Genomic DNA, 70,616 nt, shown 5'->3' with positions numbered 1-70,616 from the left:
AAAAAAACAAAACTTTGGGAATGTTAAAAGTATGACAAGTGTAACGGAAAGGAAGTTCAGCAGGTGACTGACAAGAGGTACATTTTTCTTGTCTTTGCTTCCAGTTACCAGCAATTACTTGTGGTAAACAGGAAGCAGCCACGTCTGGCACACAGGAAACAAGTATTTGCAAAGCAAGGGTTTGTTTTTTTTCCTCTGAGAATCATTTTAATCTAAATAACTACCTAGAAAATAATGTGTGTTGCTCTGAAAACTTTTCTGTACCCTCCAAGCTCCTTCCCCCACCCCAACATTGCTGAATAAATTTTGGACGAAATTTGATCAAATTTTCGGTGAGAGTTGATGCCTATTTCCCCATGATTTCAAATGAGAGTCATAATAAAGTGTCACAGTTTGAAACTCTGGTTAACTTCATGGGTTTTAGAAAGTGTTTAAGATTGTTATTAACAAATGAAAACAATTTTCCTATGATTATATCTGCTGTCTTATTTATACCAGTAAACATCATATTATGAAAGTTACACATGGAACAATATAGAGATGTGCTCTTCGGAGCTCAGGGGCCACGGGGATTAAAACTGAGGCCAAGTGGAGAGAACTCCAGGGTTCCCCATCCCTAGGTCATTCAGAGCAGCTCCGACTTACCAGTTTGCTATGTCACCTTTCATTTGTCTGAAAGATTTCGCTGCTTAAAAAAAAAAGAAAAAGAAAAAAGACCGCTGTTACAAAAGAAGTTTAGAGTTGGAAAAGATCTTTGAGATAACTTAGTCCAGTCCTCCCATTTTACAGATCAGGACATTGAGAGCCAAGGAGTTTATCTAGGTAACTTGCCCAAGGTCAGGCCCTCTGCTTGTGCCTATTGATGACCCTGTGACCACTTGCTGTTCCTGACCAGTCCTTTCAGAGCAGAGCTGGACCCATTGCCCTTCCCTGCCCACTACTTACCGAACCTTCTTGTTCCTATGGCCATGTTTTTTGTCTTTCCCTCTGATTTCACTCTGTCTTCTGAAGATTAAGTCAAAGCTGTCTTGTAGAGCTTTCCTGTTTTCTAGGCCTTCCCAAAGGCCTTTGATTCCACGCTTGATTTAAAATATCCACTCTATCCATTGACTGTAGCCGCTCTATTAATTCCCAGGGGCTGTGGACAGGCTGTTAGTTGCCTATCCACTATCCAGTCTCTTATCTTCCTTGTAAACAGAATCCCCTGTTGGGGATGAAGATCGTGTGCCCAGAAGAAAACATTCCCAGGACTAAGGGGCCGAGGGGAAAGATACGTTAGGAGTTCAGGATTAACAGATACTCACTTGTTGTTTAGACACTCAGTCATGTCCAACTCCTTGCGATCCCATGGACTGCAGCATGCCAGGCTTCCCTGTCTTTCACTGTCTTCCAGAGTTTGCTCAAATTCATGTCCATTGAATCAGTGCTACTATTTAACCATCTCAACCTCTGCTGCCTTCTCCTTTTGCCTTCAATCTTTCCCAGCATCAGCTCTTTTGCATCAGGTGACCAAAGTATTGGAGCTTCAGCAACAGTCCTTCCAGTGAATATTCAAGGTTGAGTTCCTTTAAGACTGACTGTTTGGATCTTCTTATAGAGCAAGGGACTCTCAAGAATCTTCCCCAGCACCACAATTCAAAAGCATCAGTTCTTCAACGCTCAGTCTTCTTTACGGCCCAACTTTCACATCTGTACATGACTACTGGAAAAACCATAGCTATCTGGATCCTTGTTGGCAAAGTGATGTCTCTGCTTTCCAAAACACTGTCGAGGTTTGTCATAGCTTACCTTGCAGGGAGCAAGTGTTTATCATTTCATAGCTGCAGTCACCGTCCACAGTGATTTTGGAGCCCAAGAAAATAAAATCTGTCACTGCTTCCACTTTTTCCCCTTCTATTTGCCATAAAGTGATGGGACTGGATGGCATGATCTTAGTTTTTTGAATGTTGATTTTTAAGCCAGGTTTTAAAGCTTTTTTAACCCAGATTCACACTGCTATATATTAAATAGGTAAAAAACAAGACCTACGATATAGCACAGGGAACTATATCCAATATCTTATAATAACCTATAATGAAAAAGAATCTGAAAAAGAATATATACATGTAAATATAATTGAATCATTTTATTCAGGAAACATTGTAAATCAACTGTACTTCACTTTTTAAAAATCACAAAAAACTAAAACACACACACAAACTAAAAAAAAAAAAACAAGCAAAACAGAGCACTCCCAGGACTCCCTTTTTTAAAAAAAATTTTTATTTGGCTGTACCAGGTCTTAGTTGCGGTGTGTGAGATCTAGTTCCCTGACCGGGGATTGAACCCTGCATTGAGAACACGGAGTCTTAGCCACTGGACCATCAGGGAAGTCCCTCCCAGGACTTCTTTTAGCTTAATTCTGAGCAGTAGCCCACATGTGGGACTTCAGGAAAAGCTCAGTAAAGGAAATTAACTCCAGTGGCTCATGTCCATTTGTTCTTTGTCTTTCCTTCTTTCTACCTGGAATATAGTTTGATGGCTGGAGCCACAGCAACAATGTTGTGAACATGAAGGTGAAAGGTCAGCCCTAGAAATACTAATAATGGAATGTGGCAAGCTAAGAGAAGCTTGAGTCCTTGATGTGGTGTTGCCAACCTAGCCCTTGATCTCGAACCTCTTGTCTTCCCATAATAAGAGAAAAATAAACCCCTATCTTGTTTAAGTTAGTATTATTTGAGTTTTCTGTTATATGAAGTTGAACATAATCTCACTGGCTCTCATTTGGAATGAGAACAAAGTAGAAATTCAGTTTTATTGAATGATCCTTTTTTGAAACACTTACTTTTTTAAAGTACTTACCTACACCATCACAGCATAATAATATTGATAATTCATTCACTTACTCATGTAATGAAACAATCTCTCCCCCCACCACACACACACACACACACACACACACACACACACTCTACCCACAGGTACTGTGTGTGCATGTCTTTTGAACAGATGTTACATCCATGTACTATAATACCTAAACTTTCAAGTGCTGCCTTGACATCTTGGAGCATCATCAGACACAAAGGCCTCGCCAGATATGCTGCCACCAGCAGGAGAGACTGGTCCATGAAGGCCACGTGCTCACGACTTATAACCTCCTGGAGGCCCCACAACCAAATGCCATTCCACCGGGCATTAGGGTTTTACACATGAGCTTTGAGGGGATGCAAATGTTTAGCCTGTAGCAAGGTGGTAAAGGCATTTGGATTGAAAGCTTCTGGGAGGCATTGAAGGGATCTGAGATGCAAGTAATTATTCACAGTTTGAAGATCTCACTTTTGCTTCTACATAAAAACATGGATTGAAGGGGTGAGTGTGGAACAGTCTGGAGGGGGTTTAGAGTCATTTGGTCCATGGTGGCCTGGACAAGGATGGAGAGAAAACAGATTCCTGATATACTTTAGAGACAGAATCTTTGTGGCTTGCTTCTGCATCCAATGAGGATGGAGGTAATGGAAGAATTCAGGGTAATTCGTGTATATTGGTTTGAGTAGTTGAATGGACAGTGATGTCATTTACTAAGATGATGAAAACAGGTGAAGTAGGACTGGAGGAAGGAACAGATTTGGGGGGGAAACCCGAGAGTTCCTTTTTGCCCTAGTAAGATGTCTGTGAGGCAGGCCCCTAAGTGGAGAAGTCGAGTGGGCAATGGGATGTGTGTGTCTGGAAGTCTGTCTGTACCTACAGTCAAGTGTACATCATTCAGGACTTCCCTGGTGGGCCAGTGGTTAAGAATCTACCTCCTAATGCAGGGGACATGGCTTTGATCCCTCACCTTGGAAGATTCTACATGCCGAGGGCCAACTAAGCCCATGAGCCACAACTACTGACCCCAAACCCTAGAACCCACGCTCTTCAACAGGAGAAGCCACCCCAATGAGATGCCCGTGTGTGTGCGTGCTGGGTCACTGAAGTTGTGTCAGACTCTTTGTGACCCTATGGACTGTAGCCCGCTGGGCTCCTCTGTCCTTGGGATTCTCCAGACAAGAATGCTGGTGTGAGTGCCCATGCACCACAACTACTGAGTAGCACCCCCCAACCCCCACCCCCCCACCCTGCTCACTGCAACTAGAGAAAGCCCATGTGCAGCAGCAAAGACCCAAGGCAGTCAAAAATTAAAAAGAAAAAAAATTTAAGACTACATCATTCAGGGACTTCCCTGGTGGGCCAGTGGTTGAGATTTTGTCTTCCAGCGCAGGGGGTGCAGGTTCAGCCTCTGGTCAGGAAGATAAGATTCCACGTGACACATGGCCAAAAAACCAAAACATAAAGCAGGAACAATATTGTAATAAATTTCAATAATGACTTAAAAAAATGGTTCACATCAGTAAAAGGGAAAAAAAATGTTAAAAAAAGAAGAGTGCATCATTCAAAGCAGACTTACACTTATGACATCATCTAGACCGAGGGTAGGCAGAGAGCGGAGGAAGGGCTCTAACAAGCCGTAGAATATCCAGGCCCCAGACATGTGAGTGTGGCCCCACGGTTGGGTGTTCCGCAGGTAGCTATGTAGGGAAGGCACTTTGGTGCCGTGATTCCTTGCCCCTGGGGAGGGGAATGAGTGGGCCTGCCTGGGGCTGCTGCGAGAGGGATGCTGCTTGCTGTCTTCTTGTCATGCAGGGTTTGGGTTTCAGGAACTGGAGAGGTTTTTGCTGGGGCTTCTGAATATGAGGAGTGACAGAGGACCTCTGCCGCCTGGAAGAGGTGCACATCTCGAGACACCCTGATGACATCACAAGATGTGAGGTGGCCTGTTACTCTCTCTGCTGTTGCTGCTAAGTCCCTTCAGTCGTGTCTGACTCTGTATAACTCCATAGACAGCAGCCCACCAGGCTCCCCCATCCCTGGGATTCTCCAGGCAAGAACACTGGAGTGGGTTGCCATTTCCTTCTCCAATACATGAAAGTGAAAAGTGAAAGTGAAGTCGCTCAGTCATGTCAGACTCTTCAAGACCCCACAGACTGCAGCCTACCAGGCTCCTCTGTCCATGAGATTTTCCAGGCAAGAGTACTAGAGTGGGTTGCCATTGCCTTCTTCGACTCTCTCTGCTCATTTCCCCTTATTCTTCCCAAGTCTTAATTTTTATTTAGCCACACCAGGTCTTAGTTGTAGCACTGGGATCTTTTTATTTTAGTTGCAGCACGTGAGATCCTCAGCTGTGGCATGCGAACTCTTAGTTGAAGCATGTGGGATCTAGTTCCCTGCCCAGGGATCAAACCTGGGCCCCCTGCACTGGGAGCACAGATTCTTAGCCACTGGACCACCAGGGAAGTCCCTATTATCCCCAAGTCTTTAGATGAGCTTTGTCTGTGTCCACCTGGTCTCAGCTCTGCTGTGGGAAATTAAACAAAAACTAGTGTGTCCACGCTGAAGATCTGGGGCCATGGAGCCTCCCAAGCATAGCGTGGTGGGGACAACAGCCAGCAGTGGGAGCTGCTTAAGGCAGAAATGGGTCTCTTGTTCCAGAGCAGGAGTGCCCAGCTCAAGCTCTCCTCTCCACAAGGATAGGCTCCTTCCACAGCCAGCCTTAAGGAAGCTGGTTTTGATTTTTTTTTTTTAAAGAGAGTGGTCTTTTCTTTGGAGTATTTGCCCACACTTGATTGTAAGTCCATGAAACCATGCTTTAATTGTCTTTGCACCCTTAGTGTCCAGGCGATAGTAGATCCTCCATAGCTTTTGGGTTCTTAGGTGAAGCATGTACATAAAGCATTGAGTTATATATCTTGCGGTTCTCAAAGAGTCTACAGTTCAGTGATGGGGAGCAGATTCATACCTGACGCACGGCTGAATGTCAAGAGCATCGTAGGTTACAGGATAGAGCTGTGAAACGCTATTTGATCACAGAGGCAGCACGTGTGGACGGGAGGAGGAAGAGATGGGCACCAGGGCACCAGGGCACAGACTTCTTTTTCTGTAAACAAGGCCTTTAAGATCTTAAAAATTAGGTAACTAGTCACTCCCAGAGACCCCTGACAGCTGGGACTGACTTTTTTAAACTTCACTTTATTTTTACTAAAAAATGTATTGGAGTATAATTGATATACAATGTTCTGTGCATTTCAGGTATACAACAAAGTGAATCCATTCTTTTTTCCAAAAAATTATTTATCTATTTGGCTGCATCAGGTCTTAGTTGCAGCATGCAGGCTTAGTTCCCCAACCAGGGATCAAACCCATGTCCTCTGCATTGCAAGGCAGACCTCTAACTGCTGGACCACCAGGGAAGTCCCTGAATCCATTCCTTTTCAGAGTCTTTTCCTCATATAGGTCATTACAGAGTGCTGAGTAGAGTTCCCTGTCATCTGGGCTTCCCTGATAGCTCAGTTGGTTCAGAACCCACCTGCAATGCAAGAGACCCTGGTTCGATTCCTGGGTCAGGAAGATCCCTTGGAGAAGGGAAAGGCTACCCACTCCAGTATTCTGGCCTGGAGACTTCCATGAACTGTATAATCCATAGGGTCGTGGAGTCGGACATGACTGAGTGACTTTCACTATCAGTTATCTATTTTATATACAGTAGCATGTGTATGTCAGGATGTGGTTCACAAGACGGCAGAGTGGTACTTGCCCTGACACTTGTCTCTTCCTCCTACCGTCCACTCATGCCAACACCAATATGCCAGCAAATTTGGAAAACTCATCAGTGGCCACAGGACTGGAAAAGGTCAGTTTTCATTCCAGTCCCAAAGAAAGGCAATGCCAAAGAATGTTCTAACTACCACCTGATTGCACTCATCTCACACACTAGCAAAATAATGCTCAAAATTATCCAAGCGAGGCTTCAACAGTATGTGAACCAAGAAATCCCAGATGTTCAAGCTGGATTTAGAAAAGGCAGAGGAACCAGAGTTCAAATTGGCAGCATCTGTTGGATCATTGAAAAAGCAAGAGAGTTCCAGAAAAACATCTATTTCTGCCTTATTGACTATGCCAAAGCCTTTGACTGTGTGGATCACAACAAACTGTGGAAAATCCTTAAAGAGGTAGGAACACCAGACCACCATACCTGCCTCCTGAGAAATCTGTATGAAGGTCAAGAAGCAACAGTTAGAACTGAACATGGAACAACGGACTGGTTCCAAATTGGGAAAGAACGTCAAGGCTGTATACTGTCACTCAGCTTATCTAACTTTTATGCAGAGTACATCATGAGAAATGCTGGGGTGGATGAAGCACAAGCTGGAATCAAGATTTTCAGAAGAAATATCAATTACCTCAGATAGGCAGATGACACTACCCTTATGGCAGAAAAGTGAAAGTCTCTCAATCGTGTCTGACTCTTTGCGACCCCATGGACTATAGAGTCCATGGAATTCTCTAGGCCAGAATACTGGAGTGGGTAGTCTTTCCCTGCTCCAGGGGGTCTTCCCAACCCAGGGATCAGACCCTGGTCTCCTGCACTGCAGGTGGATTCTTTACCAGCTGACCCACAAGGGAAGTCCAGGAATACTGGAGTGGAATCTCCCTGACCCAGGAATTGAACTGGGGTCTCCTGCATTGCAGGCGGATTCTTTACCAACGGAGCTATCAGGGAAACCCTTATGGCATAAACCAAAGAGGAAGAGCCCGTTGATGCAAGTCAAAGGGGAGAGTGAAAAAGCTGGCCTAAAATTCAACATTCAAAAAACTAAGATCATGGCATCCAGTCCCATCACTTCATGGCAAATAGATGGGAAAACAATGGAAACAGTGACAGACTTTATTTTCTTGGGCTCCAAAATCACTGCAGATGGTGACTTCAGCCATGAAATTCAAAGACTCTTGCTCCTTGGAAGAAAATCTATGTCCAACCTAGACATCATATTAAAAAGCAGGGACAATACTTTGCCAACAAAGGTCCATCTAGTCAAAGCTGTGGTTTTTCCAGTAGTCATGTATGGATGTGAGAGGTGGACTATAAAGAAAGCTAAGCATTACAGAGTTGATGCTTTTGAACTGTGGTGTTGGAGAAGACTCTTGAGAGTCCCTTGGACTGCAAGGAGATCAAACCAGTCCATCCTAAAGAAAATCAGTCCTGAATATGCTTTGGAAGGACTAACACTGAAGCTCCAAACTCCAATACTTTGGCCACCTGATGCAAAGAACTGACTCATTGGAAAAACCCCTGATTCTGGGAAAGACGGAAGGCAGGAGGAGAAGGGGATGCCAGAGGATAAAATGGTTGTATGGCATCACTGACTCGATGGATATGAATTTGAGCAAGCTACAGGAGCTGGTGATGGACAGGGAAGCCAGGCATCCTGCAGTCCATGGGGTTGCAAAGACTCAGACATGACTGAGAGACAACTGAACTGATCTGTATGTCATTCCTAGGCACCTAATTTGTCGCTTCCCCTCACATTCCCCCTTTGGAAATCATAAGTTTGATTTCAAGATCTGTGAGTCTATTTCTGTTTTCTAAATAAATTCATTTGTATCTTTTAAAGTTAGATTCCACATATAAGTGATATCACCTGATATTTTTCTTTGACTTACTCCATTTAGTACAATAATCTCTAGGTCCATTCCTGTCGCTGCAAATGGCATTATTTCATTCTTTTTAATGACCAAGTAATACTCCATTGTATATATGTGTGACATCTTTATCTATTCATCTGTTGATGGACATTTAGGTTGCTTCCATATCTTAGCCATTGTAAACAGCGCTGCAATGAACATTAGGGTGCATGTATCTTTTTGAATTATGGTTTTTCTCTGAGTATATGCCCAGGAGTGGGATTGCTGGATCATATGGTAGTTCTATACTTAGTGTTTTTAAGGAACCTCCGTACTGTTCTCCATAATGGTTGTTATCAATTTACATTCTCACCAACAGTGTAAGAGGGTTGGCATTGGTTTTTCTGGTATTAATAGAAAATTTCTCAGCAGTAAGAGCCGTTAAACACTAGAATGGTTAATCAGTGGCAGCTTTAGAAAATCTTTTCCTGGAGATTTTTTTTTTAAATCATACTTGCCTATGATTTCCTGTGGTCTCTCTTAAAACCATTGGAATGTATTATGAAGCATCCAAAATCTGTGTTGTTTGAGTCAACAAATATTTAGTGTTGGCTTATTTGTGACCCTGGGCATCACTACGACTGAATTCACACCATCTGTTCCTGCCCTCGGGGTGCCTTTCTTCCAAGGATCCCCATCTCAACTGATGAAACTTTCCATCAACATAGTTGCCCAGATCAGAAACCTATGAATCATCTTTGATGTCTACTCTCCACACTACTCACTCCCAGTTAGTTTCACCCCGGATCTCTATCCTTCTACCTGTCACTGGGATTTGTTCACTTCTCTCCAAATCCCCATCCTGGCTGCAGTCACATAGCTCTCATGTGGATTACTGCAGTACCTAAATGACCTCCCTGCCCCCCAGCTTGGCCTTGCTTAAATTCCTCTATACGCACGGTGTCTCTGAAATGGAAGTCTGAAGGCCTTTCACTCTCCCACTTAACATCCACAGTGGGCTCTCGGGGTCCCGAGAGGGACAGGAGGTGGGCACCTTGAGGCACACGGCTTAGATCTCCCTGTGCGCTTCAATCCCAGCTCTGCCACCCATCTCCTGACCTGACCTTCTGCAAGTCACTTGCACACTCCCTGCAGCTTTCTCAGTTGTAGAAAGGGGGTCAGAGCCATGATTCGTTTTAGGGTAGTTGGGAGGATCAGAGGAACCTGGGTCTGCCTCTCTTCCATGAACCCTTAATTTGGAGTCCCCTGACTCTGGGCCTTTCCTCTCTCTGTGCTCACTCCCTGAGTCATCTCAATGGTCCCATGACTGACTCTCCCCATCCTGACAACTGTGAATTTATGTGTTCAGCTCAGACCTCTCTCCCAGACCTTTTTTTTCTTTTAAAAAAAAAAATTTTTTTTTCTTCCTTTTTCTCCCCAGTTATTTTATTTTATTTTATTTTACTTTACGATACTGTATTGGTTTTGCCATACATTGACATGAATCCACCACGGGTGTACATGCGTTCCCAAACATGAACCGCCCTCCCACCTCCCTCCCCATAACATCTCTCTGGGTCATCACTGTGCACCAGCCCCAAGCATGCTGTATCCTGCGTCGGACATAGACTGGCGATTCGATTCTTACATGATAGTCTCCCAGACCTTAAACTCATAGATTCTTTCCAACATCGCCACTTGGATGGCTACTAAAGGTGCAACGTTTTATAACTTAACATGCAAACTACTCTATACAGAATAGGTAGATAACAAGGTCCTACTATATGGAACAGGGAACTATACTCAATATCCTGTGATGAATCATAATGGAAAAGACCTTGAAAAGGAATGTCTACATTATGTATGCTGCTAAGTTGCTCAATCGCCTCTGACTCTGTGTGAGTCCATGGACTGCAGCCGCCAGGCTCCTCTGTCCATGTGACTGTCTAGGCAAGAATACTGGACTGGGCTGCCATCTCCTTCTCCAGGCTATATATGTATAACTGAATCATTTTGCTGTACAGAGGGAATTTACACAACACTGTAAATCAACTGTTCTTCAATAAGCTAAATAAAAGCAAACAATTATTACAAAACTCACAACCACTTGGCTCTTAACTTACCCACTAATCTCATTTAAGAAAAAAAAAAAACTGCACTCTTTATCCCGTTCCAACTCAGCTAAAGTTAACTCTCTCGTCTCCAGAGCTTCCCACGTGTACTCTTCCCTGTTCTTCCACCTCGATGGAGTCAATGTTTATTTTTCAAGTGTTCGTTTGGGTGGACTTCCCTGGCTCTAGTCTATTCCCCCCACCAGCAATGCCTGCTCCCCACGTGCTCCTTGCTCATCATACCATTTTTTTTCATTTGTTTAAATCTTTCATTTGTTTTTCAATATTTATTTACTTGGCTTTATTGGATCTTAGTTGCAGCACGTGAGATCTTCACGGCATCACACATGCTCTTTAGTTGTGGCATACAGGCTCCGGAGCGTGTGCCATTAGTTGCTTCTTGAGGGCCTAGTTGCTCCACGGCATGTGGGATCTTAGTTCTCAGGGATCAAACCCGCGTCCCCTGCATTGCATAGCAGATTCTTAACCACTGGACTGGCAGGGAAGTCCCACAGCCTTTTGTAATTGCTTCTCATTTGTTTTTCCAGCTAGGCTCTCTGACAAAGAGACTCGGCCTGTAATGTTGCTCACTGCACCATCCCGGACATGGGGCTTGATACATGGGAGGCTCTTAGCAAACATTAGTTCAGTGAAAGAGTGAAAACGGCTGCAGCAGCGACAGCATCTCTGCACATTAAAGATACACACTGCTTAATAACTGTGTGTAACTGTATCTTGTGCGGCTTCCTAACTAGTAACCATTGCTAGCACTTTTCTAATTTAATCCCCACAACTTACTGAAGTAGGTACTATTACTGTCTTTATTTGAGAAGTAAGGAAGTTGAAGTTTGGAGAAGTTAAGTTACCTTCTCAAGGACATAGCTGATAAGTGTTGGAGCAGGATTCAAACCCAAGCACTCTGGCACCAGAGCCCATAACCTAACAGGACTCCTCATCACGCAGCCATTTTGAGTTGGGATTGTCTCTCCTGTTTAGTTCAAAATTAGCCAAATATCTGCCCTTAGCAAGTATGGCAAAGAACAACCCACGTTACCTTCAATAAACATTTATCACGGGCCCATGTCAGAAGTTGCCACTCAAAGTGAAAACCAAAGCACCGGCAGGGCAACCCCCTCCTCGTTCAGATTACAACCATCATCACCACAGTTGACCACCTTATTGAATATATCCAATGTCCAGGCGCCACGGCAAACCCTTTCCACATCCCATCCCGTAACAAGTAAGTTTTCGTTGAACTGAACTTGAATCTTTTGACTTCTATCGCATGCTTTTCTGGGGAAGCCAAACTTAAATCATCAGAGAGCCAATGCAATTTGGAGAAACAACTGTCCAATCCTCACATTTCCAGATCTGGGAACTGATCTGAAAGGTGAAGGGCCTTGCCCAAGGTCAAGCAGGTGGCGGTTCAGCTAGGGCTGGAAGAGGCCTTTTGGATTCAGCTCCAGAGCTCTGGACACGGCGCTACACAGCCAATCACATCTCCTTTACTCAAGGTACGTAAGTGAAAAGGCATCACGTCTCTTTTTAAACGCACTTGTTTAACGGAGACCAGTTATTGCTAGGTAGAGAGAAGTTGTTGCTGCTCACGACTTATCATCTATGATGTGCTGTTCCGTAAGTCGTGCCCTGGAAGTCACACTTTCTCCGCATCCTCTTCCCGGCGTATCCCGCGGTTACGCAGGTGGCTTCGCAGCGCGCCGGGGCCTTTTGTGACTGGGTGACCAGGCGGAGCCGGGCGGGCCGCAGGCGGTTCGCGACAGCCAATCAGGGCTCAGAGCCCCGGAGCTGCACCAATCAGAGGTTAACGGAGCGTGAGCCAGGGCCAATCGGGGGCTAGAGCCCGAGAACAGGGAGAGCGGCGGGACGCGGTCAATCAGAGCGGAGGACGAGGCCCAATCGGCAGCCTTCAGACGTGAGTCGCGGGCGGGCCGGGGGCGCCCGGGGGCGGGGCCTGTCCGCGCGGCCGCAAGGTGGGCTCCGCGAAGAGCGAGCGGGGTAAGGATCGCGGACCGTCCGGGCCGGGGTGGGGCTGGGCGCGCGGCGGGGGCGCGGGGTCACGGGATGCGTCCGGAGCGACACTCGGAGCTGCGTGATGTCGCGGGGAGAGGCGAGGGGCCGAGTCCCGGGCTGGGGAGGTGGCCACTCAGGCCGGAGGGGTCGGGGGAGGAGGAGACCCTGTTGCCATGGCGACGCAGGTGCGCAGACGGGAGACCCTTCTCACCCTCGGATCTTGCAGCCCGTGGACACCCGGGCTCCAAGCGTCCTCCATCCTCCCCGCGACCCGAGCAAAAATAACCCGCTTTAGCCAGCAGCCTCTGCGCCCCCACAGCCTAGCTCCCCGCCGCCCCCTCCCTCCCGCCGGCCTGTCGCGGGCAGAGGGATTAAGCTCGCCCTGCTGCTCTTGGTTAACAAACAGCAGGCCTTTGCGGTTTGACCACCTGGACCAGTTCGCCGAGTGGCCACAGCTGGGGTCCAGCGCGGGCGCCTCGTTCCGGGGACTGGCATTAGAGATGCCACCGCCTGAGGGACCTGGGGGATCCCCCAGAGGGATTTTTTTTTTAAAGGCATCTAATATAGAGCCTTGTGCTTAACAAGGACTTACGAGAATGGGGTCTGACCGAGTAAATAAAGACCACAAGGACAGCTCCATTCCATGGATCAGCGCTGTCCAGTAGACCCACATGCTATGTAATTTTACATGTTCTATTAACCACATTAGAATGTTACAGCTTGTATTTATCCAGTATATCCAAAATATCAATATTAAATTTATGTTAAATTAGTAATTGATCTAATTGATATTAAATTATTGGTAAACTGTCTTAATTTTTTAAAAATTTCTTTTGTATTGGCTATAACTAATTAACAATGTTGTGACAGTTTCAGGTGAACAGTGAAGGGTCTCAGTCATACATATACATGTTTCCGTTCTCCCCCAAATTCCCCTCCCAACCCGGCTGCCACATAACATTGAGCAGAGTTCCATGTACTGTATAGTAGGTCCTTGTTGGTTATCCTTTTAAATATAGCAGTGTGTACAGTGTCCACCCCAGACTCCCTGTCCTTCCCCCAACCTGTTCCCGCCAACAACCCTAAGTTTATTGTCTAAGTCGGTGAGTCAGTCTTTAAACACAATGCTTTTCCATATAAAGCCTTCAAAATCTGGTGTGTGTCTTCTATTCACATCTCAGTTTGGACCAGATTTCACATTTCAGATGCTCAATGGCCCCGTTTGGCCAATGGCTACCAAATGAGATGACGCAAACATAACCATTTCTTATATGTGAGTTGTTGCCACATACAGGGAACACCTCCATGTTCTTTGAAGCCTTCTGGTATGCAAGGAGATGGTGCTGTACAAGGAGGCAACAGAAACATGAGGCAAGGTCTCTTTTTCTCCAGGAGCTCCCAGTCCACTTGAGAAAGTAGACACTCAAAAATTAAGTCGAATTTTAAATTAATATGATTCAGGCAGTATTAAAGATAACTGTACAGTATATAATTAACTGACAAATGAGATGGCTATTAATTACCCTTGGGGATCCTACGGAGGGACACTTTTGGCTCCTGCAGTGGTGGAAGATTGAGTCTAGTCTTAAAAGATGGGTAGGAAAGCTTGGGCTACTGGACGGATACGGAGGGGGCTTTGGTTGACTGCAATTGACCATAGCTTCTCTTATTTTTTTAGGGCTGAGCATCTGCAGAGGCTTTCAGACTGAAAAAGACTCTCTTCACTCACTGACAGTCTCCACCATGATTCACAGTCTTTTCTTGATCAACTCCTCTGGGGATATTTTCCTGGAGAAACACTGGAAGAGTGTGGTTAGCCGTTCCGTTTGTGATTACTTTTTCGAGGCACAAGAGCGAGCGACGGAGGCCGAAAACGTCCCTCCGGTTATCCCCACCCCGCACCACTATCTCTTAAGTGTCTACCGTCACAAGATCTTTTTTGTGGCTGTGATCCAGACGGAGGTGCCGCCTCTGTTTGTCATCGAGTTCCTCCACCGGGTTGTGGACACGTTTCAGGTGCGTGAATGTGAGGAGGTTCATCCGTGGACCTTATGAAGTGTCTTTGTAGCTTTGTTTCCATGGTTTTCAGCCTCAGTTAAAGAACTAAAAGGGCTTCCTTGTTAGCTCAGTTGGTAACAAATCTGCCTGCAACACAGGAGACCCCAGTTCGATTCCTGGGTCGGGAACATCCCCTGGAGAAGGGATAGGCTACCCACTCCGGTATTCTTGGGCTTCCCTTGTGGCTCAGCTAGTAAAGAATCTGCCTGCAATGCAGGAGACCTGGGTTCTATCCCTGGGTCAGGAAGATCCCCTGGAGAAGGAAGAGGCTCCCCACTCCAGTATTCTTGGGCTTCCCTTGTGGCTCAGCTAGTAAAGAATCTGCCTGCAATGCAGAAGATCTGGGTTCTATCCCTGGGTTGGGAAGATCCCCTGGAGAAGGAAGAGGCTCCCCACTCCAGTATTCTGGCCTGGAGAATGCCATGAACTGTATAGTCCATGGGGTCGCAAAGAGTCGCACATGACTGAGCAACTTTCACTTTAAGGAACTAAAAAAGAAATCACGACTCTGACATTGCTCACTTCCTCTCCCATCTGATAAGATTCTTGTTTCTGTTTATTGAATGGGTTGTATCTTGAATGACAGACTGCACAGTTTTGAACCTGTGGCCTGAGACAGCCACTCTACTTAGTATGACTATGAAGTCGTTTCAGTTCTAGAGACTGGAATTGTCCTACGTTTTGTTCACAAAGCTAAGGAGTTTCCATTTTTTTAAGGCTTTTGTCAGGTTGGTTTCTCTCTCTCCCTTGGTTCTTGTCTCATCATAACAAAGATTTGGAATGGTGGGTTAATTATACCTCAAGCAGGCAGGATTTCTCAGCTCTTGTCTTGTCATAGCAAGGATTCGAAACAACAGACTAGCTTCAGCTCAGTGGCAGCTGAAGAAGACAGAACTTTTATTAAACCGACAGCAGAGATAGTATACTGAGATGTGGGAACAGACCAGCCCCAAAGGAGAGGCTTGATTTTTTAATTTTTATGGCAGACTTGATGTTAACCATTGTTAACAGCATTGCTTTGAGTTGCATCAAAAACTGATGGGTGTGGAAAGATATTTTTTTAAACTGGAAGAACCTAAATAATGCTTGTTTCATTCTTCCTGGCAGGCTAATTTGGGAACTCACCCTTCAGCTTGAGTTTGTGCTCATCCACAGCATATGAGTACCAGAGATGGGCCCTGTTGCAAGCTTAGCACTTCTGTAAAATTTAAGGGCTACATTCTCCAAGATGCAGTTTTCACTTGGAGTTTTTCCTTCAGGAATAGATTTGGAGATCCTGGAGGCATGGGGGGCTGGTTGTGCCAGGATGTCAGCACCTGTTACGGGACAGGATTTCAGGCGGCCTAGACCCTGGATTCCGACAGTGGCATCCTCTCCCTAAAAGAATTGCTCCAGCTCTCACGGTTGTGGTTATTTGCATAACTCAACGATCCATGAGAATCAAGGGTCCTCTGGTTTAACTTCTGTGTCATGTGAAGTCTGGAATTAGTCACATGAATACAGACATTGTGGGGTTGGAGGGGAGAAGGAGGACCCAGACCTTCTGATAAACATTAAAAAGCAAGTCAAAAAGAGTCCTTTCATTTGCTCTTATAAATATATGTCATGTGTTTGGAACAGCTTTCATCTCCAAAGAATGGGCATATATTTAAGTTTTTCCCCCACAGTCTTTCTGGTAGTGCTCTTCTGGGATTCCAGTGGCATATCGGCTCCTTCACACGGTGAGAACCTGAGAATTATAAATCCCAGTACGTGGAAGATGCAGAAGAACCCAGCAGTTATGATCTTCAGCTGCTCAAGCCTGGGCCTTGTTAGGATTTCCACACGGGATATTTCACCCCATTAACCATTGCTCTGTATCTCCATAGTGATGTTATGTAACTTATTACAAGAGAGGAAGTGAAGAAAGTTGTTTAATCTACTTGGAACCACAGAGGAATCAGGGTAAACAGTGAAGTGGCTGCTTTAGAAGCCTGGGACTTCACAGCTTGCCAGTGTGGAAGAATTTGTTAGAAGTCTTTAAATGGATGCATCCTGATTTGAATGTCTTATGTGACGTGTATTCTCTGGCTTCTGTTCTTTCTCTGGTGCTGGGCTGTGACGGAGGAACCCCACTGTGGAAGCACACACGCGTTGCTGTAGTACTGTCCCCTTCCAGCTGCTGACTGATAAAATCACATTCTCCTTGATTTAGAAAATCAAGGGAGGTGTTTTTAAAATCTTATTTTATTGATGTATAGTTGATTGCAGCATCATGTTAATTTCTGCTGTATAACAAAGTGATTCAGTTATTTATATATATATGGGGCTTCCCTGGTGGCTCAGATGGTAAAGCATCTGCCTGCAGTGCAGGAGACCCGGGTTCGATTCCTGAGTTGGGAAGATCCCCTGGAGAAGGAAATGGCAATCCACTCCAGTAATCTTGCCTGGAAAATCCCATGGACCCAGAGGGGCCTGACAGGCTACAGTCCATGGGGTCGCAAAGAGTCGCACACGACTGAGCGACTTCACTTCACTTCATATATATATATGCACATTTTTCATAGTTTTCCACTATGGTTTATCATATTGACTATATTAATAGTTCCCTGGGCTGTATAGTAGGACCGTGTTGTTTATCCATTCTCCATACAGTAGTTTGTATCTGCTGATCCCAACCTCCCAATCCATCTCTCCCACACCTCACCTCCCCCCTGGCAACCACAAGTCTGTTCTCTACATCTGTGAATCTGTTTCTGTTTCACAGATAAGTTCCTCTGTGTTGTATTTTAGATTCCACATATAAGTGATGGTTTAGTCACTAAATTGTGTCCGATTCTTGCCACCCCATGGACTGTAATCTACCAGGTTCCTCTCCATGGGATTCTCCAGGCGGGTTGCCATTGCCTTCTCCAGTAGAAGTGCTATCATATGATATTTGTCTTTCTTTGTCTGACTTATTTCACTTAGTATGGTAAGGTCTAGGTCTATCTGTGTGGCTGCAGATGGCCTTATTCTGTTCTTCTTTACACCTCGGTGGTCTTCCACTGTGCAGATGCACCCCACCTTTATCCGGTCATCTGGTGATGGATACTTAGGTTGCATCCGTGTGTCACCCATTGTGAATAGTGCTGCTATAAGCATAGGGGTGCATGTGTCTGTTTGAATTCCAGTTCTGTGTGGGTATATGCCCAGGAATGGGATTGCTGGATCATATGGTAGTTCTGTGTTTACTTTTTAAGGAACCTCCATCCTGTTCTCTGTAGTGGCTATACCAATTTGGCATTCTCACTAACAATGTAGGAGGATTTCCTTTTCTCGAGTGAAGAGTTTTATTTTTCAAAATGAAATCACTCATGAGAAGGAAATGTGTAGCTTTTTTTTCCTCTCTTCAATCTTCATTTTTTAAAGAAAAAATCTTTTTGTTTTAGAAACACGTTCCTGACTCCTAAGTGCTCTTGGATATTGGAATGTGTCTGGGAGTTGACATCATTCTGATGTAATTTAGGTCACCTCTGGCGTCTGTGTTCAGTTTTGGATGTCATCATTTGAGGAGACTATTAGAAAATTAGGACAAATCCAAAGAAATGGCAAGAAAGTGAAACAATCTAGAAACCTTACCGTAGCGTGAACAGTAGCAGGACCAAACGGGGAGTTTGGCCCTGAGAAGGAGAATTGAAGGCAAATGTTGTCTGGGCCCTCTGATCACTGTGGGGCTGTTATGTAACCTTGTTCTGTAAAGCATATCTAGGAAGCAGGTTTCAATTTAGCCAAAGAAAGGACTTTCTAAGGATCAGCACTGCCCATGAATAGAATGGGCTTTGTCAAAAGGGGTGCATTTCCCATCAGTGGATGAATTCTTAGAGGACTCTCTGACCATCTGAGCGGCCCAGCAGCAGAAGCACAGATATTGTCAAGAAGGGCACGCCAGGTGCCTACAGGCCTTTCTCTCTGCATCATTTCATCATGGTGCATCACAGTTTACATAGTGCTTTAGAGTTTACAAAGCACTTTCATACATGTTCTCATTTAATCCATCATGCTTAGTTTTTACAACCCTGTGTGTTCATGCAGGGTATTATCCAGATTATACTACTAGAGAAATCGAGACCTAATTAGTTAGCGTGAATTAATCAAGTAGCTGACAATTAAGATTATTGCCCAGGCATTCTGATTTGGAATTCAGTGCTTTTCCCACAACCCAGATAATTTAGTGACTAAGTTTAGCCTTTTTTAATAAAGGGACCAAGTGTTATTAGAATCCTAGCATCTTAGAAAAAGGATGATCCAAAGAGATTTTCTGGTGTGCTAGCTCACACCCCTCATTTCATCTCTCTCTCAGTTCTCTTTTGCTCCATGAATGTTGAGGAATAGCACAACAGTAAGAGTTAAAAATTTTATTTTGAGGGGCTCCAAAATCACTGCAGATGGTGATTGCAGCCATGAAATTAAAAGACGCTTACTCCTTGGAAGAAAAGTTATGACCAACCTAGATAGCATATTCAAAAGCAGAGACATTACTTTGCCAACAAAGGTCCTAGTCAAGCCTTGTCTAGTCAAGGCTATGGTTTTTCCAGTAGTCATGTATGGATGTGAGTTGGACTGTGAAGAAAGCTGAGCACCGAAGAATTGATGCTTTTGAACTGTGGTGTTGGAGAAGACTCTTGAGAGTCCCTCGGACTGCAAGGAGATCCAACCAGTCCATTCTGAAGGAGATCAGCCCTGGGATTTCTTTGGAGGGAATGATGCTGAAGCTGAAACTCCAGTACTTTGGCCACCTCATGTGAAGAGTTGACTCATTGGAAAAGACTGATGCTGGGAGGGATTGGGGGCAGGAGGAGAAGGGGACGACAGAGGATGAGGTGGCTGGATGGCATCACTGACTCGATGGATGTGAGTCTGAGTGAACTCCGGGAGTTAGTGATGGACAGGGAGGCCTGGCAGGCTGCGATTCATGGGGTTGCAAAGAGTCGGACACGACTGAGCGACTGAACTGAACTGAACTGATAATATTGTATCAGATATTATCATTTCACATAGTTCATTCAAATTCATGTTCAAAACCACGTAATAGTCTAGTCTCAGTTTTGTATTCTTCATATTAGTTGAAGAAACTAACCCAAAGGGATTAAATGACTCATGAAAGAAGTTATTAATGATACTTGCGTTATAATCCAGTCTAGTTTTCTTTCCACCAAACTGGGCTGCCTAAGAGAACCAGGGTTATGCTTCATCCCCTTATTGTAGAAGAAGGTCCCAGAAACGCTGCGTAAACACACGTGGACATTACCCGATAATCTCTGGGCGTGTTCCTTCACCCATCGCAGTCTCTGAGTGATAAATATATACGTGTATTGTGTTTTCATCAGGATTATTTTGGAGTCTGTTCGGAGCCAGTGATAAAAGACAATGTGGTTGTGGTTTATGAGGTGTTGGAAGAGATGCTTGACAATGGGTTTCCACTGGCTACCGAGTCGAACATCCTCAAAGAGCTGATAAAGCCGCCCACTATCCTTCGAACTGTTGTCAACACCATCACAGGTACGAGAGGGGCCCCGCGGGAGGCGGCCACCATCCTGAGTGTGGCTTAGTCCTCTGTTGTGCCTTGTTTTGAGTGCTTGTTTTGGGGGATCTCAAATGTCCAGGTGCTTTCATTTTGTTCTTTGTAGTCTTTAGTATAACCTAAAATAAAACTTTTGTATGTGTAGAAAATATTTCTGATTTCAATGACAGAATAAACTGTTCTCCTTTTAAAAGGAATTTTCCCTGGGCTTCCCTTATGGCCCAGTGGTTTAAAATGTGCCTTGCAATGCAAGGGACACCGGTCAGACCCCTGGTCTGCGAAGATTCCACAGGCCCTGGAACAGCTAAGACCGTGCCCCAGAACTGCTTCGCCTGTGTGCCCTAGAGCCTGTGGTCTGCAACGAGAAACCCATGCACTGCGAGGAGACCCAGCACAGCCAAAAACTAAAATAACCCAATCGTTAATAGTCGTCAGGTTTCTTCCTGATTGTAGAAGCAGCGCATGATTATTGCAGAAGGTCAGAAATACAGAAAAGCACAAAGAACATGAAATGAGCTCATAATCACTTTTAACATACAGTGTATATATATATTTTTATCTTCTTTGGTGAGATGGATAATGTATGGACAGGTGGAATTTTTTAAAACGAGTTAGGATATTGTTTTACCCATGAAATTTTTATATCAATATGTGGATTACCATCCCTACTGAAACCCAATGCATTATTTAAGCTGCAAGCTATTAGGGAATTTGAGAGACCGAGTTCAGGTTACTTTCAAAACCAAAATAATATGCTGTTTCTCAGGTAACTTTCTTACCTGTATTCTGCCTGAGGAGGCACACCAACTGGGGACAAGTGTTTTAAATGGACTAGGTTACCAAGATAGAATTTGGGAAAACTATAATCTTTATTTTGGAAAACTTCAAGTAAGCATGTAATTAGTGGATGCACAGAAACTTTTAGGGACGTGTTCTCTGGTTATTAGGTAATTGGTTTCATCTAATTACAATATTCATTGTCTCAGGAAGCACCAACGTGGGCGACCAGCTTCCCACTGGGCAGTTGTCCGTGGTACCTTGGCGACGAACGGGGGTGAAATACACCAACAATGAGGCCTATTTTGATGTGATTGAAGAGATTGATGCCATCATTGACAAATCAGGTGGGTGCTTTCAGCCTGTTTACAGGATTGTGAAAACAGAGGCCCCTCTCAGACAGCGCTCGCTAGTTATCAGAATTGTCCCCCATTTAAGGCCATTCATCTAACTTAGTGTCCACTTTGTGTGAAGCATTGTGTATTAGGACTGGACCAAAATATCATGATGTAGATGATGAGATCCTACATGGAGAAACTCTAAAGACTCCAGCCTAACACTGTGGGAGCTAACAAACGTAATACAGTTGCAGATATGAAATCAATATGGTTTTGTACACAAACGTACAGTGTTTTGTACACTGACCTTGTACAGTGATGTTTCTGTACACAAACAACAAACTATCCAAAAAGGGAGCTGAGAAAACAACCCCATTTACAATAGCAACAAAAAGAATAAAATACATAGGAATAAACTTAACCAAAGCAACTTATACCCTGAAAACTGCAAAGTGTTGATGGAGGAAATAGCAAATAAATGGGAAGATGCTATATTTTCATGGATTGGGAGAATCAGTGTTGTTAAAATGTTTGAAATATCCAAAGACATCCGCGTCAGAATCCCAAATACTAGCCACATTAGATCTCAATGGCATTCTTTATAGAAATAGAAAAAACAAAACTCGTATGGAACCACAAAAACCTCAAATCACCAAAGCAGTCTTGAGCAAGAACAAAGCTGGAGACTTCACAATTCTAGATTTCAAAATATATTACAAAATTATGGTAATCAGAACTGTAAGGTGGACTTCCCTAGTGGTCCAGCAGTTAAGAATCCACCTGCCAATGTGGGGGATGTGGGTTCAATCCTTAGTCCCGGAAGGTCCCACTTGCTAAGGGGCAGCTAAGCCCTCAAGCCACAGCTGCTGAGCCCGCGTGCCACAGGTACTGAAGCCTGCACGCCGGGAGCCTGTGCTCCACAGCAAGGGAAGCCACTGTGAGAAGAGGCCCAGGCAGCGTAACTGGAGAGGAGCCCCCGCTCGCCACAACTAGAGGAAGCCTGCATGCAGCAGTGAGGACCCAGCGCAGCCAAAGCTAACAAGCAAACATTTAAAAAACAACTGTAGGTAAGGTCATAAAAGTAGACATGTACACCAGTGAGGCGGAGTAGGAGACTCGGCAATAAATCTGCCAACTGGTCTTCAGAAAGCGTGCCAAGCACATGCGATGGGGAAAGGCTAGTCTCTGCAGGGGGTGGTGTTGGGAAAATTGGATGTTCACATATAGAAGAATAAAATCACCCTTAATCTCACACCACCCACAAAATCCAGCTCACAACGTATTAAGGACCTAAATGTAAGACCTGGAACCATAAAACCTACTAGTAGAAAATAGGAACAGAGCTTCTTGACACTGATCTGGGCAGTGGTGTTTTTTTTTTTTTTCAAGATATGATACCAAAGCAAAGGCTTCAAAAGGAAAAATAGACCAATAGCATTGTATCAAAATAAAAGCCTCCATACAAGAAAGGAACCAGTCAGAGGAAAAAGACAGCGTGCAAATGAGAGGAAATGTATGCAAATTATATATCTGATAAGAGGTTAATATCCAAAATACATGAGAAACTTATATAGTTCAATAGCAAAAAAAAAAGACCCAGATAATCTCACTAAAAAAGTGAGCATAGGATCTGAAAGCGGCACTAGTGGTAAAGAACCTGCCTGCCAGTGCAGGAGAGACTTAAGAGACGTGGGTTCAATCCCTGGATTGGGAAGATCCCCTGGAGAAGGACGTGGCAACCCACTCGTGTTCTTGCCTGGAGAAGCCCCATGGACAGGGGAGCCTGGCGGGCTGCAGTCCTTGGGGTCGCAGAGTCGGACACGACTGAAGCGACTTAGCACACAAAGGATCCAAAGAGACGCACTTCAGGAAAGCCTACGAATGGCCAGCAGGTAAACGAAAATGTGCTCAGTGTCATTGGGGAAAAGCGAGTCAGAACCACAGTGAGGAATCACTCGCACCTCATATCAAAAAGACAAAAGACATAACAGGTGCTGGCAGTGGTGTGGAGAAAGGGGAGCCCTATGCACTTGCTGGGGGAAATGTAAACTGGTGCAGCCCCCGTGGAAGCAGTATGGAGGCGCCTCAAGAAACCGAAACTCCCTAGTGACCCAGCAGTCCCACTCCTGGGCCTAGACCCAGCGGAAATGGAGTTAGTATCTCCAAGAGGCGTCCGCACCCCCGTGTTCACAGCGGCATTGTTGGCAGCAGCCAAGGCGTGGGAACAAACCAAGTGTCTGCTGATGGCTGATGGATAAGGAAGACGTGCGGCAGACACCCTCACACACAGGAACGTCACTCGGCTGTGTGAAGAAGTAAATCCTGCCGTGTGTGAACACACGGGTGAACCTGGGGGACATGGTGCTGGGTGAAGGAAGCCGGACGCAGGAAGATAAACGTGGCGTGATCGCACGTAGAAAAACCTGATGTGGACCAGTGCCGGGCTCACCTTATATGTGGAATCTGCAACAGTCAGGTCTGCAGAAGCAGAGAGTAGAAGGTGGTTACCAGGAGTCGGGAGGACAGGAGTGGGGAGAGGTTGGTGAGAGGTGCCAAGCTTCAGTTCTGCATGATGAAGAAGTTCTGGAGATTGACCACGCAGCACGGTGACTGCCGCAGTGTACTTTCTTTTCCATGTTATTGAGTGTAACTGACAAACTTGTAAGGTATTTGGAATGTTGATTATGGTGATTTGATCTACATGTACCTTGTGAAAGGATTCCCCCCCGACCCCAGCTAGTTAAATTATCACATCTGCCACCTCACAGGTATATCATCTACTTGAAATTTACTAAAAGGGAAAGTTTTAAGGGCTCTCACCACAAAAACCTAACTAACTGTGTGAGGTGATGGACGTGTTAGTCAGCTTCATCATGGTGATCACTTCCCAGGGTGTATGTGTTTTAATACACAGTTTTTATTTGTTGACTATACCTCAACAACGCTGAAGAAAAGCCTTGGAAAAACATGATATAGACCCATGCTGGGCTCACATTTTCAGTGGTTTTTATCCTCTCAAGTGAAAAAGTAACAAACTGATCTCTTGTTGATGAGATGTCCTTTTGGAAGTATTTGACTCTCAGTTGTCGGGGCAGAACGGAAGTTTAATCACTGAAATTCCGAGTCGTCTTCTTTTCTATCCATTCAGAGAGGTTAACACAACTACAAGTGCTTAGAGTGTGGGAATTTATAGAAAGTTCTCTTCACATGAGCGAACTCATTTATCTAGCAAGTGCTTACGGAGAATCCACGGTGCTGTAGCTGAGCACCAGGCAGTGGGCATGTGATGGTGACGAAGACGGGGCCTGTGGCTGCAGGAAGCGTCCTGAAAGTCTAGTGAGGGGGCGAGAAAGGGGAAAAGAGAGGTCTCCTCCCACCCAGACCTAAGTATAAAGCTCACACATGCTTCATCAATAGAATGAGTAGGAGTCAGTACAGGCTGCACGGATCTGGTAGCAAAGCAGGTGCAAACACTCTTAAGAAGAGTGAAATATTGCTGGAAAATTACGTAGCTCAGGATGACTGGACTGAGACGCATAAAGAAAGAAAAGTAACTGATGAGGCTTTAAAACCAAGTAAGCACAGCAGCTTTTCATATTATCCCCAGACTGGAAAGGTCCCAAATGTCTATCAGCAACAGAAAAGATGAACAAGTTTCAGTGTGATCATACCAGAAGGAGAAGAGCAGGAAAACCAGAAAATAGGAAGGGTTAGGAGAAAGGAACACTTGAAAGAAAGAAGTGGTTGCAGGGGCTGCAGGAGAGAGAGCCTGTGAACTGAAGACAAAAGTGTCAGTTCTATTTGGCATCAGAGCTCCTTGGGGGGCCTGTGAAGTGAATATACTGTCCATGGCATTCTCCAGGCCAGAATACTGGAGTTGGTCGCCTTTCCCTTCTCCAGGGGATCTTCTCAACCCAGGGATCGGACCCAGACCTCCCACATTGCAGGCGGATTCCTTAACCAGCCAAGCCACACGGGAGGCCCTTGGTGCCTGCAGGGAGAGCAGTTCCTGATGTGAATCCAGTGTTCCGAACCCTTGGTCAAGATAGCGATGTTGTGTTTGATCCCGGCACTAGATAGCTCCTCCAGGCTAACAGTCTCACCAGTCTTTATCCCCGTTGCTTCATCAGAGTGTCTTGTGTTTGCTGTGCAGTTGATAAAGGTTTGCGAGGACAGGTGGACTGGGTAGATGATTCAGATGGATGGATGGACAGAAGGAAGGAAGAACGGGCGGGGAGGAGGAAGGAAGGAAGGAAATGGGATGGGAGGGGAAGAGAGCGCTAAGGAGGGAGGAAGGAGTTAAGTTCGTTGGGAAGGACAGAGCGGGTCTCACCTTCTTCCTGTCTCATCCCGTCTCAGGGTCCACTATCACTGCCGAGATCCAGGGGGTGATTGACGCCTGCGTCAAGCTGACCGGAATGCCTGACCTGACACTTTCCTTCATGGTAAAATCCTGGGCCAGAGATCTAGTCCTTGGGAAGTTAGATGCTTCTGGAAAGACAGAGCGGCGGGAGGGGATGGAACCGGAAGGGATGGTCAGGGCCAGCCACAACGCTCACGGGCGGCCTCGAATGTCCAGAGTAACAACAGAATGTGTGCATGTGTTTTCGTGAAAGCAGCACCTAAGTTACTTTCCTGAAAGATGCGTGGTTCTAATTCCCACCTGTGGCTGTTGGTTGATGTCGCCCAGAACCCCAGGCTGCTGGACGATGTCAGCTTCCACCCCTGCGTCCGCTTCAAGCGCTGGGAGTCCGAGCGCATCCTCTCCTTCATCCCCCCCGACGGCAACTTCCGCCTGCTGTCCTACCACGTCAGCGCGCAGAAGTAAGCGGCTCACGAACCTGGGGGCGGAGTGCGTGCGTGCGTGTGTGTGCGTGTGTGTGTGTGTGTGTGTGTGTGTGTGTGTTTGGACACAGTATCCGCAGCGATGAAGAACTCAGGCTCTGGAGTTACCTGGGCTCCAGGTAACTAATCAGGTAAGCTCGGGTGAGTTGTTTATCCTTCCCCGCGTCTGTTTTATCTAGGAAAGCTGAAGTAGTGAAAGTAACACGTGATGAAGTAAGGGGCTTCCCTGCTGGCTCAGTGGGAAAGAATCTACCTGCTAATGCAGGAGACGCGGGTTCAATCCATGGGTCCGGAAGACCCCCTGGAGAAGGAAATGGCCACCCACTCCAGCATTCTTGCCTGGGAAATCCTATGGACAGAGGAGCCTGGCAGGCTACAGCCCACGGGGTCACAAAAGAGTCGGACACGACTGAGCGACTAAACATCAACAGTAAAGTAATAAGTAACTTGAAAATAATAAAGGTGCCTTGTTATGAGGGTTAAATAAGAAACTCTAAATAGTGGCTTCCGCACAAAGTAAGTGCTCATTATGTTTGCTGCCGTTAGTTTTGTTATTGTTGTGTGCCTAAACAGGAATGCTTTTTCCTCAGATTGGAATCTGAGAACACACCTGTATTTCAGTCCCTTTCACCCCAAAAAAGCAGTGAATGGTACTCTGAAGAGCCATACGATTCAGTGATTTGGGGTCTTAACCATTCTCTTTACTATGGACTCAGTTCTTTTGAGGGGAGGCGTAGAGAAGATGTGTAGATTGAAGAGAGCCTTGGACCTCTCAGCCACTGAGGCCTTCCTGTGGGATTCGGAATACATAATTTGGGGAAATATCTGAGTGCTTGAGAGCAGAGGCTCTGGAATCAGACTGCCCGTACTTAAGCCCCACCTGCAGTACTGATGATACATGACCTTGGCAAGTTATTGAATAGTTAACCTCAGTAAAGTGTAAGGACATCAGTATTAATGACATCAGGACAGAAGCAATGCCTGCCTCATACTTATGGGGGGGATTAAATGAGTAATCAAGGGAAAACCTGTAGGGTCGTGCTGGCCCCAGGAAATAGTACTCCACAGATGCCAAGGATGGTTGCAACTTTAGTATCACCCTGCAGTTTCTCTGTCAGATCACACCGACCCCATCCTTAGGGGTTTTTGTAAGGATCAAAGTCAAGTTAAAAGCACTCTCACAAATTTGTAAAAGCCCCATGAGGTATGAATGTTACTTTCCCAAGTGCGGATAATTATCGGTCACATGCAAAACGGTAAAGCATGGAAATGTGATTTCTGTTTGCTGCGCCTGTTCCTCAGAGTCCACCGAGTCCGCTCTTTGGTTTTGTTGATTTCATTCTGAGTCGTTAGAAGAGTTAGTTGACTTACTAATCAACATCTTAGATTTACAGAAAGGAAACGATCAAAGACGTCTAGAGGGTTTTTCTCTGCATACTCTGTAAGACAAAGACGGAGGTGAGGGAGGAAAAGCTGCCATCAGAACAGAAAAGCGAGAAGTGGCCGTTTTTCCGATACATTGACGATGTGGGCTTTTTGTCTCCTCTCTTTTCCAGCCTGGTGGCGATTCCAGTGTACGTTAAACATAACATCAGCTTCCGGGACAGTAGCTCACTCGGCCGCTTTGAAATAACGGTGGGGCCTAAGCAGACCATGGGGAAGACCATAGAGGGGGTGACCGTCACCAGCCAGATGCCCAGAGGCGTCCTGAACATGAGCCTCACACCGTCTCAGGGGACACACACGTTTGACCCAGTCACCAAGGTAGGAGAATACACAGGAGGTTCGAGTAGCCCGTGTTCGAAATAGCAGGAGCTCTGCAACACTCCTTTCTGTCTTGTGGAAAGGCGAGCTTGACCAGAGGGATGTGGTTGAGGACACCGAGATAATTCACAGGAACAAGTAGCGTTCTCTTCTGAGAAACCCCCAGGAGGTCATAAGAACACAGTGAGCTCAGGCGTCCCAGGTGCAGTTTCCACCATAACTTCCTTCTTTTCTCTCTCTTTGGAGATGCTCTCTTGGGATGTAGGAAAAATAAATCCCCAGAAGCTCCCAAGTTTGAAGGGAACCATGAGTCTCCAGGCCGGAGCTTCCAAACCGGATGAGAACCCCACGATCAACCTGCAGTTTAAGATCCAGCAGCTGGCCATTTCTGGTGAGTGACGCCCAGCTCAGGGTTGGGGGAAGGCAGGGGCCCAAGGCGGTGATGTCACAAAGGCCCCCTGGCCACTCCCTGTCCACAGAGTTGGGTTTCGTTAGCTGATATGTGATCTTTAGTCAGATCTTTCCCAGCCCATTTCTGGAGGAACTCTGTGACCCTCCATCAGTATTGGAGATGAAAGTGCTCATGAGCCATTGTTGAGTCACCCTGGGGGCACTGGTTGGGGCATCCCAGAGTCTTCAGTACGGGGATGTATCTGCATTCTCAGCTGGTGAGTGAAAAGAATTCCCTCCTTTCCCCCAATTTCAGAAGATTTCATGTGTGCTGTGATCATGTAGAACACTCAGCTGACCTGAGTTATCGACTGTAGTTTACACCCCACCACCCAGGGGGATATCAAGACTTGTTACCTCTGCAGGTGTCTACTACGTGCCAGGCACTAATTTAAGCTCTTCTCATCTATTTTCTTATTTAATTCTTAGAATGACCCTTTTGGATGGATAGGAGATGGCTTCACCTTTATATGAAGTTCTTGTTTTCTTTGCCAACGGACCACATCTAGTTTAAGTGATCAGAATTCATTTAAACGATAAGCTCTTTTCATCTTAAAATGCTTAATAAACTTTAAAGCTCTGAATAGTATAAAATGTTCTTTTCTTAGTCCAGTGAGAATATTTAAGAAGCACTGAAGAATTAATTCATCACTTGTCATCATTAGTTTATTCACTCAGTTATACCTTTATTTGATTATGGATTTCTTAATTCTGTTATTATGAATTCATATGTTCAACCCCATAACTTTGAGAAAAATCTGGAGTGGTCTTATTTTTCCTTACCGTCATTTCAGCCTGCATATAACTTTCTGCCCTTTGCACCACAGGGACAGATCTCATTGGCTGGCTTTTTATTGGAGCAGGTTTTTATTTTCAGCCTATGTTCCAGGGGTGAAGAACCTGTCAGCTGTGTTTAAGTGACATAATTAAGTGTAGGTTCCCAGGTAGCGGAATGGTAAAGAATCGGCCTGCGATACCGGAGATGCAGGAGACTCGGGTTCGATCCCTGGGTTAGAAAGATCTCTTGGAGAAGGAAATGGAAACCCACTCCAGTATTCTTGCCTGGAGAATCCCATGGAGAGAGGAGCCTGGCGGGCTACGGTCCAAAGGACCCATAGCATCCCAAAGAGTAGGACACAACTGAGCGACTGAACACACACACATTTTTCCGGTTCACGGTTACAGCTTTCTCCAGCCCTTGGAGCTCTTTGAGTTGACATGAATTAACCAGTTATGCTACCTGCTTCTTTGGAATAATGCTTACCTTCCTTCCTTGCAGGCCTCAAAGTGAATCGTCTGGATATGTATGGAGAGAAGTACAAACCCTTCAAGGGCATAAAGTACATGACCAAAGCTGGGAAGTTCCAAGTTCGAACCTGAAGCGAGAATTTCGCAAAGCAGACGGTCATGAACACTTTTTCATTTCTTAACCTGTCTAGAAGTAAAACCTATCAGCCTGTCTCGTAGGTCTGTGCCCCCTCTGGACCACAGGCTCCCGTTTTCCTTAGCCGTCAGCACCGTGGAGTGAATCCAGGGAGACAGGGTCGCCGGGGGCCGGGGCAGGACCCACCCACCAGCATCTCCAACCCAGTTCTCAGAGCAGAGGCGTGGGTCGCAGCGGGAGGTGCCTGACCGCGTGTGAAAAAGACCAGCATTTGTTACTCGTTCGGCTGTAATTTTCTTCAGCCAAGGGAAGACTTCTTTGTTTTTTTTTAACCCCAGGGAGAAAAGAATTAGAGCACGCACTTGGAAGGAAACGAATGTTAGTGGAGGAAGGTTTCTTGGAAGGCATGGAGTGTATGCACCCCCATTAAAGTTAAGAGAGAGGGGCACCCATCTCCACCCCAGGAGGGGCTGCGAGGTACCGAGTGGAGTGAGTTTCCTTCTGAGCCCTCTGTTTGTATACAGGCATAAAGATCTGTACTTCTAGAAGCGAACTGGAAGCTTCTTTAGTTGGATCCCCCTGCTGACACGGAAGCCCCAGCGGGATGAGACCTTTCCCTCAGAGGCTGGGACGCCACTCCCACCAGCTTGCAGAGGCTGAGGGCCACCTGCCCGCAGCACCGGGCCGCCCTCTCCGGGGAGAGGGTGCCCTGCCCGCTCCCTCGGGGGCGGTGGTCCCAAATAGCTCTTTCCTTGAGCCCCCCGCACAAACAGCTCCACTCCTTCACAGAATTGCCGCTCCCTGAAAAGAGTTTCAGAGAAGCCAGCCCCGTCGGCCCCAGGGCGGCAGGCTGTGTGAGCCACCCCCGAGGCCCAGCGGCTCCTCATCTGTGTCTGGCTCCTCGTCCATGTCTGTCGGGGGCTCCCTGGGGGCTGGAGCCTGAACCTCCCTTCGGCATGCTTTCCCGCGGTCACTCTCAGCCAGACGCTGACAGGAGCGGCCAGTCCTGGGGGCCTTCCAGCAACGACATTTCTTCAGAGTCTCTTCTGTACCCCCACTGTATAATCTATTTATTAGCAACATATATCGACTAGTCCATGTTTGTTTTTAAGACCCCGCCCCCAGATCCCTTCAGTCATGGAATAAAACCGATGTTGTAGGAAGGTGGGTCCTGTTGAGCATGTGCGGCCCAGTTCAGGAAACACGGCAGCTGAAGGTTGTCTGCAGGCCTCTATAGCGGGAGGCTTTCCATTCAGCTCAGTGTGCCCATCACCCATTCCAGTATTTATAGATCAGACAGGTATTTTTAAATTATAGTTTATGATGCGATACTGTGCTCTGTTCTGTGCATGGAGAGAAATGAAGACCTTGTGGTCTCCAAACCCTGTAATTTTTCTCTAATGCCCTGTTTCCAAGTACTTAGGTAGTGTGCTTTTGTTTTTTTTTCTATAGTTTTTTCTTCCTACTTCCTGGATTTGTTTTTTTGCTGCAGAATAATGCTGCTTTGTGGTTTTGCTCCGGGGTCCGTTGTGCTGTGTCTCATAGCCAGTCACTCCAAAATTTGTCCTGGATCCAAGATCCCATTCCTAGAATAACGGAACTGCTACTGCTGAGGGCTCTGGAGGATTTCAGGGTTCCCTGGGTCACAGGAGACAACCCATCTTGGTCCCTGAATACCCTTAGGTTTATAAGTCTAGCTGTCTAATTCCCTCCAGGGCAGCTCATCCTAATTTCAAGGGAAGAATTTAAGAAGAAGTAAAGTACTGGGGCTGTGGGGCCCACAGACGATAGCAGGAGAGGCCGCCCCGAGCTGCAGACCCTTGGACTCCCCCTCACCCCAGTGGTGTGTTAGCATAGGTGGTACCGGGTGCCCCCAGCAAGCCTCTCGGTTCCACACGTGTTTAACGTGCAGAAGCATCTTCTCTGTTTAAATCTTAATAAAGTGGAGTGTTGCCAGTCCTTCATGTCCTGAGTGTCTTGTTACTAGGACCATGGGCGATGCTCTGCACACATGCCCAGCAGAAGCAGAAAGAAAGACAGGAATTCAGGGGATCTCACTGCATCCGCACTTTCCTACCAGCAGACCCGAAGCTGTATATATGGTTTGGGTATGTCATCTTGCAGGTCGTGAGAACAAAGGTCCAGATCAATCAAATTACATTTCCCAGGGTACAAAAGACAAAACCACTGAAGCTGCTGGTGTCTGTTCTAGCACTTTGCCTGTCCTGGCCTCTCGTGCTTCTTAGGTTGATTAATTTGGACGGGAAGCCAGGTGCAGGGGTCCTGGTTATCCTAATTGCAGTGAAGACTTCCCGGAGTCTCCTGGGATGTGGAGATGAGGGTCCTGCTCCCATATCTGTCCTGTCTCTCCTGGCCGGGGGAAACTAAGACAAGGACTTCTTCCTGCCTTCCAGCCCTAAGTGTTGTCAAGTGTGTACTGCCACCCCATCCTGTCTGTTTCAGCGACTCATCTCTCTGCCTTGGGTCTGGCTGTTTCCTTAGCCTCATGGTGTGACCAGGCAGTTTATAACACTTGTACTTTCCTCTGTGGCCAGTAGGTGGAGACTCAGTGCCAGCAATGACACTAATTTCTTTTTTAATTGTTAGAAAAATAATTTTTTTGAAGGAAATTGAAACTCTTAAATTTTGCCTTAAGATCCCAAGCTTGTGAGTCTTTGACTTTCGAGGTTTTAGATGTGGAACCAAAGTTTATTATCCTCTTTCGACAACCTGAACTAAGATGGGAGCTCCAGGGGAATGCTCGTTTCAATCGTTTGAGTTTCTCTAGGTCTTTACCCATTAAAGCTGTTTGCACAATTATATGAGGATCTTTTTTGCTCTTTGGGTTTCTATTGCCGTCTGTTTTATTAGCCAGCCAGAGATAGTAAAGCAGTGCTACCTATTTCCCCTTAGCGCCCTCTCCTTCCCCCGACACGGCCCAGACATTTTATCCCGACCCTCCGCACCCACATCGGGTAGTGATGTGCTGTGCTCTGTGTTTTAGCCTCATCCGAATGCAAGTGCGGGGCTGGGGCCCTGCCTGGAGCTCTGTCAGTGGCCTCTGCTGAGCACCTGTCTTCAAGCAGCCTGTGGTTTCCAGGGCTTCACTCTGAGGAATGTGATGGGGGCCTTTTAACTTTGCATTTCCATCAAAGGAGCCTCCGCTGCTTCACTTCATTTCAGTAACACAACCGTCCAGAGAAAAGCTCGTTCTGCATCGGGGGAGGGAATGAAACGAGCAGAACTCCCACCAGAGCTGCAGTTACAGGGGTCTTCCTTGCCACTGTCTTCCAGCCGTCTTCCCTCCAGAGGGCTAAGGTGCACAAAATCTGCCCCTTTCACAGGGCTCAAGTCAGGAAATCTGTGACTTACGTTTGTGTGATCCGAGTTGATTGAACTGGTCCGGGGACCAAGCATTGCCAGAGAAATCCGTGCCCCCTCCCCACCACTACCCCCACTGCCCACCGCTGGAATCAAGCTTCTGGGCTTTAGATTCTCTTTCTTTTGTGAGTTGAAACTATTCTTTTAAGAACTACGTTGAGCAGTTCTGACCCCCTCTCTAGAGAGAGAGAGGAGAGAGACCTATGGCCACATTTGCTCCAAGGAACTGTCAGCACGTAACCCAACACCAAGCCTTGCATCAGGTTTATTCTTAGATCCGGGGTGTCAGTGATAAGAAACTGTCAGGCAGCAACCAGGGGTATGAGTTACATCTCAGGAGCAGTAAGAAAGTGTAAGAGAAGCGGAAAGCAGCATTGCTTAAGTAACATACTTGTGTGGACTGGTCTGGGAGTGAATTCTTTAAAAAAAATTTTCTTTATTGGAATATAGCTGATTTACAATGTTGTGTTAGTTCCAGGTATACAGCAAAGTGAATCAGTTTTATATTTAACGTATATTCACTCTTATTTTTTTAGATTCTTTTCCCACGGAGGTCAGAGTTTGGAGTAGAGTTCCCTGTACTATACAGCAGGTTCTTATTCGTCATCTGTTTTGCATAGAGCGGTGTGTATATGTCAGTCCCAATCTGTGTCAGCATCTTCTTGACGCTCATTCCTCTTTTACCTTGGAGTCCTGTCCGGGGTATCTTCCCACCTACTCCCCTCCCCGTGAATATCTACCCTGAGCCTCGCTTGGGCCATCGGCTCCCCTAACCCCAAGTGTCTGCGGCTCCCTGCTGCCAAGAGAATTAAGTCCAAAGTTCAGTTTAGCATTCAAAGTGCCATCATTAATTCTAACCTACGTCCTTCTTCATGAACTTCACTTTGGACAAAATATAACTCAGTTCCTCCCCACACTGCCCTGCCTTTCTTGCCCTCCAGATCTTTAGATTTCCACGCAGTGGTAGCTCCTTGCCTCAGGAACTAGAGTCAGTATCCTGTAGTAAACTATCATGGAAAAGAATACGAAAAAGAATGTATATGTGTGTATAACCGAATCACTTTGCTGTGCAGTAGAAATCAACATGACTTAACTATTCTTCAATAAAAATTTAAGAAAAATTTAAAAAAGAATGCCTTTCTCATTCCTCTCCACCAGCCCAAATCTTGCTCAATTTTTGAAAAGCCTACCCAATTCCATTTTTTCCTTAAGTTTCTCTGTTTTTTGGTCTTAGGTACAGCACATGAGATCTTCATGGCTGCACGCAGCACATACCTTCATTGGCATGTGGGATCTAGTTCCCTGGCCAGGGATTGAACCCAGGCCCCCTGTATTTGGAGCGCAGAGTCTCAAACCACTGCACCACCGGGGAAGTTCTTAAGTTTCTTCAATCCTTCCTGAGCTGAATTTCAGCAAAACTTTCTGTCCACCATTTGTGGTTCATCTCCACCCTGCCTTGTTATTTCTCTGAATCCCCATTCCCCTGTCAAACCAAGAGTTTCTTTCTTTCCTTTTACCTTTTACAGCATCTATTTGAATGTGTGTGTGTGTGTGCGCGTGCTAAGTCACTTCAGTCGTGTCCGACTCTTTGTGACCTTACTGACTGTAGCCTGCCAGGCTCCTCTGTCCATGGGATTTTCTAGGCAAGAAGACTGGAGTGGATTGCCCTTTCCTACTCCAAGGGATCTTCCCGACAAAGAGATCAAACTCTCCTCTCGTGTCTCCTGCATTGGCAGGTGGGTTCTTTACCACTAGCACCACCTAGGAAGCCAGTGAAAGGAAATATTCCCAATGATTGAAAGAATGTGGACGCGAGTAAGGAATAAAAGCTGTGAAGGTACTGCGTGTAACAGAAAGAGTCCACTCTGATTGGGGAAAATATGTGAAAAATATATCAGAATTTATTATTCCAGCACGGTATCATACAGGTAGTGGCAACAGAGTAGAAACAAAAATGAACTGATATAAATATGAGAGAGCCTAGTTTATCAGTTATTAAAATGATACGTGTCTCCTGGTTCTATCATGAAACCTATAAAGAAAAAGAATTACACTGTACACAACAGGATTCCCTCCAAGAGCTGCAAAAAGGAAAGCCCAACACTTAAGGGCTGGAGTCGAGGAACGTGATCTGGCCAGCCAGCCCATCCCTTGGTAGGAGGTTCCTGCTGGGCTTCCTTGGGACTATAAATAGACATTCTATTTCTAGTAGAATACGTCTAACCCTTCTTTCCTGAAGGCTCGAGTTATCTTTGCCTACTGAGACATGCTTTCATCTTTGTGGTCCCCTTTCCAAAGATGCTCGTGTGCATAGAGGAGGAAGCGGGCTTCCGCCCTGGGGAGTGGTTTTCCATGAGGGACTGGCGTTTGTCCATCTTCTTGTCTGACAGTACAGTTCAGCCCTTAAGCCCTGAAAACTTCCAGAATGGAAAAGTACCTGTGAAACTACATCGTCCCCCCACCTTCCGCTGTGTGAAGAAGCCCCTGCCGCAGTGAGTCTTCAGAGGTGGGAGAAGCGGGGTCTGTGTGATGTAGGGAAACAGGGTATCCCTGATCACGGTCGCATGTTGTCTCGAATCCAGTCCAGGTAGTTAGTCACCTTGGTGTACACGCCCGGGATGTCCTTCTGCCCGCAGCCCAGGCCCCAGCTGATGATGCCGACCAAGGTCATGTGGTTGTCCTTCATACACACCAGGGGGCCACCCGAGTCACCCTGCAGAAGGGAGAAGAGGTCAGCTGTGTGCAAAAATGCAGACTTTTTGGGGGCATGTTAGGGTGAATGTTTGTAGCGCTGATATGTATTCTACATACCGCTAATATGTGGCACTGATGTGTATCCTTCAACGTGCTCAGTTTCAGGGAGGGAAATTTTTCCTCCCCAGTCTTGGACCATTAGAGGATTAGGCTGTAGTTTTGTCTTAAAGTGGACAACATTGCTGACAAGTGCTCAGTTGAGTCCGACTCTCTGCAATCCCACGGACTGCAGCCTGCCAGGCTCCTCTGTCCATGGGCTTTTTCCAGGCAAGAATACTGGAGTGGGTTACCATTTCTTTCTCCAGGGGGCCTTCCCAACCCAGGGATCGAGCCCAGGTCTCTTGTGTCTGCTGCAGTGGCAGGCAAATTCTTTACCATTAGCCATACCTGGTCCCCACCGGGTGGTAAAGCCGCCACTAGCTGTGCGGCCCTAGGCAACTGGGCTTCAGTATTCTTACCTGAATGATACTAAATAATAATAATCTAAAACAGAAATCATAGTACTTCCCTTATGAGGTTATGGGAATTAACTGGAAAAGCTTGAAAAGCTCCTGAGAACAATGTAGGGCATTTAGTAGAACTCTTGGCAATTGTTAGCTGTTATTGTCTTATTGAATTGAAATGACTTGTTTTTAACTTGGCGTTAGCTGATAGATAATGGTTTCACTTTGCACACAACCTTTTATGACCGTCGAGCTAGGTGGTGGAGGTGTCTGAGAAAACCTTTCAAAAAGAGACCAAAGGCTGTCACGGAGGCCAGAGGGGGAGATGTGGGTGTGATCCCAGCATCAGAACATGGTCCTCAGTGGGAGTGCCCAGCCGCACTGCCTCCAGCCACGCCCGCGTCCCCCAGCCTCAGTGAGAGCCCGGAGCACAACGGACGTGAAAACAGCCCCGAATTGAGGGTTCCTTTGCTCCATTAGGTCCTACCTTACACTAGTCTATGTCTTACACTCAGAGTTATCATGAAATAGAAGTACGTACCAGCTCTGATGGGGATGCCAACCCAGAGACCCTGTAATGGTTACCAGGGGGAAGCCTCATCAGAGGGCTGAATGCAAGTTCCTAAAATTTCTTTCTCACAGATCATCTCTCTCCTATTTCCAGGAAGCTGCCGTTCCTCCCACGCTACCCAAGAGACCCCGATTCCCCAGCACCCACAGAAACCAAAGCTGTCTTAACTTGTGTGGCTTTATCCATCACTTTGATAGTTGTTTAATTGCCTGGGCTTACAGGAAATCCTGTACCAGGCGGGGGTTCCGGTGCAGACACTGGGGAAATTTACTGCCGTTTAGATGTCTTCAGTTTGGGTGACTTTGACCTTGGCTCCAGTTGCTTTGTTCTCTGAGGCTCTCATCTAGATCCCATCCCCTGCCCCAGATGAATCACTGCTTTCTGGCGGTAACTTTTTTTTTCTTGGTTAAGAACCAGTTGGCTGAGGAACACTTTCGCCCTTGGATGGGGGAGGCTCAGGGAGGAGAGCTGCCCGCGCTCACCTGGCAGGCATCGTGCAGGTTTGTGTGGTCCCCGCCGCTCCGTGTGTCTCCGGCACACAGCATGTTGTTGGTGACGGTCCTGTTAAACAAGTGCCGGGAAGTGCAGCGGCTAGATGGGTACAACCTGACGTGAGCCTCCTTCAGCCGCTCGGAAAAGAAAGGAGAAGCTGAAAGAGAGCAGGGAAGACAGCTTGTGGCTTTAGGGAAAGTTATTTAGAAACCTTTTGGAAGGAGAAAGCTGAACTTTGTGATGATAGCTAACAATGATTAATCTTTAACGTGTATTAAGTCGAATCCTATGAAATTGCCAATATATTAACCCTTTTGACCTACAGAAATGGGAATTTTCATAGGGTTTCATCCAGGGTTTCTCAAGAGCAGCACGAATGACATTTGGGGCCAGATAACTGTTTTTGCAGGGGGCTGCACTGTGTATTGAAGATGTCTGCCAGCATCCCTGGCTTTTGTGTGCGTGCGTGCTTAACCCCTCAGTCATGTCTGACTCTTTGCGACCCCATGGACTATAGCCACCATGCTCCTCTGTCCATGGGATTCTCCAGGCAAGAATACTGGAGTGGGCTGCCATGCCCTTCTCCAGGGGATCTTCCCGACCCAGGGATCAAACCAGGGTCTTCTGCAATGCAGGCAGATTCTTTACAACCTGAGCCACTAGGAAGCTCCACTGGCTTCTACTCACTAAATGTGGGTATAAACCTCCATCCTGAGTCGTCACAATAACTGACATTGCCACATGTTGCCTAGCGGGCAAGAGCACCCTAGCTGACAACCACTGCTTTAATCTAATATCTCATTTAAGCCTCATACAATCTATTCATTTCTTACCAATGAGGAAACTGAGGCTTGGAGCAACATGAAATGAAAAATGCATGCCTGGATCACAGGGCTCACCAGGTGCAGGGTGAGGGCTACTGGGTGGCAGGCAGAGTCTAGGAACCGCACCCTTAACTAAGCTCACTCCTTATCTTATCAAAACATCCTTGAAATCCTCAGCCCTTAAAGCTCTCCTGCCACTCAGACCTCTCTCTTGACTGACCGGGCCATCAGCTGGGAAGGTGGATGGTGGGGCTTCACTTAGCAGGAACTTGCCCAGACTATCATAGCGGCCGAGCCTGCCCTGGGGCTGGACTGGACACACTCAGGACTGCTCTTTCCTCTCTCTGGTCAGCACCCGCCCCCCACACTGCCCCCAGACAGACAGGATGGCACGGCGACTTCCTCCCACTCACAGGCCTCGTGTTTCCCATAGCCGGACAGCTCGCACTCCGTCCAGTCGGGCAGCTGCAGGCTGGCATCTGGGAGGCAGATGGTGCGAACCGACCCGCTCTCCTGGGCGCAGGTCAGCGAGTCCGATTTCAGGTGCAGCAGCGCTAGGAGAGGGGGATTGAGGAAAAGAGTGGGGATTTCCAGGGAGAGGAAGGAGGGGCCTGGGGCCTGGGAGGACGAGGAGGGCAGGGTGGGGCTGTGGGGTCTAACTGGAGCTAGGGAGAGCCGGACATCTTACCGATGTCATTGTCGTAAGTGTCATCATCAAATTCCTTGTGGACGATGTATTTCTCTACTTCAAACATCTGCTCCTCCTCTCCAGGGACCAGCCGGTACGTCCTGCCCAGGACCACCTTGAGATGGTGAGGCGGGTACCTGATGGAGAAACGGGCGTGAGGATGCTCTTCTGTATCGGGCCTGGTCCGAGGCCTTAGCGGGAAGGCAAGCCGGCTGGGTGCACGTCCCTACCTCTCCTGGAAGCAGTGGGCGGCTGACAGCACCCAGCAGGAGCTGATCAGGATCCCCCCACACAGAAACCGCTGTCCCGGGGACCGCCTGTTCTTGACGAAGATGGCGGCCTGCCAGGGGTGGGAGGTGATGTCAGCGAAGAGGCCTCCTTTGATGCGGAACTGGGGCCGCTTGTACTGTCTCAGGCCACAGGTGACTGCAGAGGGGAGGACAGAGCGCGGTCTCAGACCTGCGGGCCTGGGCGAGGTCCCCGAGCCCCAGCCCAGTGTCTCGTCTGGGAACCCGGGTTTCCACCCACGGCTGTGCTTCTGCAGCGTCTGTACAGAGGGACGGAGCCTCTGCTTCCCTCCTCCTCGCATCCTGGCCGCCATCACTACTAACAAGGCATCTCCAGAGAGCAGCCTGGAGCCTGACGCCATCCAGGAGAAATGGCTGCATCCTTTCCTTCTCTCTTGCCCCTCCCACCACCTGTCCAACAGCATCGCCATCCACCACGGCTCCAGCCGGGCAAGCCCCTCCCCACCCAGGTCCGGCCTTCCTGAAAAGCTGGCCGCTGCGTAGCCTGAACCAGACAGCTTCCCAGATGTGGGAGGTGGCCGAGGACACGGGCAAGAATAATGCTGGCTGAGGGGAGCCGGCCTTACCGCACTGGGGCACATCACAGTACTCCCAGGTAGGCTGACGGTCCTTCCACACGTGGCACCAAGGCTGGGCGTCCCCATCGGGATTCCTGGGCGTGAGGAGGGACGGTTTTTAATCACATCACAAGCCAGAGAAGAGGGGAAGGCGGCCCAACTTGGGGGCAGGGAGCGAGGGGGACGACCCTGAGTCCTGGGCTGGGCTCTGCCATAGATCCCACCACCACCTAGGAAATCATTCCTATCTTCTGCATTTTGTTCTCATCTCCCACTTGTGCTGGGATGTGCTCCCAGATGTGCCTCGGGAGGATGGAGCAGGTGAGGGCAGCCCCTCTTGGGATATGGGTCCCTCCCACCCACGTGACTTTCTCATGGCCCCGCCCCGCCCTCCACGCGGACACGCCCCCGGGGTCCGGACGGCGCACCTGCAGTGGTTGTGCTTCCCCAGGCCCAGGGCCCGCGCGTTGCTCTTCCAGGCGGTGTAAATCTTGCTCGTTAGGAACACGGAATTCCACGGGAGGCAGGAGGCCCCAGACTTGGTGCGGCTGCGGGTGCCGCGGTATGCCAGCCCGTTTCCAGTGTAGCAGTCCCCATCTTCTTCTGCAACTGGAACGCAGGAAATCCAAACTGAAACACAGCCTTTGAAGTGCCCGAGCAGCGAGTGGGGTTTGCAGCAGGGCCTGAAGCCTGGGGCTGCAGGCAGCCCGCCCACCTCGCCCTTTACTCTCCTTCAAATGCTTTCGCTCAGGGTGGTCAGCGGTTCCATCTGGTGCCAGCCCCCCCATCACTGGGCTGTGTTAAGGGAGACCCTGAGGAATCTTCAGGTTCAGGAAAGGCTGCCCAGTTCAGCTAGTGGGGATTGATTAGAGCTGCTTGGAAGGCTGTTAGGGGTTTCCTTGTTTCTACTTGACAGGCTGCTGTCAACTTGGGGTCTTCTGTGGGGGGCCCAGTTTTCTCAGATTTTGTCTGCCAGGGCCTTGAAGGATTTATTGGACTTGGGAGGGAAGCAAGAGTATGAACCTTCAAATGCTGCATATTTGCCCCCACTTCACCCTCTTTTCTCCCCATTTGAAACTGACACAGTACACTAGCGTGCACCGGTAACCTAATGAGAAGGGGCCTTTGAGATCATCAGTACCGGTGAATCCCAGTTTACACCAGATCCAGGGGGTGGGCAGGAGGCTTTAGAGTTACACTGTGCAGTGCTCCTGCTTAGTCACTCAGTCGTGTCCGACTCTGTGCGACCCCATAGACTGTAGCCCACCAGGCTCCTCTGTCCACAGGGATTCTCCAGGCAAGAATACTGGAGTGGGTAGCTCTTCCCTTCTCCAGGATTGGAGTTACTCTCAAGAGCTCTCAAATTCATAAGTCTATCAGCATCACTTGTAGCCTGAATGTGCATTTGTATACATATATATTTAGAACTTTGAAACATATTTTTACACTATTATGATTAAATAGCATCATTATTTGGGAAAGCACCACTGAACTCATGGTGCCTTTTCGTAGCTGAGTACTTTTTAAATCTGGGAAATTTTCTCACATTAAAAGTCTTCAGAGACAGAGAGAGATCTTGAGAAACAGGCCAATTAATCAAAAAAGAGAGAACTTGCACGCATTCTCAAAAGGACTGGAAACCACCGGTAGAGCCCCATCTTCTCTGTCCATGAGGAAACTGAGGGTCAGCAGGGTGCAGAGAGTGGCTCCAGGTCAAACAGCTAGTTAGAGGCCAAGCCTGATGAGGACCTAAGCCTCTTGACTTCCTTCCTCTGATGCCAGAGTGACTGACCAGTTCACTCCTTTGTCTCCTCATCTGCAGAAGGACCATCAGCCTTGTCTTCCAGGTCTCCCTAAATCCCCCTTCCCCACCCCGCCCCCCTGGGACTCCGTGAGGCCACGGGGGCCCTGGGGAAGCTGCACTTACCCTTAGTGCAGGCTGGAGTGCTGCAGAACTCAGAGACGTATTTCCCTGCCTTGAAGACGTAGCACCAGGGCTTTGAGTCTTGGTCCGGGTTTCTGAAAAGTCAGCCGGGAAGGCCAGGGGAAGGGAACAGTTAAGCCTGTTTCCCAGGCCAAGGACTTTTCACCTTCTTCTGGGGAGAGAGTTATTTATGTTTGTTGTACATAGGAGAGTCGGATCGTGTTGGGTGGAGGTATGACCTTGTAATCGCCTTTATGGGGAGATTAAACATGGTTTACAGAGAAGCATGTGGCTGCCACGTTGACAAGGGGTGGACCGTGATGATGAGCTTTATGTGTTAACTTGGCTGGGCTATTGCGCCCAGTCATTCGATCAAACGCCAGCCTTGGTGGTGCTGGGAAGGGATGTGTCGACGTGGTTCATGTATATGGTCAGCTGACTTCATCCAATCAGCTGAAGGCATATTAAGAGCAAAAGCTGAGAAATTCTGTCTCACATTGCAGTGTCAAGTTGGGTCTGAGTTTCCAGCTTGGGGAGGGGGCTGCCTATGGATTCCAACCCTGCCAGCCCCACCGTCATGAGAGCCAATTCCTTAAAATGAATCTCTTTATGTAGATAGAAATATTTTTATCTCATATATAGGTATATATGTATCTATATCTATATATAAGATATATCTTTCTGGAGAGGAAATGGCAGCCCACTCCAATATTCTTCCCTGGAGAATCCCATGGACAGAGAGGAGCCTGGTGGGCTACAGTCCAAGGGGTCGCAAGAGTCGGACACGACTTAGCAACTGTGTGTCTGTATGCCTCCTGTGGGTTCCGCTCCTCTGGAAACCCTGGCACAGGTCTTTGCGTGACTGCCCCAGCTTCTCACCAGAGGAAACCCTCCTGGGGGGGAGGCGGCTGTCTCACCTGCAGTAGTTGTGGTTCCCAAGGCCGAGCCTGACGGCGTTGGGCCTGCGCCCACTGTACGGCTTCATGGCCAGGCCACTGCTGTTCCAGTTGGCGCACTCAGCCCCGCTCTCTGCCGTGCTCCACGTGCCTCTGTAGGCGACACCCTGGTCCTTATAGCACGTGGCGGTAGTGTCTGATGGGAAGCGGGACACCCCATGTGAGTCCCTCCTTTTTCATTTAGTTTCCGCGGGGAGCGGGGGGTGGGGGCGCTCAGTGATGCCTCTGTCATCCCTGCAGAGGCAGCGCCAGGCTCCAGACTCGATTCCAGGGCTCTGACCACCCTCAGGTGATCCCATCCCTCATCACACCACACTTTGCTCTTCTTTCTAGATCGTTTCGCAGGTGGGATTTCCCCTGGTAGGTCCTCATCTCATAGACACCCGCCCGCCACTCACCTATTTCACAGAGCTTCCCCATGAACCCTTCCGGGCACTGGCAGACGAAGTCTGAAGAATAGAGGGCCTGCTGACACGTCCCCCCATTAAAACACCAAGGTTCACTGCAACCTGCCAAGTAAAAGCAAGGGGACCCCAAATTACTTTCCAGGCACCCCAAGAATACGTGGGTCAAAGTTGAAGAGGGCACCCTCCCCGTAGGCGCAATTCTGAACACTTTCCCAAAATCAAACTCATTGACTCCTCACAGCTGACCCCACAGTCTATATGACTGTTCTCCCATATTACAGATGAGCAAACTGAGGCCCTGTTAGAGGGTTGGGCAGGCTGGGGACCGTGGACACTCACTTCTGACGGGCACCGAGTGGCACTGGGCCCGGCCGCCGTCGCACCTGCAGTGCTCCACTTGGTTGCCCCTGAGCAGGGGTCGCAGCCAGGACTCGTGTTGGAGATACGTCATCTGCGTTTTTCCATCTCTGCAGGTCACTGTAACAACAGACAGGCCGGCCTCTTTAGGGCCCCACTCACCCCACACTGACGCCTCCCCTCTTCCGTCCTGCTCACTCTCAGGAAAATCCATCCTTTATTCCTTCCTTGCTCTCAGCAGAAGACAACAAACATCCCATATTTTGTCACCAAAGACCCCTTTCATTTAAAATGAAAAAAAAAAAATTTCAAATCCAGCTTATTAGGGGGATGTGCCAATATTATTTTCCATATGACTATGTGAAAATTTTCCATATGACTTTACATTTAATTTCCCATGAGATCAGTTGTTTTCTTGAAATAAGTAATAAAATATAATGGTGTATTTCTACTGCCTCCTTATGTTAGTTTCACTGAAGCGTGAAACCCACTTGGGAAAAACCATTCAGAAAGACCTCTTGTTTTTCCTCTGATGGGACCTTATTTTGAAAGAATTTATTTATCAAGACACATTTATTAAGTGATACTCTAATTTTTCATTTTAATTCATCAAAAAAGAGGCACGTGTATGCAATTGCCTACAAGAACGTTTGATTCACACGAGTATTATCATTACTGAGATGATGCAATTCTGGCCCCAAACAAAGAAAAGTGACATTTTAGTCTATGCAGAAAATGTGTTACTTCCGTTAGTATTTCTGGTATAATGAAAATAGTTGAAAGAGTCCCATTAATAGGTGTTCCCTTTTTCTCTCTCTGTTTGCAAATCAGAATGCCAGCTCAAAAAATCTATAACTTTTAGTGGATTGAAGAAGTGACATGGACTCATGGGTCAGTGGTACTGCTGTTCTTTCAGTGGTAAGATATGCAGGCGCCAAGATACGCAGGCAGGAAAGGCCGAGCTGTCTGACGGCAAAGGCAGTGAGAGTTAAGCCTTGACTCACTCTGGGGAAGCTTCCACCATAAACGGGTGTTACAGAGCCTTCCAGACCCAAAGGAAGTAGGTCCTGAGTGGGGAGAGGGGATTTGGGACCTGCAGTTCTTCGTATCAGGTTCAAGACACTCGGGCCTAAGCATCTTTTATTCTTGGGATCCTAGTGGAAATGGTGCGTGCGTTTTTAGTCTCAAATCAAGACACGGCCTTACAGAGAAGGTCTTCCCAGAGCACTGCCATGAAATAAAGAAACCCAGGTTGGTCGTCTCTGAATTACCAACCGAAGCAACGGAGGCACAGAGATGCTGCGTGGAGTCCAGGGGGAAGGGGATCACAGCCCAAGGAAAGGTCCTGGAGGACCCTGCGGCCTGGTGGCTGTGTGACCCTGGGCAGGTCACTCAGGCTTTCTGGGCTCCATTCTCGTCTGTGTAACTGGTCTTTGGGCCACTGGGCTCCCAGCATTGTGTGACTCTCTGACATCCTGACACCTTGCCAGCACACCTGTTCCTGTATGAGTGATAAGAGAGGACACAGGCATCTCTGCAGACTCTGACTTTCATGGAGCTTGAGTAAGCAGGTCACGTGGAAGAAAATCCCCGCTGGAGCCTCAGGCACCCTGACTCTGACCCTGCCTCTGTGGACCGCCCTCCATCCCAGCGACATCTCACCTCTGTACGATCTGGCGCCTCTCCTGAGTCGTCTGTAGGTTTCCTGCAAAGAAAGCAGGGGCAGAGAGTCAGCACATGCACGTGTCTGAAGAATAAAGGTGGTCAAACCAGAAGACGGCCCCCAACCCACCTGTCCAGAGCATCCCTCTCAGGTACCTGGCCCAGGTGCAGTGTGCACACCTGTCTTCCCCTCTGATCCTTCTTCCCTTCCTAGCCTAGTCCTGTCCAGGACTTTCTCAGTGGTGAAAGGTTTAATACCCCTGCCTTGTGACACGGCAGCCGCTGGTCACACGTGACAACTGAGCACTCATATGTCATGTAACTGAAGTGAATTTAGGTTTCATTTCATTTGAATTAGTTGTAGATGAAAATAGCCACCTGTGGGTTAGTGCGGGTGTGTGCCTTTATCCCATCTCCTCCGTGTAACCATCCACACTCTCCCGTCTCTAAAATCCTGCTGTGAAATTCTGCTCTAAAATCTAAAATCTAAAATCCTGCTCTAAAATCCATTGCTCACTTGGCCTGAATCACGGGCTTGGCCTGAATGATGCTCTTAGCTGCTGGGGATCTTCGGAGAGCACATCCTAACTAGATGGTAAGCAATACACGGGCAGCTTGCTCACAGAGCCTGCGCTTTTAGAAAAACTTCACAGATTCTGACTTCCCCAGTGGTGCAGTGGATAAGAATCCTGCCAATGCAGGTTCGATCCCTGGTCTGGGAAGATTCCTCGTTCCGCGGGGCAGCCAAGCACATGCACTGTTGCTACTGAGCCCGTGCTCTAGAGCCCGGGAGCCACAGGTCCTGAAGGCTGCACGCCCTAGGGCCCGAGACCCACAACTTACGAGCGTCTGTGTTGCACCTACTGAAGCCAGTGCACCTAGAGCCCACGCTCCACAACAAGAGACACCATCGCCGTGAGAAGCCCGTGCACCGCAACAAGAGCAGCCTCCTCTCTCCAGAACTAGAGAAAGCCCCAGTGCAGCAACAAAGACCCAGCACAGCCGGAAAAACTCATAAAAAAAACCACTTCATGGATTCACTCAAACAAATCCTTTAAAAACAGCTCCAAAGAAGCCACTGAACGGCGGAGCTTACTCAAGTCAGAATGATGCACAGGGTTCCCGCCGGAAGCCTGGATCTCAAGCCTCGTCCACCGAGGGGAGTGTGTCCCGGTGTGTCCCAGCACAGACACGAGTGCACACCTACCTGGCTGGGCCACGTGAAGACGGCTCCACAGAGCAGCAGGCACAGGAACTGTGTCTTCATTGCATTCGTCATTTCCTCCGAGCGGCCCTCCAATTCTGGAAGAGGAGGGGGAAATAAGCGTGAGATGTGAGAGGTCCAAGCGGGCAGCAGAGTTCAGAAGCCAGTCAGTCCTCCCAGCATTGGCTCCCAGGGCAGGAGAGGCCACGGCCAGCGTCTGGGAGATGGTGTTTTTGTTCTCATATGTATATCTGTGGTTAAATACACAGAACACAGATATTTTCCATTTGAACCGCTTCTGAGTGTAAGTTCAGCGGCATGAAGTTCACTCACATTGTTGTGATGGCAACCGTCACCGCCATCCGACTCCAAACGTTCATCTTCCCAGACTGCAGCTCTGTACCCCGAAAACCCTCAATCCCTGCTCCCCTGGCAACTGCCATCCTAGCTACCCTTTCCATGAGTCCGACGACTCCAGGCGCCTCATGTAAGTGGACTTATACTATATTTGTCCTTTTGTGTCTGACATTTCACTGGGCGTGATGATCACAGGTCCATCCCTGCTGTAACGTGGGTCAGACTTTCCTTCGTTTTTAAGGCTGGATAATATTCCCCTGAGTAAATGGACCATCTTGCTTATCCATGCATGCAGCGATGGACACAGGCTGCCGGAAGATGGCTTTGTTCAGACATCTCTGTGGGCTGAAGGCTGACACCACCTCTAGCACTGGCTGGAGCCCAGTTTCCCTTGAAGGAAGTGCCTGCCGTGGGGTTGACTAGATGGGCCCACAGCAATGCCCGCTGTCTGACTGTTTTAGAGGAAATCATAGGAGATCTGGGCTGGCACATCTCAGAGCCAGCTCTCCTCAGATGGCCTGAGCCCAGTCCCGGAGGACTTCACATCTTCTTGTCCAACCAAGGGAAGTCTCCTCCACCACCACCGCTGTGCTCCGTCGGGAAGCCGGCCTTCTTTAATATTCAGGCCGTGTGAAGTGCAGTTTTGCAGAGCGGAGGGTCAGCATCTGGTTTGGGTGTTTGGACTCAAATCCTCCTGGCCCCACGTCTCTGGTTCCGTGTGCCTGGTCCTAGCTAGGGCTCCAGCCCTCAGCTGCTCACAGTGGGTTAGTCGGTTGGGGTATTATTTTGTGGTCTGGCAGCCTCACTCGCTCCCTTGTCGGCAAGGATTAAACCAGGGCTCTTTTTCTTCCCTTGACTCATTTCCCCTCAGTCACAACAACTCTGCTCCCATCCCTCCCACCCCCTTCATCCCAAGCATCCGAAGGGCCCGCTTGGTTCGGGGCGCCCAGGACTTTGACCGCGGCGCTGGCTTGGGCTCCTTTGCTGTTAGAGAGGCTGTCCTCTCACATGGCCACAAGCCCCCTTCAGAGCAAGGATGAGAAAACAAGGAGCAGGAGGCTGGTGGGAGCCGATCTGTGCCCCAGTGACCTTCTGGGGCCCCTGGTGACAGGCAAGGCACGCACGGAGCTGTGGGAGGAGGAGGGGGATGGGACCATCCGGGAAGATTCCTCGGGCTCAGAGGGCATCTTGCCAACCAGCACACCCCTCCCGCTCCACGAAAGAAATAGAAAGAAGCCAGGATCTGGGTCTTAGTTCCAGTTTGGCCTGCCCCCAGGGGAGGCCCTTCCCAGGCAGGGCAGGGTGTTCTGCAGGGGCTGGGGGGTGGGGTGGGACTTTTTCTCACCCAGAGCATGAAGCCTGCTGGCATGTGCTGGTTCCAGGCAGCTTCAGAAGGAAGACCTAGGGGTCGAGGGCATCTGAACAGGACCCAGAGTGGGGAGTCTTCAGATCACAGGACATCACCCCTGAATTTGGTGCTCAGCAGTCCTCCAATTTCCCCTTTCTCAAAATTTCCCCAATTATCCCGGTACTTTGAATCTTTAAAAATAGCTCTTCATAAACACATTCCCCCTCTCTCTTCCTGCTGTTAATCATGTTTCACATATTTGTAGGTGTCCCAGCTTTATTATCTCAGCCAAGCCTTGGGATGGGGAGAGGTCTGCCTGCCCAGGGCTCTTGGCAGAAATTCTGAACGAACCAATGAACCAGCCTGCGACTGGGGAACCTGGCTTCTCTTCCTCCTGTCTGACAATCAGCCAGGCCTTCCAGCAAGTTCGTTCCCCTCAGACGGGGGGCTTGTCTTTTCTCTGGATGCCCGTCATCAAGTGACTGTGCCATTTCAAGAATTCAAGGTCCTCCTTGAATGGAGCACATTCAAGGGGCATATGAATGGGCCCTACATGGAGCAGAAGTCTGGATGCTGGAAAGTTGCAAAGTGACAAGTGGAGCATTAAGACCTTTGCATTCATTGGACAGATGGGGGGAGGGGGCCCCCTGGGGCAGGGGAGGGGGCTGATAGGGGGAGGGATGCACTTAGGGCTGAGGGTAAAATGATCCAACAGCTGGAGCACCTCAGACCTTGTTGCAACTGAAGACTAGGCAGAAGGGGCGTATTTTTGTCTTCTGCTCTGGGACAGTCGGAGCCTGTCTCTCTTCTGTCAGTCCTTATCTTCCTCTGCTTCTTCTGGCCTTGCGAGGCCTGGAGCTGACCCAGTGCCAAAGAGCCTCACGCAAACCATGTGACGTTCCATCCTTGCTGCACAGAAGCGATGGGAGCAGCTGGACGGTCGAGTAGGGCAAGAGGATGACAAAGAAATGAGTCATCCTGCCTGCAGTCAGCGCCTTCCAGAGACAAGGGAGCGAGACAAGGCGGCAAAGCAAGTCCTGGTGTTGCCTTTGTGGGGAGGGAGAGGCAGAGGTCGGCGCAGCGTCTGGACAAAGAGCGAGTGACCCCAGAAATTCAGGAACCACTCAGGACCCTGGGGAGTTGTGGACCTCAACCCTAGACCACAAGTTCCCACCAAAGGGAGAGGCGCCCAGTGCCCATGTGAGACTGGTAGGAGGGGAGATTTGAGAAATAAAGCATAAGAAACCTCTTGTAGGCTCATTTTGTAAATCCAAAACTTGTCAACTTTTTGGTGTGTTCCTTTTCTTTCACTGTATTTAATAGTTTCCCAGAATCAAAGAACTAAAAGAGAAAAGAAAGGACTTCCCTGGGGATCCAGTGGTTAAGATTTTGCCTTACAATCCCAGAGGTACGAGTTCGATCCCTGGTCGGGGAACTAAGATCCCACATGCCTCATAGCCAAAAAGCCAAAGCATATTGTGACCAATTCAGTAAAGACCTTAAAAATGGTCCACATCAAAAAAAAAAAAAAAAAAAAGAGCAAGGAAGGAAAGGAGGGAGGGAGGAAAGACAAGAAAAAGAAAACCACAAGGATGGGGATGGCTGGCTTTTGTGGGACTAGAATCCCTGAGTCACCAGCAGCATCACTGGGGGGGTCGGGCATGTACGGAATGATTCTAAGACCGCTGGTCTCCAAGGTCCCAAGGCCCTAGCCCTGGCAGGCCCACCTTGGCCCATAAAGTCAATTTTTGCAGATTTGCAAACGGCTCCGCAGACAGACCTCTGGAGACACAGAGCTCGGCAAGTTGACAGAATCTGTGCAGGTTAGAAACATCAGGACACGTGGGGAGCAAAGCGTGGCCTGGATTCGCAGGCTGTGCCCACGGGCATCCTTGTGGAGGACCAGCCTGCAGTCACTGCCTCCAGGGTGCCCCCTCCTCCCGCTCCCCCATCTGCGTAGAAGACATGCAGGGCCCTGCTTGGCTGCAGAGACAAAGTGACTCTGTTCTCTGGCCTCTGAACAGCCGTGAGTGATGACTGCTCCGGAGGAGAACAATGGTCTGGTCACCAGGGAGGAGGGCTGGTCTCCAGGAGCCAAAGGTGCCTTTGTGGCTGGGAAAGCGATCTCGCCAGCCAGAAGCGCAGGACTCCTTTCTGCAGTGGTGGCAAGGGGAGTGCTGATTGATTGGCCCTGGAGTCTGGCTGGGGCGAGGCCATGGGAACCGCAGCAGGACAGTCGGGGGAAGGGCCTGGAGGTGGGTGGTGCAGTGGAGGGCTGTCCGCAGGGTCTCTCACTGCCCGCCACATGACCCATTCCCACCACCTGCCCTCGGGAAAAGCGTAGACACTCTCCTTCGCATATGGTTTGACTGTATCAAAAGGAATGTTGCTGGCACTTCCCTGGGGGTCCAATGTTTAGGTTCTGGGCTTCCCCTGCAGGGAGCATGGGTTTAATCCCTGGTGGGGGAACTAAGATTCACACGCTGTTTGCCATGGCCAAAAAAAAAAAAAAAGTAATGTGCCACCTTTCCAAAAATCATCTTTGTTTTGAGACATCAAATCTGCTCCCAGGGATGCAAAACCAAGTGGGCTAGACTCTCAAGGCTTCCTCCAGGGCTTGTCTTGTGATTTCTGCTGTTCTGAGTGTGCACGTGCTGTGTGATTTGTGGAACACTTAACGCATGGGGATGAGAGCTTTCATGTAAACACTCAACCACATCCCATAACGTGACCTACGGTAAAGATCTGGGACCAACCAATCAAGTTCTATGCTTCTGGGCACAAACAGTACATTTGCTGGGATGTTAAAGCTGCTTCTACTCTTGGCAGCAAAAACAAAGCAGAAACACTGAGCCAGCTGGAGGACCATGGAAATTACAACGGAAAGATAAAGTTCAGTTGATACGGCTATTGAATTTTTGCAAGCGTGCAAGGCTTGCTCACTTAATCTTTGGCAAAGAGGAGCCTTGGTTTGTTATTACTTCGCAAAGCCTCTGTCTCTGGAAATCTGAGTAAGAGAAAGTCAGTCTCCAAGAACACCAATACTCCGAAATGACTCACAGCTTTAAGACAAACATCGCCTTCCCTCCCCCCACCCAACCACTCTGCCCCGGACGGATGCCAGCAGATTAGAAAAGAGATGGTCAGAACTCCCTGAAGCAGCAAAGACCCATCACTGAGTCAGGACAAGAGATGTGGTGAGCCGGGAGGAGGAGGCAGGCTTTGGAAATTGGGGCTGAACTCCTGCAGAAAAGTGCACTTGTCCATGCCAGCGTCAGAGCCCAGGGCCAGAGCCGTCAGCTCTATGGGTAACGGCTGTTTTCCCATCTCCCTCCTACATGGGTCCTCCTTTTTATAGGGCCTCCCTGCTGGCTCAGATGCTAAAGAATCCACCTGCAATGTGGGAGACCCAGGTTCGATCCCTGAGTTGGGAAGATCCGTAGAGAAGGAAATGGCAACCTACTCCAGTATTCTTGCCTGGAGAATCCCACGGACAGAGGAGCCTGGTGGGCAGTAGCTCTTTCCTTCTCCCAAAGAGTCAGACACGACTGAGAGACTAACACATTTTTTTAGAGTTTATGTTCTCAGGATAGAGACCATTTTCCAAAACTGCCATCACAGAAGCAATTCTTAGCTCTTCCCCAGAGATTGTAATACTAAGTGAAGTCAAAGACTGGTATCATATGATATCACTCATATGTGGAATCTAATTGTTTTAATTATATAAATGAACTTATTTATAATATAGAAATGCACTTGCAGATGTTGAAAGCCAACTTCTTTACCAAAAGGGACATGGGAGGTGGAGGGGTGTAAATTGGGAGCTTGGGATTAGCATATACCCACTACTATACATAAAATAGATAACTAATAAGGACCTACGGTAAAGCATAGGGAACTCTGCTCAATATTCTATAATAACCTATATGCGAAAAGAATCTGAAAAAGAACGAAGGTATGTATAACTGAACCACTATAACCACGTTATAGTTCTAACTATAACAAACACAACATTGTAAACCCACTATACACCAATTAAAAAACAATTTTAAAGGTAATTTCCTGTGTGCTAAAGCTTATTTTCCCTCTTTCTGAACAGAATTCTTTATACCTAAGGAACAAGAGAGGAGTCTTTCTTATCTAACTGGATCAGTTCCAATGAGGTAAGTAGAATAAAGCCCTCTCCTGGCACCTCCCACCCACTCCCACATCTCCACTTCATTACTCAGGATGGAATTCTCTGCAAAGCATCTTTAAAATACAGGTACATGTCTACATATGTGCTAAGCCATTTCAGTGGTGTCTGACTCTGCGACCCCATGGACTGTAGCCCACCAGGCTCCTCTGTCCATGGATTTCTTCAGGCAAGATTGCTGGAGTGGGTTGCCATGCTCTCCTCCAGGGGATCTTCACGACTCAGGGATCTAACCCATGTTTCATGTTTCTTGCCTTGGCAGGTGGATTCTTTACCACTAGCGCCAGCTGGGAAGCCCCCATAGGCACATGACCTGTGTCTAAGTTTTATACGACATTGACCTACTCAAAATAATCTATCCTGAGCATTGTCGTCCCCGAACTTCTCCACCCTCTGCCAGGTAACCCTGCTTATCTGGAGGGACTCAGGGAGTGCAGTTGTGGATCTGTGGGGAAAAAAGCCCATCCTGCCTCCTCCTCCGATAAAAGCAAGAGAAACTTAGATCCTTGTGAAGAAAATGCAAAGAGCAGCTGGCAAAGCTCACCCCGTGAGTCAGGGCAAGGAGATACGATCCCTGAGTCTGAATCTCAGCAAACCTGCAACCGCATGTTAATCTAAGAGACAGTCTTGTTCTACAGTGAGGCGGTTTCTGGTGTTCCCTCCACGCCCTAAAGCAAACATCACCACGAGTAATGAAATACGCCATCACTCAGTAATTCTGCAGTCTTCCCTCCAGATTTCAACACACTTGAATCAGGAAAAGACGATCGGAGATGTTCATCATATCACCCTACTCGGAATCTGTCCGCCTTTTATGAGACTCACGTGAAAGTGACGTGATAGCACAGTTTTGAGAAATGCATCTGGATGAATGCCATTTACTCATCAGGTCCTGGAGTGCTAAGCTTGTCAGGCATCTGCTAAATCATTTAAGTCAATATTATCTCTTGTTTATGGATGAGAGAATCGGACTTCAAAAAAAGTGTAATGAACCTGCTCTCACACGACACGTCTAAAGGGAGGCGTCGGGCCTCAGGACAACCAGCTCTATAGAAAACCTCCCAGTCGCTCTTTCCACGACTCTTACTGGGTCCTGATGCTGGACTGTCGTGTTCTGAATGTGCTCAGAGGTGTTGATGGAGAAGGGTGGCAATGGGAATGCAAGGAGCGTGGTCCCTCCAACCTTCCCTTACCGGCTGTGTGTGTTCCCGGTTTTCCAGCGGTCCAGTCCTTTCCACCAGCTGGACAGTGCTGGCAATTAGGAGAGAAGCAGGTAAAGCCCCTTTGAACAGCTGGTGCACAGCACAGTTAACTGTACTTACTGCTAGGAGTGCCCTTAGAAGGAGAGCCAAAGTTTAAATCCTCTCCCCGGAACATGGACTCGAAAGGAAGCCAAGTTCTATGGGGTCACCATCGAGTTCAAGTGTTAATACCAAATCCCGCTGCCTAGATCATCTGAACATCTTGCAATGACCTATACCCAGATTCTTGATGACTGAAACCAAGTTTCCTGCCCTTCATCTGTAAGCACGGATCAGTATTAACAGGAGCCTGTACTTCCTGGATCACAGGGTAGTGTCTTTTATCTTATTTTCAATCTTTTTTTTTGTTTGCCTTTCCCAGGCCTATTTACGCCACACACTCCAGGGCTATTCAGAACTCTCAGAGGAAGCTGGGCTTCGCGGCCAAGGCAGCTGGAAGGTCAGGCCCTCCATGCTGATAAGGGCTGTTTGATGCGGACCATGCGTTTGTTTAAGAACCAGAGTCGTGAGGCAAGAAAAAGGAGGAAAACAGAGCTTCTCAGAAAATAAAGCCAAAGCCTCCTCTTTCCCCCCAGCTCGTGTGGCAGGCCTAGGCTCTTGCTGCCAAATAAAGCAAGTTCCTCTTTCCTGCAAATAGGACGACCTGTGAATAGCCAGCAAAGGCCAGAGGCTGGTGGGCTTTCTGTTTCAGATTATTCCTAGTCGGTTGCTGGGTTTCGCTTCCTACCAAGCCCTCTCCCCACACCTTTAAGGAACTGCCCCTGCAAAGATCTCTAACCAGAGGGCTTGGGGGCAGTCCTCCTGGTATCCATCAGATCTCTTATCCCATCCGCCAGAACCGGAAGCTCCGGCTCTCTGGTCTACTCCTTCTTGAATTCATAGGCGGTGACTTGCTCTGTAGCACCACCAAGCAAGAGCACCAACAATGCCCCAGGCACGAATCTGCGGTATAAAGACACAGAAGCTCCATCCTCAACATCTCGGAGCCTAGGACTTCCCTGGCGGCCCAGTGGATAAGAATCCACCTGCCAACGCAGGGGACGTGAAGTTTGATCCCTGGTCTGGAAACTAAGATCCCACAAGCCCCGGAGCAACTAAGCCCCTGCGGCACGACTACTGAGCCCGTGCTCTGGAGCCTGTGAGCTGCAACTGCTGGTGCCTGCATGCCCTGGAGCCCGTGCTCCACAACAAGAGAAGCCACCACAGTGAGAAGCCCATGCCCTGCAACCAGGAGGAGCCCTTGCTCACTGCAACTAGAGAAAGCCCACGTGAGGCAACCAAGACCCAGCGCCACCAAAAATAAAATAAATAAATACAATTAGAAAAACCTCGTAGCCTCGGGAGGGAACAGACAAATAGCTAGCCAACCCTAGCTCAGTGCCGCCAGCTCTGTGCTGTGCGGAGGTGGAGGTGAGCGGGCAGAGGAAGAAGGGGTCCTACCGGGATGTGAAGGAGGGGATGGAGCTCACTCCTGACGAGGTAGGGGTTGGTCAGCTTTCTGGAATGGATGCTATGCAGTCTGTTTATCAAACCAAAGGGGGAGCGAGCCAAGCTCTGGAGGGGTGTCACTGACAAAACCCTAAAATGGGACCATTGTTTGGGGTCCCACAGCAGCTAGCAGCCAGAGCCCCTTAACTTTCAGCACAAATGCCTTTCCTTGTGCAAAGGAGTGCGAATCACACACCCCAGGCTCTCCCTTGGAGGAGGGCGCCCCTAGGAGGCCGTCCCTAGAAGGAAGTGTGACTTGAGAAGCCCAAGAGTTCTAAGGATGTAGGCACCTCGGAGGAGAAGGTCACCTTGGATTCCCTAATGTCTAGCTGAAACTCCAATACTTTGGCCACCTGATGCGAACAGCTGACTCATTTGAAAAGACCCTGATGCTGGGAAAGATTGAGGGCAGGAGGAGAAGGGGATGACAGAAGATGAGATGGCTGGATGGCATCACCGACTCGATGGACATGGGTTTGGGTGGACTCTGGGAGTTGGTGATGGACAGGGAGGCCCGGTGTGCTATGGTTCATGAGGTCACAAAGAGTCGGACAAGACTAAGCAACTGAACTGAACTGAACTGAACTGAACTGAAGTTAAAGCAATATTTATGGCCATGTTATAAGCAGAATAAGACTTCCCTGGTGGCTCAGACAGTAAAGCGTCTGCCTACAATGAGGGAGACCCGGGTTTGATCCCTGGGTCCAGAAGATCCCCTGGAGAAGGAAATGGCAACCCACTCCAGTATTCTTGCCTGGAAAATCCCATGGATGGAGGAGCCTAGCAGGCTACAGTCCATGGGGTTGAAAAGAGTTGGACACAATTCTTTTGTGTTGTGATTTCAAAAGAGTGACTTCATTTTTACTTTCAATAAGCAAAAAAGGATCTCAATGCCAAGGCTTCCCAGTATCTGGGTTTAGTCTGATACTGAAGTAGGCTTTCAGCGTCTCCAAGTGGAATCAGGTCTTAGAGGTCAAGTCCCAAACAAACCTCTCCAAGCCACTGTGGAGCACCATGTAGTGTCCTGTGCAGCTCAGCTGGACTTGTGGCCAAGACTCACCCTCCAGATCATGGCTGTTGGCATGGATGGTGTGGGCAGCTGCTAAAGACCCCCCAGTTGTACCAGTTCCCCAGGAAGAACTGCTGGTATCATTTTCCGGAGAATCATGATCAAAACCAGAACTTGCCTGGCTTGTACCTTCGAAACTGTTTATAAAATGCCTGCTGTGGGCCCAGCACCCAGTTCTTTTTCCCTTTGTCCTAAGTTTCAACTTTCAGGCGATCAAGAGGTCTGTTCATCTATCCCTCTATGCCCTTCTATAGAAGTCTTTTTCGCAGGTGGGAAAGTGGAATGTAAAATGCACAAGTATGACTGAGAAAGTGTGCTCTCCTTAATATGTAAGTAGACGCTTAGGTGAATAGCAGGAGACCATGTGCCTGGACTTGAGGGCTGGACTAGGGCAGATGGTTCAGAAGATTCTTCCTAGCTTGAGCTTTCTGTGAGTCTGGATCCCCCTCACCTTTTAATCTGGCTCCACTGGAGACCCAGCCCTTGGTTTTGTGAGCTGGTTGCCTAGGATGAGTTTTACCACCTGAAACTAGGGATACAGTTTTTCTCTGTGCACAGAGAACAGGCCAAAGAAGGAATGAACAGAGTATTCCGGTCATTCACCGTCCACTCTGACCGTCTTATCAGAACAAGGCAGAAAGTCACTCATAGGGAATACAGATTTTATTCTGAGACTGCACATCCCCGGGAGTCTTTGAAACTGAACACTTCAACTCAAGACACAAATGTTCCCTCCTCCCTCCCCCAGATATTCAGTATTCAGAGAAGCATATGGATTTTGAGTTTTGACTGGAACTAAGCCTACTATTGGGCTTCCCAGGTGGCGCTAGCGGTAAAGAACCTACCTGCCAACACAGGAGACATAAGAGATGCTGGTTCAATCCCTGGGTGGGGAAGATCCCCTGGAGGAGGGCATGGCAATCCATGCCAGTATTCTTGCCTAGAGACTCCCATGGACAGGGGAGCCTGGCAGGCTACAGTCAGTGGGGTTCCAAAGAGCCAGACACGACTGAAGTGACTTAGCACACACAGCAAGCCTGCTTGCTATTCATTCCATGAGCCATCCTGTCCCCTCGGCCTCTGCTCCAAGACAGCCTACCCTCCCTCTGGAAGCTTTGGATGTTTAAAGCCAACTGTGCTCCTCTCAAACGACGGTCTAGCCCAAGGCCCCTCACGCTGCTGTAAAACCCCAGGCGGGACCAGAAGACCTGGAGGTGCAGTAGAGACAGGCCCCACCTGGGCAGGGACTTCCCAGATGGCCTGTGGTCCTGGCCACTCACTCACAAAAAGCCTTTCGTGGTGATGACAGCTTCACGTCACACCGCCAGGGATCTGGCTGGGTTGCTCTTTACAATCGTTTGAAATCTACTGATCACCAGCTCTGCTCACCAACACGCTAGGTCCCCAGGTCCCCGAGTCCTGCCCCCACAAGCGAAAACTCATCATGGGACCATTTCTGTTCCTCCAGAAGCAGGAACTGTCCCAGGCCAGTGCAGAAGCCACAGAGAGCAGCCTCACTGGGAGAATCTGATCTAATGGTTTATAAAATAAACCGAGCGTCCGCAGAGAGCCTGGACCATTCGGGCGGAGAGCAAGCTCTCGCTTGCTCACAAGAGCCGGCGATTGCAGGCTGGTGTCTCTGAGAACGTTTTAGGTGCAATCAGTTGATGGGTAGGATGGAGCTCTTCCTATTTCAGTTATTTGCACCGTCTCTGCTGGCGCCAGGTCTGGCTTTGCTCTCACAGGAAGCACTTAGCCGGCAGCTCCTCTGACTGTCATCTATTGATCCTGGAGCAGTCAGTGCCCAGATCCTGGGACGTCTTCTGCCCCCAGGCAAGACTTGCTAGGAAGCCCTTCTGAGGAAACTCCACTTAGCGGCTGTATTTCAGAATTTCTTCATGGGCTTGCACACACATGCACACGCACACACACGTAATGTTTTCTCTGTCATGCACCAGCTGCGGGAGGCCACCACTGCCGTCCACATCAGTCACCGCCACCACACGGCTTTGGGCTTGAGCGTGTCATCAGTTACCTGAGAGTGCCGTACTTCCCTCCCTCCCTCCCTCCCTCTCTGGGAGGTTAAGAAAATCAACATAATAACAGTGAAAGCCTAGAATGCCCAATACAGTTCCTGTAGAGAGCTTGGGGAAGAGAAGACTCTGTGCTATTTCCCTCTGTAATTGGAAAAGTCCTCAAAGAGCCCTCCCCTCGCATCCTGGGCAAAAAGCCAGAGGACAAAACCCGGCCCGGAGGGAGACCGGAGGCTTTGCTCTGACGGTTTCCCCCTTCCTCTCACCCAGCACTTCCCACCCGGTGAATCCTCTGTGGGCAAGTCGCTCTCCGCCCAGCCCCGCCTCAGTTTCCCCGTGGGCTCATGCCCCCGGGACCCTCTGGGCTCTGACCCCATCAGCCTGTCTCCCGTCTCTTGCCCGTGAGTGATGAGTGGGGCCCACCGTCTACTCAGAGCGGGTATGGATCACCCTTTTCACTTTCCCCTGTGCGAGCAGAGATTTCTGCTTCAGGAGACACATCCCTAGTGCCCTCTCTCTTGCCCTGACCGCTGCTGCCCCCGCGAACGCTTCAGCCCATCCCTGTAGGATGCACATTCAAAAAGAAACCTCCCTCCAGACATGGATTCTAGCAAACCCCACTTTTGGCCTGAGTGACGGAGTCAGCCCCCTTGGTGCCGACATTCCTTCAGTGGCTCAGAAAGACTTTTAAGAGAGAGAAGAGGAGCCAGGGACAGAGAGGCACAGAGTCCAACCTACCGTGTGCCCGAGCCTTCTCCCTCCTCCAGAGGTGTTGTCTTCGGCGCCAGGCTCTGCAGGACCGTGGCTGGCTCTCCCTGCAGGGCTCCGGCCTCCTTTAAATTTCAAGGCAGGGGGTGGGGTCGCTGGCCCCGGGTGGGCGGGCTTCGCTGCGGCAGGAGGATGCCCAGTGGACACTGGGCCCCGCAGGAGCCAAGCTGGGGCGGGCCTCTTTTCATAAAGAGGGGGAGGAATTTCCCCCATGGAAGCAGCCCAGCCCATCCTGGCTCGGGGCCAGGCTGATTATTCATGGTCCTGATGTCATCAACGAATCACAGGAATTTGGGAGTTGGATGTTGGAGGGGAACCCGAAGAACCATCTTCCTTTCAAACCCTAGTCTCAACCTCCTTAAAGGGACCCTGTTAGCTCTAAGCCCCAGTAGGGGAGAGAGGCTTTTACAATTTTAAACAAAGACACACGGAGTGGATAGGGTTCTTCCGGAATCTCCAGCAGTCACTCTGCCCCTCTGGACACAGGAGACTGAAACAGCGGGCCTGGCGGGGCCAGCCGCCCTGCGGGCTTGATCACCTGGGGCTGGGGTGAGGACAGGTTAGCAGAGGTAGGCAGGCCCCACCTGCACACCTGCAGTGCCCCAGCCTGGAGTGAGCCACTCCTAGCTCCATCGCCCCGGGGGGAAATCATTTCACTTCTTCATAAAGTGAATCCTTGATTACTAAGGTCTGTTCAGCTCCAGAGATCGCTGGTTAGGCTGGGGGATACAGGTGGGGTTGCTGAGTTGATGCTCTGACTCCAGGGGGCTGCCTGTGCTAGAAACTCCATCCCTCTCCGCCCACCCCGACACTGGGAAGTGTTTTAGTATTCTGGAGTTTGCTCTTAATCGTAAACACTCCGTAAGATTTGGTAACCCCCTGCAGAGGACTCATAAGTCAGGGCCCAGGGCTGAGCCATGTAGGGAAAGGCAGACGCTTGAATCAGCTGTACCGGGCATGAGGGATGTGACCTCAGTCAAGTTTTTCAATGATGCTGAGCTTTCACGTCTGAGGTCACATATGGATTAGAGAGAGACAAAGCACGCGAGATCCCTGGCACGTCACAGGGCGCAGTCGGTGGCATCTGTTATGTTGATGTCTAGCGGAGACCAGGCACCATGAGGGTGAGAGAGGAGGACGAGGAAGGGTGCTGGAGAGGATGCTGGGGGCTGGCAGAGGAGAGCGGGAGGGACGAGCGGCCAGGTGTCCTGTATTCTAATCCTAAACACGCTCGTGTTTATCAAGCGATGAGAGCTGATTCGGGATTTGGAAAATAATGCTAGCGTGGCCAAGGTCGAACCAGTTTTCTACATTTTAATCAAACCAGAGCCCTGCCCACGGCCGTTACAGGAAAGGCAGTGGGGAACCAAGTCAGGCATATCCTGGTGCATCAGAGCCAGGCAAGCTGCAGACCAGCATCAGACAAGCTACAGCAGGCCGGGGGGAGTGCCTCGAGATGTCTGCTTTGCCAGAATGAGGCTTGGAGGGTTTGGGGATTTTTTGGCATTTTGGTTCAGCAGGGGTAGGGGTGATAGCAACAGGACTTTAATCTGGGCTCCTGTAGCGGATGAACAATCACATAGAGACCGAAGTCTGGGTATGGGCTCTGAAAGCCTAGGAAGAGACCCTACGGGGAGCGGGGAAGGGGCAGGATGTGACTAAACAGGAGAGCAGAGAGTTCCTTCCCCTACCCGACCCCAGCCCCCTTCCCCATCAGGGTGCCTGCAGTTCCATCTATAGAAACGTGATTCCTTGGTACATATATACAATGGGATATTGGCCATAAAAAAGAAGGAAATAATGTCATTTGCAGCAACATGGGTAGACCTAGAGATGGTCTTATTAAGTGAAACAAGTCAGACTGAGAAAGAAAAATACCCATATGATAGCACTTATATGTGGACTCTAAAAAAAAAATAAAAGGAATACAAATGAACTTATTTATAAAACAGAAATAGACTCACAGATTTTGAAAATAAACCTATGGTTACCAAGGGGGAAATGTGGTGGGGGATAAATTAGGAGCATGGGATTGACATACACACATTGCTATATGTAAAACAGATAAAGCAAGGACCTACTGAACAGTACAGGGACCTCTACTCAATATTCTATAATGACCTATATGGGAAAATAGGCTTGAAAAGAACAGATATATGAATATGTATAAATCACTTTGCTCTACCCCTGAAACTAACACAACATTGTAAATCAGCTATGCACGCTTCCTAAGTCACTTCAGTCTTGTCCTACTCTTTGTTACCCTACGGACTACAGCCCGCCAGGCTCCTCTGTCCTTGGGATTTCCCAGGCAAGAATACTAGAGCGGATTGCCATGCCCTCCTCCAGGGGATCTTCCCCATCCAGGGATCAAACCCGTATCTCTTAGTCTCCTGCATTGGCAGGTGGGTTCTTTACCATTAGCACCACCTGGGGGAAGCCCAAATACTCTAATATAAAATAAAAATTTTAAAAGAGAAACATGATCCCTTAGGTTTTCAGGCCCCAGTTAAAATAATATTTGATCAGTTAAACTTCAAAGTGGTCTCCCCTGGGGAGGAGCTGTCTGCTGGACCGGAGCTGTCTGCTGGACCTGGGCTGGCCCAGTGTCTTGAGGCAGACTTAAGCACCAGGGATTGAGAGGGGAGAGTTTCTGGTCTCCAGCAGGTGCCCCAAGCTTTGTGCCCCGAAACACAATTCAGTGACTCATACCCATAAACACCCTGGTCCTAAGAACGGGTCTTTGTGTTCCTACTCAGTATGAGAGTGTCTTTTTCTTTCCTGAATTCTGGGGAAGGCTGACAGTGAGGAGGTGGGAGTCGAGACTCCGCTCTGAAGACAATGGGAGCCTTGATTTTTTTAGTCACAAGATGACTGCAGGAAAAAAAAGGGAAATGAAAATTAATCTTGGTGAAATCACATCCTGGGAAAATTGTATCAAAGGTTTTTGCTTTCAAGGAAGAGAAATAAAACCCAGGCACAGATAACACGGAGACCAAGTGGGCACAGATAACACAGAGACCAAGTGGGCTCAGGGAACAGGAAGGAAACATTCCTACAGAATTCCTACAAGGCTGTCCAGCTGATGCTATTTCTCCAGCGGCCCCTCCCCTACAAATCGTGAGTCACAAGCCCCGACCCCTTATCACCCAAGATGGGCTCGAGAACAGGGACTTCGCTGGGACCCCAATCAGCTGAGTAAGAAATGACGCAATGTCTGGAAACTCAAAGAAGAGAGAAATGGACAAGAGGCTTATGACAAGATGGCTTGGCACCAGAAAGCAGAAATGTTGTGTACGTTCTAAGAAGGTTTAATTTGGGTAGCCATCTGGTTTTTCAGGGATGGGATGAAAATCACAGTGGATCTGACACAGTGTCATTAGATGTGTGCTCCCATGCCTTCATCCAGACCATGGTCTCCCGCTGGCCTGCTGTTCCGGTGACTTGCCGAACAGGATGGGCCCAGTGTCCAGGAAGTGCCCTGAAAAATGGCTCTTCTTGTACAAATCATACACCAGTGTGTATTCGAGTGTTGTGACATACTCTCACAACTTTTCTGTAAGTTGGAAATTATTTCAAAATAATACCACATATTGCCACACTAAATATAAGATAATACAGGAAGAGACAGAGATATTGGTAAACTCCATTTTCTGCTTAATTTTTCTGTAAATAAGACTTTTCTAAAAATATTGATTATTTCTAGAAATATTTCCTTGAAAATTCAAAAGGTGGCCATTTCTGATACAGAATGGCATAACAATATTATATTTATATATGCATATTTGACAAATTGTGAACAATAAATTTTACCTCTAATGTTATTTTCTAAATTGATTTTAAATATGGTGAGATTATATCTTATTTAAAGAGATAGACCTAAGCTTGTTTTATAAGTTGATTTCAGTTGATGTGTAATCATCTCTAACATTTGAATATTTTTTTCAAATGACACCAAGAATCCAGGTTTTCGGGGCAGAGATTAACTGGTCTGTGAAACCAACCCACCACAATCTACTTATACACATGTCCCTCCTACCTAATCCGGCCTCCCAATTGGCACAGTGGTTAAGAATCCAGCTGCCAGGGCAGGAGACCTGGGTTCCATCCCTGCATCAGGAAGATCCCCTGGAGAAGGCAATGGCACCCCACTCCAGTACTCCTGCCTGGACAATCTCGTGGATGGAAGAGCCTGGAGTGCTGCAGTCCATGGGGTCACTAAGAGTTGGACATGACTGAGCGACTTCACTTTCACTTTTCACTTTCATGTATTGGAGAAGGAAATGGCAACCCACTCCAGTGTTCTTGCCTGGAGAATCCCAGCGACAGCAGAGCCTGGTGGGCTGCATAGCCCAGTCTATGGGGTCGCATAGAGTCGGACACGACTGAAGCGACTTAGCAGTAGCAGCCAGTATTCTCGTCTCGAGAATTAGACAGAGGAGCCTGGTGGGCTATAGTCCATGGGGTAGCAAAGAATAGGACGATAGAGTGACTGAGCTTGCATGCCTATCAATCAATATCTATAAGGATTCTATCAGCATCTTGGGATTGGGTGTCTGTGGTCCATTAAGTTTAGGTACATGAGCCTCAGAAGTGGCCATCGGAGTCACTGTCGAGGTGATGCCAGAGTGGGATGAGGGAGGTGAGGCTGGAGGTGAGGGGTGACGTCGTACTGTATTCAGAGTCACCCAACGTGGCAGCCTCATCAGAAGCATATACTTGAGTTGTTTCCTTTCAGTCTTTCTGGTCATTTCCCTTTTGTTTTAAAATAACAACAGCAGTTATCACCAAATTAAGAGGCTATAGAACTACCCAAAGCTGACTCCTGGGGTCAAGTCCTGGCTGCGACAGTTTCTCAGAGAGCATCAAAGCCCGCCGCACCTCCCATGACTTCACCCAACACTGTAGTGGGGTGAGGCTGTTCTGGGCAACCAGGTCACCGAGGGGGAACTGCATGTGTCCAGGGCGACAGGATCACCAGTTTCCGCTGGACCCCCTCCAGCTGCAGCATCCCAGGCTCCCTGCCCACGGCCTCTTCCTGAGTGGAGCATTTTTGCCCAGTGAATCTCCTCTGGTGTGGCCTCCACAGCGCCTGTCTCCTCCACCCCAGGGAAGTGATGTATTTTCTAGGGGATGCGCTCTTAACTCATCCTGACTGATTGTGCATTTCTTTCCCCTCTGAGGGGTTTGCACCAATCCGAACAAATCTGACATCAGATTTTTTCCAGCTCCCCTTTATCTGAGGGGCACAGAGTTTCCTGTCTGACTCTAGGCCGATGGCTTTAATCCCATCCCGAATGTCACTTGTCCTGTCCCACTGTGTGGTTCAGGAATGGCCCAGGCCACAGCTTTTATTAGAAATGGAGGGAAGCTGCCCGGACACAGAGCACTGAACACTCACTTGTTGACCTGAATAATCTGACCCACCCCCCAGTGTGAAAGAAAGACCTCTGTGGGCATGGACCCATCTACCTGCCACCACATCACGACAGCCACAGGGCAAGGACACAGACCCACCATTCTCAAGGTCCTATTGATGTGTTTGGGATAAAGAGAAACTACTTTGGAAAGTGAAGAAGTAACCGGGTTATAATTGTCCATCCGCAACTGAACTGGGGCTTCCCAGGTGGCACTTCCCTGATAGCTCAGTTGGTAAAGAATCTGCCTGCGATGCAGGAGACCCTGGTTCTATTCCTGGGTCAGGAAGATGCCCTGGAGAAGGGATAGGCTACTCACTCCAGTATTCTTGGGCTTTTCCTGTGGCTCAGCCAGTAAAGAATCTGCCTGCAATGCGGGAGACCTGGGTTCGATTCCTGGGTGGGGAAGATCCCTTGGAGAAGGGAAAGGCTACCCACTTCAGTATTCTGGCCTGGAGAATTTCATGGACTGGATAGTCCATGGTGTCGCAAAGAGTCATTCATGACTGAGGGACTTTCACAGGTGGCGCTAGTGGTGAAGAGTCTGCCTGCCAAGGCAGGAGACATAAGAGATTCGGGGTTCAGTCCCTGGGTCGGGAAGACCCCCTGGAGGAGGGCATAGCAGCCCACTCCAGTGTTCTTGCTGGAGAATTCCATGGACAGAGGACTCTGGTGGGCTACAGTCTACAGGATCTCAAAGAGTCGGACATGACTGAAGCAACTTAGCAGATGAAAAGAATGAAATCCTGCCATTCGCAGCAACGTGAATGGACCTAGAGATTACCATACTGAGCGAAGGAAGTCAGACAGAGAAAGAAAATGATGTATGTTATCACTTAGATGCGAGATCTAAAATATGCCAGAAATGAACTAATCTATGAAACAGAACCAGACCTAACAGAAGCAGAAGATAGTAAGAAGACGTGGTAAGAATACACAGAACTGTACAAAAAAGATCTGCATGACCCAGATAATCACAATGGGATGATCACTCACCTAGAGCCAGACATCCTGGAATGTGGAGTCAAGTGGGCCTTAGGAAGCATCACTGCGAACAAAGCTAGTGGAGGTGATGGAATTCCAGTTGAGCTATTTCAAATCCTAAAAGATGATGCTGTGAAAGTGCTTCACTCAATATGCCAGCAAATTTGGAAAACGCAGCAGTGACCACAGGACTAGAAAAGGTCGGTTTTCATTCCAGTCCCTAAGGAAGGCAATGGCAAAGAATGCTCAAATTATCGCACAATTGCACTCATTTCACACACTAGTAAAGTAATGCTCAAAATTCTCCAAGTCAAGCTTCAACAATACATGAACTATGAACTCCAGATGTTCAAGCTGGTTTTAGAAAAGGCAGGGGAACCAGAGATCAAATTGCCAACATCCGTTCGATCATCGAAAAAGCAAGAGTTCCAGAAAAACATCTATTTCTACTTTATTGACTATGCCAAAGCCTTTGGCTGTGTGGATCACAATAAACTGTGGAAAATTCTGAAAGAGATGGGAATACCAGACCACCTGACCTGCCTCTTGTGAAATCTGTATACAGATCAGGAAGCAACAGTTAGAACTGGACATGGAACAACAGACTGGTTCCAAATAGGAAAAGGAGTACGTGAAGGCTGTATATTGTCACCCTGCTTATTTAACTTATATGCAGAGTACATCATGAGAAATGCTGGGCTGGAGGAAGCACAAGCTGGAATCAAGATTGCTGGGAGAAATATCAATAACCTCAGATATGCAGATGACACCACCCTTAGGGCAGAAAGTGAAGAGGAATTAAAGAGCCTCTTGATGAAAGTGAAAGAGGAGAGTGAAAAAGTTGGCTTAAAGCTCAACATTCAGAAAACTAAGATCATGGCATCCGGCCCCATCAATTCATGGCCAAATAGATGGGGAAACAGTGACTGATTTTATTTTGGGGGGGCTCCAAATTCACTGCAGATGGTGACTGCAGCCATGAAATTAAAAGACGCTTACTTCTTGGAAGGAAAGTTATGAGCAACCTAGATAGCATATCCAAAAGCAGAGACATTACTTTGCCAACAAAGATCTGTCTAGTCAAAGCTGTGGTTTTTCCAGTTGTCATGTATGGATGTGAGAGTTGGACTATAAAGAAAGCTGGGTGCCGAAGAATTGATGCTTTTGAACTGTGGTGTTGGAGAAGACTCTTGAGAGTCCCTTGGACTGCAAGAAGATCCAACCAGTCCATTCTGAAGGAGATCAGCCCTGGGATTTCTTTGGAAGGACTGATGTTGAAGCTGAAACTCTAATATTTTGGCCACCTGATGCAAAGAACTGACTCATTGGAAAAGCCCCTGATGCTTGGAAAGATTGAGGGCAGGAGAAGGGGATGATAGAGGATTAGAAGGTTGTATGACATCAGTAACTCAATGGACATGAGTTTGAGTAAACTCTGGGAGTTGGTGATAGATAGAGAGGCCTGGTGTGCTGCAGTCCATGGGGTCACAAAGAGTCAGACACGACTGAGTGACTGAACTGAACTGAACTGAACTGATGAAATATAAAGACTCATAGACACAGAGAACAGACTGGTGGTTGCCAAGAGGAAGGAGGTAGGGAAGGGATGGGTTGGGAGTTTGGGATTAGTAGACGCAAACTATTATGTAGAGAATGGATAAACAGGGGGTCCTAGTGCACAGCCCAGGGCACTCTATTCAGTATCTGTGATAGACCATCATGGAAAAGAACATAGAAGAAGTGTACACATATGTATAACTGAATTGCTTTATTGTGCAGCAGAAATTAACACACCACTGTGCATCAACTATATGTTTACAAAAAAGTTAAAAATAAAGAATATAAAATTTTTAAATGGGAAATAATCAGGTTACAAAGCATTTTGATGCCAACTTTTAAACAACACTCTCCCCATAGGGTTCCCAGCAGAGAAAAGGTTATAAGCTAACGATCTGAGAGGTGACTGCTCTGAAATAATATTTGCAAGCAAGGGAGTCAGGGAACCCCTCTGGAGGAAGTGTTGAGGGGTCAGGTCCAAACCTGGATTTAGAATAAAGAGCATTTCTAGCATATTCATGGGCATTGTGGTAAGAGGTCATTGGTCCCAGGCTGGCAGAGGGCAAAGGGGTCAGGGGTCAGGTGGGTGGTGCTGAAGGGCAGAGGTGATTCAAGAACTCTTGCTCCTTGAAGAGCAAGGGAGGCGGGGACCAGGGACAGCTCGGGGCAGGATGAGGCTGGGAGGAAAGACACCTTCCCTGCCCTTAACCTCGCTGGGGCATGAAAGCAGATCTGAGTCTGAAGGGTGAAGCTTCTCCTGCAGGGTGGTGCTGACCGTGTGGTCCCCACAGCACTGTCCAAGGCTGTGGTACCCAAGGATGCTGAGTTCTTAGAGAAGAGATAGAGGGGAAGAGGGCTCAATCAGGGCTCAAGCCAAATGCTTCCAGGGTGAGCCTGCCTTGCAGACACCACATGATTGTGTTAATAACTAATTTCGTGCAGTGCGTGGTCTCACACAAAGCTCTTTCAGGTACACGCTCACTGCTGTTCACAAAGGTGGTCGCTTACAAGACGCAGACGATGTTGGACGCAATTCCCAGAGCAGCAGACAGAGGCCCAGAGAGGACTCGCCTGTGACCACAGAATTGCTCATGGTACTGGAGCGAGCCCTTCGAAGTTCCCTGAAATAGAAGCTGGGCTCAGCCTCAATGGCACAGAGCAGAGGGCTCCAGTCACCTGTCAGCCAGCAAGCCAAGAGCCCACAGCAGCTGCTGCCAGGCAGCAACTACAGGGAGCATTAAGTTTGTTGATGTTTTTGTCTGTCCTGCTCAAGCAGAACCCACATGGCATCAGAAGCCAACTGTCGCAGCGTGCTGGCCAGAGGGGCACCTTTGTGGTGGGCCACGTGGCCCCTGGAGCCAGTGCCTCTGGGCCTTCTCCGTGTCCTCAAGACAGAGCCTCCTGGCCGGCCCCTGTCACCCCAGAAAGTTCCTGAAACTTGTGTGTCCTGTTTCCTCTGGCTCGGGTCCTGTGAGGATGGGAAGAGAAGACCCCGTCCCTGTATCCTGTGACATCCCGCCCCTCCTCTTGGGCATCTCAGATCCTGGGAACCCCCCACCCCTGGTGGTGGTGGGGGGAGGAGGGCGTGGGCACCACAGAGCTGGGAGCTGCTGCACAGGCTGCCCCCACCCTGCTGGGCTTGGACCGGTCACTCTTTTTCCATCCTGAGAGATGCCAAAGGCGTGCCCTTGCCAGAGTCGTTACACTTGGCCCCGTGGACTGACCTCCCATTGCGCCGGGAGTCCGGCTTTGGTGGTGATGGCGGCGGGGATGGGCTCCCCCAAGCGATGCTCTGCCAGCCCAGGATGGGGGGTCAGGAAGTTGTGCTTCTGTTGTGGGGGTGGGTGGGGGGTGGTAGTCCTGCCAGGGGCGTTCCCCCCAAGAGAGGCAATAGGAGGCAGGTGGGACGGACGGGCACGTTTCTGGACTATATCCCCCCACAGGCTCTCTGATTGCCTGTATTAGCGTGGAGACGGTCCAGAGGTCAGACTAACTAAGCCTGGTCATTCGTCCCCAGGCCACTTTTCTCATCCGCTAATTGGGAATGAAATCCAATCCTTCATAAAGGATACAGATGGGAATGGAGGTGGGGGTGGGGCAGGGCTGCCTGTATGGCCCCACCTGGCAGCACAGCTCCTGGGTCTTTCTCAGACCACCCTGGGGCCACCCAGCTCTGTGGACAGGGTGCGGGAGGATGCTCCAGGGGGTGTAGGGTTGGAGAGACTAACCCGCACCGTTTCTCTTCAGCACTCTGTGCGTCCTAAATAGGAAGTGGCGCCCAAGTGCTGAATTCCTACAAGTGATTCAAGGTAAAGCAATTAACAAAAAACGCATCTGAAGTGGTCCTATCCGGCCGGGGCTGAACAAAAAGCTAAACACAACTACTGATAGATGCGCTCACGCACTGCCATGCCGAAGGGAGAGTAAGTCTTCATCGAGTCTAAACTTCCTGAGTTGCAACAGAGATGGTCTGAATTCCCAGGGAGAGTATAAACAGCCACATCTTACATGATGCTCCACAGGCAGGCCCTTGACACGTGCCCTGGGAGGGAGACGCTGGAATCGTGCCCATTTTGCAGATGAGGAAACAGAGGCTCCGAGAGCTGAATGTCAGATGACTGCTGCTGCTGCTGCTGCTAAGTCGCTTCAGTGTCTGACTCTGTGCAACCCCATAGATGACAGCCCACCAGGCTCCCCCATCCCTGGGATTCTCCAGGCAAGAACACTGGAGTGGGTTGCCATTTCCTCCTCCAATGCATGAAGGTGAAAAGGGAAAGTGAAGTCGTTCAGTTGTGTCCGACTCTTCGCACGCAACCCCATGGACCACAGCCGACCAGGCTCCTCCGTCCACGAGATTTTCCAGGCAAGAGTACTGGAGTGGGTTGCCATTGCCTTCTCCAGGCCACATAACTAGTAAATGACAAACCATCATGTAGTCCAGCCTGACTCGAGTCTCTTGCGCAGCTACTCTGCAACTTAGCCCAGCAAAGACTCTTCCAGAAATGGCATCGGGGAGGGGGCCTTGGGGCCTTGGGGCCTTGAGCTACCTGAAGCCCTGAGAGAAGGCAGGACTCGGCTGTGTGCTGGGGAGGTCCGTCCCCTGCTTGGACTTCAGGACAGATGGGGACTTATTAACAAGGGAGCTGGTAAGCTGGCCTACCGGGCTGCAGGCCCTGGTCTTTGCCCACTGTCCGTCCCCTTCTCTCTGAGTGATGAGGCCTCTAAGATGGCACTCCCTGCCTCCAGGGGACACAGACAGGACAGTTCTCACAGCCCGTCACCACAGAACCAGCCTGGGGACCGGCCCAGCCTGGGTCGTGGGCCCATCACTGTGGCCTGGGGAGTGGGCTCTGTGAGCAAGAGAAGCAGAGAGGGTGCAGGAAGATAGAAGCAGAGGGTGCAGGCCGCCTTGGGGAGCTCACACCGCCTCCATCTCCCCGGGACCCTGGCACCACAGTCCCATGCGCCAGAAGGGACTCCTGTATTCCCAAACCAAAGAGGGAACAAATCTGAGTTGCAGAGTTACAGAGCTGGAAGCAGCCCTGGATTCCGCTTGACTTAGCCTACGCGCTGCACGTTTGTGTCCCTGGACCAGCAGTGGCAGCACGGGGTCCCTATGGCTCCAGCACCCGGTCCAGGGCTCTCTCCAGGACACCACGAAATCCACCTTGCTGCTCCAAAGAAATGACTTAGACGAAGTGAAATACGACTGCACGGTGACGGTGCTGCTCCTCTGGAGGAAGGCTCAGTTCTGACCCTCCAGGGAAAGAGGAACAGACAGCCGCCGGAAGCTTCACGCCTAAAACCACCACCAGTTCACGACGCGCTGATGCGG

General features: G+C 48.6%; 2 protein-coding genes across 2 annotated transcripts; one reads left to right on the top strand and one right to left on the bottom strand.

Moving 5' to 3' along the window:
- The first annotated feature begins 12,571 nt into the window (after positions 1–12,571).
- On the top strand, positions 12,572–30,239 carry AP3M2 (adaptor related protein complex 3 subunit mu 2). The gene is made up of 9 exons (XM_068971236.1): positions 12,572–12,602; positions 14,296–14,633; positions 20,024–20,195; positions 21,204–21,341; positions 25,692–25,777; positions 26,023–26,156; positions 27,734–27,941; positions 28,188–28,332; positions 29,671–30,239. Exons 2-9 carry the CDS (start codon positions 14,361–14,363, stop codon positions 29,769–29,771), a joined length of 1,257 nt encoding a protein of 418 aa, XP_068827337.1. The 5' UTR covers positions 12,572–12,602; positions 14,296–14,360; the 3' UTR covers positions 29,772–30,239.
- A 4,830-nt stretch (positions 30,240–35,069) lies between these two features.
- PLAT (plasminogen activator, tissue type) lies at positions 35,070–58,909 on the bottom strand. The gene is made up of 14 exons (XM_068970575.1): positions 58,794–58,909; positions 46,307–46,401; positions 45,100–45,142; positions 43,420–43,557; positions 43,072–43,182; positions 42,635–42,809; positions 41,721–41,812; positions 40,222–40,402; positions 39,803–39,888; positions 39,159–39,354; positions 38,929–39,065; positions 38,654–38,794; positions 37,407–37,573; positions 35,070–35,869 (listed from the first exon to the last, which is right to left on the bottom strand). Exons 2-14 carry the CDS (start codon positions 46,376–46,378, stop codon positions 35,711–35,713), a joined length of 1,698 nt encoding a protein of 565 aa, XP_068826676.1. The 5' UTR covers positions 46,379–46,401; positions 58,794–58,909; the 3' UTR covers positions 35,070–35,710.
- Positions 58,910–70,616: the final 11,707 nt, after the last annotated feature.

Source organism: Capricornis sumatraensis, chromosome 4 (genome assembly GCF_032405125.1).
Source record: "Capricornis sumatraensis isolate serow.1 chromosome 4, serow.2, whole genome shotgun sequence".
Lineage (NCBI taxonomy): Eukaryota > Metazoa > Chordata > Mammalia > Artiodactyla > Bovidae > Capricornis > Capricornis sumatraensis.
The sequence above is the reverse complement of the archived record's forward strand: the minus strand, read 5'-3'. Positions and strand labels throughout refer to the sequence as shown.

Coding starts and splice junctions, on each gene's coding strand:
- AP3M2 (XM_068971236.1), top strand. CDS start 14,361: ATGATTCACAGTCTTTTCTTGATCAACTCCTCTGGGGATATTTTCCTG. Junction 21,342..25,691: donor TGCCATCATTGACAAATCAG/GTGGGTGCTTTC, acceptor ATCCCGTCTCAG/GGTCCACTATCACTGCCGAG. Junction 25,778..26,022: donor ACCTGACACTTTCCTTCATG/GTAAAATCCTGG, acceptor GATGTCGCCCAG/AACCCCAGGCTGCTGGACGA.
- PLAT (XM_068970575.1), bottom strand. CDS start 46,378: ATGACGAATGCAATGAAGACACAGTTCCTGTGCCTGCTGCTCTGTGGA. Junction 41,813..42,634: donor GGGAACCACAACTACTGCAG/GTGAGACAGCCG, acceptor CTGACTTTTCAG/AAACCCGGACCAAGACTCAA. Junction 40,403..41,720: donor CACTCCAGCCTGCACTAAGG/GTAAGTGCAGCT, acceptor CCTGCGTTCCAG/TTGCAGAAGAAGATGGGGAC.